The sequence below is a fragment of the Cydia fagiglandana genome, chromosome 4 (assembly GCF_963556715.1).
Source record: "Cydia fagiglandana chromosome 4, ilCydFagi1.1, whole genome shotgun sequence".
Lineage (NCBI taxonomy): Eukaryota > Metazoa > Arthropoda > Insecta > Lepidoptera > Tortricidae > Cydia > Cydia fagiglandana.
In genome coordinates this window covers 20,214,939-20,287,027 of record NC_085935.1, presented here as the reverse complement: position 1 = coordinate 20,287,027, position 72,089 = coordinate 20,214,939, and the positions used below count along the sequence as shown (strand labels likewise).

Below are 72,089 nucleotides of genomic sequence, written 5' to 3'. Positions count from 1 at the left end.
CTCTTTTTTGTCAGACTGTATAATAGTTTTCCTTAATTACTTACATTCATACTTACACCCACAGATACAACATGAATGTATGTCGCGGGTACTGTTCTGTTTATGTGGGTATTAATATCATTGCAGTGTAAAATTTGTCAACTACCCACAATTAGTGTTTTAACCGAATCATCATTCACTCCTCCGTTACGATCGTGTATGGTGTTCGTACATTCTCAAAAATGAAGCGTGGAAAAAGATTATCCGTTTCTTTAGAGGAACAAAAGTGTGTTTTCTTACAACACAGTGAACAATTCCGTGATGTGACTAGTTTGCCAAGTTCTGGAAGTGATGTTTACAAGACAATAAGTCGTAAGTTAAGTGCTCAAATATCACCTAAGGCTTTGTACCTTTCCGCTAAAAGAAATTTCAATTTATTTTTTAGTGAGATGGACATTAATAAAAATATTAATCATGAACTATCTATCGGTAAAAGTAACGGTTGTTCCGAAGATTCTTCAAGTGTGGATAGCAATAGTGGTGAGTCAACACTTTCTGATAGTAACAGTGATTGTGATGACAATATAGTAGAATTTGAAATGGAACTATGCGAATGGGAAAAGATCAAACCGCAGCTACATAATGACATCAAAGACAGTTCTGGTCGCCGCAGTTTAAAAAAGAGATTGCCGTCAGGAGTTTGGAGCGACTGTATAAGAAAACAAATTTGGGAAAAAACTAAAAATAGGTGCACATGGGTATTCAAAAATAATTATACTAATGGTGACAGTGTAAAAATAAATGGTTACTGTCAAGAATGCAGTGGTAAAATTTTTATCTACACCGATAATCGTGATAGTAATTCGATTTCTGTAAAGTGTATTCTGCAAAATGTAGATTCAGAATTGATCCACAAGAAAAAAGTTAGAATAACAAAACGCACTAAAGAAAAACTTGCTGCTAGCTTGGAAAATGAATATCCAATAGTATTTCGAAACAAATTAATGAATAGTGTCCTTGGTGATGATGATACACAGGAACCGCCTTTCATTCCTACACTTAAAACTCTTCAAAATATAAGGAGCCGGACTAATACTTCCACATATTATCACAGAGTTGTGACGATGGCGTTATGGATAATGAGTTTTACGCCACCATTTGATACTGTAATTCGGAATGTTTCCCTCAACCCCTTCTTTGTCTATTATTGGACGAAGTTGCAGCGAACATTTTATGAAACATTTTCACATACAAATTATACTTCACTGAGCCTAGACGCAACTGGATCATTATTTAAAAAAATACGGCCTCCAATCGACCCGAAACGCTGTTACCAGTCAAAACATCTGTTCTTATACGTTGTACTTCTTAAAATTAAAAACACGTCTATACCAATCGCTCAGATGATTTCAGCTACTCAAACACTAGACAACATATATTTATGGCTAAAAACATGGATACAATCTATGCCAAAACCTAAGGAAGTGATTACCGATGACTCCAGCGCTTTGATCGGTGCTTGTGTTAAAGTGTTCACTACCTTTAATACGACAAAAGCTTACATAAATCACTGTTTTTCACTTTTAGAAGGGCTAACGAAAGTTAGTCCAAAGTGTATAATGCGCCTTGATTCGTCACATTTTATAAAAACTTTATACAGACTTAAATGTTTCAAAAATGTTGACATGCGTGTGAAGAAATTTTACATACGGCAATTGTTAAAGCTTAAAACGTGTAATATTTATGCGACGTCGAAAGAAATCATACTAAATGTTATAATAGTTGCAGTTAACAGATTTGATCGATGTACAAAAAATGGCCAGATAACGAGATGTGAAATAGCTAAAGAAAAGTTGCTTGGCACAACTGAAGAAATTGAAAACATTCTTGAAGAAATGGAACAACCAGAAGAAGTAATAGAATCAGACAACGAGGGTTCGATATTTGAAGAAAATGATGACGAATTACTTCTTCAGAACACAGTTATTGCCGATTTCGAACATATTATAAACAGAGAAAAAGTGCACAGTGATCTGTGTGAAGACACTAATTTTGAAAATGTTTATTTTTTTCCTATATTTATAGAAAGCTTTAAGAAACTTATATATAGACTGCCCCTTTGGACTAATCTAATGTTGCCTTTTTTCAAGGAATCGACTGACAATGCTAGTAGCAGCAACGTTGAAAGTTATTTTAAAAACATTAAACAGCTACTACTCAATTCAAGAAGCGGTCTTTTGCGTGTGGATAGATTTATTATGGTTCATACTGATTATTTATCTGGGGAATTAAAGGCCGCGAAATGCTCTTATCCTGATATTTTTCAGACAGCAAATGGTTCCCTTGATTGTACTAATGATTCACAAGAAAAATCACAAAAAAGCTTTGATGAAACTGATAAATCTTTCGGGGATAATTCTATATTCATAGCTAAACCAAAAAACGAGGAAAACTGGCGAAACAAAAACAATACTAATAAATCGAAACCATTAATCGAAACAATTAAACCAAAGAGTAATAGAAAGTATGTACATTTGATTCCAAACGGAAATATTAGTAGATCAGGAATGAAAGATATAATTTTGCAAAATACATGCGCGTTTGATGCTGTTCTACAAGCATTTGCCGTACTTTATAAAGAGAATAATGTTTTTGCTCAACATGTCGACCGTATAAAATCGACTTTTTCTATGTTGGTTAAAGCAGTATCTCTGAATGACTTGGATGTTGATGTATTACGATTAAGGTCAGATATTCTTATAAATTTTTGTGACAAAATTTCTTACCAGGGTAATCTCAAAATTTATGATTGTCAGTGTAATGTGACCAAGATTTTTGAGTAGATTCTCTTTAGTGAATATTGTAGTGCAAGAATTTTAAAAACTTGCAATACTTGTGACAAGAGAACAGAAAGAATGTTACCAATTTTACCGTTGAATATCCTATACTTGGAGGAGAGTCTTGCTGGCTTAGAATCATCAGCAAACTCTATGTTGAGCAATGAATATACAAAGTGTAATAACGAACAATGTTTTGGCACAGTTGCGATGACCTATAATTTATCGGATCATATTATATTTGAAGTCGTTAATACAGTGACTATAAAAGAACTGCCAAAAACATTAGTTCTGCAAAGCAACAGACGATACGACCTAGCGTCAATTATTGAATTTGTACCTCCAACAGTTGCAACAGGACTTGGTCATTTTACAGCTCATTGTAAAACGGGACCTTACTGGTACTGCTATGATGATCTCAAGACAAAGGTACATAAAACAAATTTTGGTAAACCATTTCAATCAAACATACTTATTTACATCAAGAGTTAATTTTATTAAAAATGCAAAAAGTCAATCAATGTTTATATATGTTTAGATGATGATATTTTGTCAATAAGATAACTTAAAAATAGTTTTCAATCGATTTGTTTATTATGTTTCCTTGTATAACATATTTTACGTTAAACAATTAAAAATGATATAAAAATATGGTTTTATGAATTGTAACTCCTATAAGTACCTAGCAATAAAAATAAAAGTACTTAATCTTCGTTTTAACGTTATCAAGATACTTCAATAATGTCATGTAAAAAACACGAAGGTACGACTAAAAATAAGTACGTACGTTTATGATCAATGCAACTACACCCCCATTGCTGGTTGCCAAGAAAAAAATTGAACTCTCACCAGAAACCAAGTTCATAACATAAATAAAATGTGTGTATCTCATTATACCTAAATAAAAACACAAAGTTTCGTACGTTTGATGGCTCCTCTACACGATGGGCCAACGCCAGCCACTCCAAGGGACGCAGCCATGCAGTAGAATGAGATAGCAATATCACTTGCTCCCTCTAACGCATAAATGCGTCCCTTGGAGTGGCCGGCGTTGGCCCATCGTGTAGAGGAGCTATGAGAAGTCGGCTGGAGGCGCTTGCGTCCTGGCGACAATTAGTTAATTTAACTAGCCATGGCTAACTCGATCAACATTAAAAACTGCAGTACAATTTTTTTTAGGCGTCTTTTTTGCTAAAAAGTAAGTATTTACGTGAATTTTCTTTAATTAAATTTTGGGGTTGCTGGGGAGATGCTCTACAGCAAGTCCGAATTGAGTTAATTGTACTCTCGATCTATTGAGGTACAAATTTTTCTAAGTATGTACTAATTCAGTACATATTGTGTACATCAGCATTACGTTTCAATAAATCACAAAACAGACAGTGGGGTTTCCACGGAGCATGACGTAAATATAGTAGGCACTAGTATGGTTAACGAGTCCGAATATTTATTTCATGCACTGGTAGCAATGGTAGCATACTGGTTTAGCTGTGAAGTAATACATCGAGATACTACCCCACGCGCCCACCGCCTTTAGGACCATCGGTATTCGACATGTATAAGATTCATAATATCTTACGTCTCGGCCGCGTGCGATCCGTGGCCCTTAGGTACAGGTCTTTAGGCTAAGTCCTAAACGACATTAAGTAGAAATGCCTAGTAAATTTTAGTACAAAGACCCCTTTTTGAGTGAAAATACCTACCATTATATTTGATTTACAGCGCTTAAGTGAAATGCATTATTTTTGGGTTCAACTAAGACTTACTAGTCTTAGACGTATTTATTGTTTCAAATATTCTAGAATCTAGATTAAGCGTTCCATTAATTCAAAGCATTGTATTGGTTAAGTATTACGCTGCTGGCAATATTTTTAGTCTTGGATAGGTACATGTCTGACTATTAGAGTCGCACCAATAAAAGTCTGCAGAGGATTTGATTGACAGTGGAAGTGTTATTTATACGTGATAATTTCATAGAAGTTTGACGTTTAAAATTACACTTGCACTGCGTGAGTTATCAAAATCGCTGCAGACTTTTTACGGTCTAACTCTACATGGTTTCAATTTACTGTTTCATTTCATTAGTTAGGCGTTTTATAAGGTCAATACAGGTACCTATGTGTGGATGGCTTTTAAATTGGGACTAATATTTAAACAATGATTACTTAGTGTTTATATAGTGTGTAAGTTTAATACGGGCGAATATTTAATCGGTGGTTGGCATACATTATGACCTAAGAAGTAAGTATATTGAAATAAATTCTATTTGAATAAGTATTAAACATACAAAATAATTCGGAACGCAATGTATAAAGCACCACACAAGTTACGAAACTCCTGAAAAGTTAACGTTTTCAGAATTATATTATGATACCGTAAAACGGGGTGAGTAGGTTTCGCGGGGAGAGTTGGGTTATGAATGGAAAGAGAAGGTTTGAGAGGGGGGTGAGAAGGGATTTTAAGGCTACTGCTACAAAAATAATGTATTCCAATTTAAAATGGGGCTATAGTAATACCTACGCATAATAAAAAAAATCGATCCAACAATCTTCCAAAATCACCTTTGTATGAAAAACCCTCTCACCCCAAATACGAGGCACTACGGGGTGAGGTGGGTTTTCCTCTTTATCGTCAAAGTTATGAAATAGAACTACCCAAAATAAAATACAAACTAAAATACAAACGTCCGAACCACTTATTATATAGGTACACCATTCAGTTTTCACATGTAAAAATAAAATTTTATCGAGGTTTGAAAGTCAAGTTTCACCCAACTCACCCCATTTTACGGTACTATGACAAACAATACATTATGACTTAAAACTTTATGTCAAACAAAGCGACCCCACTTTTGAAAACTCCAAGGCAAAATTTTTGTAACTAGCCACAGAATCTGCATCTGATACCACTAGTAAGAGACAGTTATTCGAACAATCCGGGGACAAACGGTCCCCCCCCCCACCCTCCGCCGGAACAGCGTCCCATTTCCGCTCAACCGTCTTTAAAAGAGGACGTTAATGACGTTATCGTCTAGACTTCGTATTGGCTTTAAATATTGAGGCACTGAATTTTGATAAATTTCTCAAGTGCACTTTATATTTGGGTAACTTCGTGTGCAAGGATGGGCCACGAGAATATCTGATGGTCTGATGTTGTCCAAATTACCCAATTTTCTAAGCTTCCCAAGGCACCTTGCAACTTCACACCGTGAGGCTTGACTTCGAGAGTCTGAAATAATGTGTTTCTAAGTTTTGAGCCAGGAGTACAAAATATGATAAGTATAATTTATGTGCTTACAATAATACTTACTAATTAATTTCCATTTATTCCATTTATTTATTTAGTCGTATGGCATTATTAATAAATAATAAATAAATAAATAAATATTATAGGACATTTTTACATAAATTGACTAAGCCCCACGGTAAGCTCAAGAAGGCTTGTGTTGTGGGTACTCAGACAACGATAAATGTAATATATAAATACTTAAATACATAGAAAACAACCATGACTCATGAACAAATATCTGTATCATCATACAAATATATGCCCTTACCAGGATTCGAACCCGGGACCATCGGCTTCATAGGCAGAGTCACTACCCACTAGGCCAGACTGGTCGTCTGTATTATATTAATACAATTCGCTTTACAAATTTACAAATTAATATCTAGGTTCTTCACCCAATGGGCTGCGTTTTCGCTTAGCTTAATAAGTCCAGAGGATCTCCTGGGTACTTTCGTTTTGGGCACTCGTGAGCAATGTGGGAAATGGACTGTACAGGTGCTCCACAGTTGCACTTGGGTGTATATTCATTTCCATAAAAATTGAACATGATCCATTAAGCCGTATAACTGAGTTTTTGCTAAAAAATCTCTTCATATCAAAAGGATGTTAGTACCACAAATCTGCCGCCTTAAGAAAAAAAACCATAAGTGAAAATTTTTGCGAAATTGAGTTATTAACACCCTCGAAATCAGGAAGAAAAATGTGATTTTTCTATCTAGCAGTTATTTCTTTATGTGTAACAGGTCACGATTTAGACAAGCATAACTACACACCATTTTGGTAAAGTTACTGCCTTTTTGAGAAAGAAAAAGCATAAGTATATATTCATAGACAGAAAAGTACTAAATTGAGGACTTGTGTTTTTTTCCTTTGTCTTGAATTTGAGCCCAACAATTATTTTATTTATTTATTTATTTATTTAATCTTTATTGCACATAAGGAAATACACTGTACAAAAGGCGAACTTAATGCCATAAGGCATTCTCTACCAGTCAACCTTTAGGCAAAGCAGATAAGTTGTAGGCGGTGCAAAAACATGTAGTAGATGATACAATTAGGTACCTGTACGAACACAATACAATCATAATAAATACACTAATATAAACATACATAAATATAAATAATATTGATACAAATACATATACCTACTTACATACACATATACATACATACATACATATGAAATCAGATGAACTTACAAAACAGAAACATTCAAGATTTTCCAGTACTGCCAGCAAAGTGCTCACTTAAGGATTTTTTAAAAGCAAATCTGTTCGGACACTGTTTAATTTTGACAGGGAGACTATTCCAAAGGCGAGCTGCCTGAATTGAGAAGGAATCGGACATATAACCAGTTCGGTGAGATGGTATAGACAGAGAAAGATTGCCAGAAGAGCGAAGCTGACGGACACGAGAGACACCATAGTAGTGGAAGAAAGATTTTAGATATTCGGGGGACTGAGGGTCGTTAAGAACAGAAAAAAGGGTGCAAAGCATGCGAATTTTGCGACGAATACGAATAGGAAACCAGCCAAGTTTAGAGCGGAATGAGGGAATTATTTCACAAGAAGAAAAACCATAATATTGGTTTTCTATAAAATTTCGATGTAAAAAACCCATAAGTTGACAGAAGTGTTCATTCTTGTTAGTATAAAATAATTATTAGTCATAACTCTGGGAATCTGAAAAAACATAAGTTGCACGTTATGTTTTTTCCATCTCGTATGACTCTTCCTTATGCTTTTTCTGCTTATTGTCGGTTGCAAAAAAAGTAAACTTGTGCTTTATTTATTAAACTTTGTGGTCAGTTATGCTTTATCAGGCTAGTAGGTAGTCCCCCTCCGCTCCGGTCCCCTATAAGGACAAATTTTGGCCGGTTCACTCCTGGTTACTTTCCTTCGGAAGAGGTTGCGCGTACGACGCACGTATTAATTACTCCTGTGCCTACTTCAAAAAATGAAGTGTTAATGTGTATACGTGATTGTAATAAGTGTCAAAAATTATTTGTAAGTATACTTATATCCATGTTTCGTTACTCATCTCGTCGCGTATTCCAGATTTTGCCTATATTTTTGAATAACTTTAGGTATATTTGTCACGGTCATTTTAGTAGGTACCTACGTTAAGGCTTGGCGCGCGTATTCAAATGTATACATATGCGTATCTGGAATTAACATTATCTCTTTGTTTATATTGGAGTTAAGTAACTTGTCTATTGAGATTAAAACATATTATAACCCTAACCACGAATTTAAGGTACAATGGCTTAAAATAACGTGGCTTATAGTTTCGGTCCTATGTGTGATCACTCCGGTACCACCGAGCTTTATATATGTATGTTGCAAAATAACACTTACAGTTTTACATTGGCACATGGCTTAATTTTAGTATGGGATACACCGCCCAATGTCATGCTTGTTCATGAAACAGGCATTTCCCAACTATTTATTTTTCATTATGTTTGTTTCATGAGTATCGCTTTGTTGTTATTTTTATGATTGCAAGTTTTGTTATAATGAAATAAAATTGATAATTTTCTGAGTGTTTGAGCTGATTCTAATTCTAACTATATTTTATTCTAGAACGCAAAGGCTGTTTGTGCTTGCTTCTTGGCTGTGGGTGCGCTTTTTTTGTTTTGGTTATCAGATTACTAATGGTAACACATTCCATTTCTAACCGTAGCTGCACTACCGGTACTGAACGCGTCGCTGTCATTGTCAATTTCCATAGTAAAATAAACAGTATTGCAGCTGTCGTTGGAAATGGACTATCACCTTAACGATGCGGCAGTCGTCCAGGAGCAGACGGTTGCTTCTTATGGCCAGATGTGACATTCAAGAAAGTAATGTCTAGCCACAAACATCAGCAGCATCTCAATAAATTAAGGACTAGTACTTAGTACAATCTACTTGTACCTCATTTCAATTTTGTAATACATCATGTTCATGACATTTTAAAGGTCCCTAATAGCATTTTTACTTAGGTAGTGCAAGCTAATTGTGAATTTTATTAGTTTTATATTGTATTATTAATCAAATATCTCTAAAAATATCTCATGTTTTTCTTTAAATAAATAATTATGAAGCATTTATCGTATTTTTAAGAACTCCTTTAACGAGATAAATCATAATTTGATAACGTTAACTAAGCAAAAAAAACATAAAGTACCCAATTGTGCTTTTTCAGCTTCGAGATCGGTCAGTAACATAAGCACAACTGTGTACTTGTGTTTTTATTTCTTAGACATCGTAGTGCAAAACTAACACAAAAACCATAAGTACACACTTATGTCATTTAATGTTAGTAAAGATATTTTTATTTTATTTATATCACGAGGCAGTAACTATTTTTTCTAAATAACTTATATAAATAAATAGATATCGAATAATTTACAATGCATAAAAATTCTACACAATTACTTTGTTCATAAACAAAAGTTTCAACTTTGTACTTTGAATTTAACCTATTTGAACAGGAGTGCAAAGTTTTTTGGCTTTTTCTCGAAACTTACTTTTTGTCAGTTATGGTTTTTTTTCTTAAGGCGGCAGAAATAACCCTTTTGCTTATATTTGAGTGTTTCTACGTCATATAATAATATAACACTGGGTATAGTTGAGATAATCGGCTCGATTCGGGAAATGAATTAGAGACACTAGATATGAAATAGTAAAGATATGTGACGTTCCACTGCAAAAGGTACCTTATGGCGGCTGGCGCCGCGATTCGGGAAATGACTAATTCATTCACTAGATATTAAATAGTGAAGATATGTGACGTTCCACAGAAAAAGGTACCTTATGCTGGCTACCGGCGCTTACGTCGCATAGCGCCGCAATAATATTGGAGCGGCGTTAATAATAGCGTAAGCGCCAACCGCCAAAAGGTACCTTTACCCGTGGGACATATCCTTACTATATTGTTTCTAGTTAATCTCTAATTCATTTCCAGAATCGCGCCGATTTTCAGTTATCTCTGTAATAAAAAACCTTTTAAAATTAATAGTACATTTCGATGCTAGTGCGGAAGGTATGTCATTACTTCACGAGTACCGAGATATCGACCGACCGGTACCGGGACGAGTGAAGAATGACATTTCCGCACGTGTATCGAACGACGTTTTTTAATACAGTTGCGAAAAAATAAGAAAAACATTGTTAATCGTACACTAAACAAAAGTGGTAACAGTGACAGCTCGGTTAGACGTCGTCTTTAAGTATATAATATCTATGGGCGTTTGGCAGCTATTCCGTTCCATTCAGTCAACTTATTAAGAACGGAATTTTCAATTTTGAATATTAAAAAATAAACGTGTTATAATGATGAAGAGGTAAGTAATTAAATATGAAATATGTAATATTTTTCGTATTCTTACATTAACGGTAGGTTTTATGCTGATTACGACGTTTAAAGGAAACTAATATTAACACTCATCAATAAGTAGTCGTGAATTGGAACAAGTATAAATTTAAAAAAATTGGAAAAGTAAAAAGCACTAGTTCGAGATAACCAACTTTCCGCACGCTAAACAGCTACGTAAAGTAGCACTTTTTGAGCAACTGTATTAAAAAATATGTTTCAGTAAATATGTTACGACCATTTCCCGTCACTGTATAAAAAGCATTCTAACCAAAATCCATTTATACCTGCCTTCAAAGCAGATTTAACCCGAATACTGCCGCGGGCTGAGATAACCGCGGATTTATGCGGAGCGATTTTTAACCCTTCACGGCCCATGATGAATGGCGGATGCCCTAAATTAGTTTGTTACACGTCAGTTTTATCGCGGTTTTGTCACTAATGTTAATGTCTTTGTGTTGTGTTATGTATCACGTTCAGTATTTAGGCCATTTTACAAAATAGCGTCCACATGATTTATTAAAAAAATATATGTTATTTTTTGTTCTAATAGACCAAATGAGTCCACACGCTTTTTTCCCATTCTGCTACATTAAGTATTCATCACTTTGTATAACTTTTTTTTTCTCCCACTATTATAAGCAGTCTTGGATTCTGAGTATAGAGATAACTTTTTTTTTAAATGGCTCTTTACGACTGTTTATAGGACAGGTAATTTTGATTTTAGCAGTTTCATTTATTTATTTTTTTCACATTTACTTAAGGCACACTAATTTATATAAAAAATTCTAAAAATTGTACGAGATGGTTCACGCTCCAACGTTCTGGAAGCCAATTTTCAAACTTACATTTTGACATTTAAAATATGTATTTTTGTTACCATTCATCCGTCCACTTGCGCCAATATAATTATGTATGGCAAGTACGAGCGAAATAACTATATACCATCATTTTGATATCAAATGTACGTTCAAACTTACCGCACACGTTATGAGCTTACCGTGGGGCTTAGTAAATTTGTGTAAAAATGTCCTATAATATTTATTATTATTAGAAAAAAAAACTGGCCTCCTGCTTAATCTGTAAAATTTATAAAAATCTAAAATATATATATATATAAGGTGCTACTTTATTAGTTGCAGATATTTTAACAGATGATACTTTACTTTAAAACAATTAACTTTAAATAGAAATTAAGAATATTTAATTATATTTTTTTGGTTTTAATTTACCGAACAAAAAATTAATTAATAATTTCGCCTAAAAATAATCACCATGTGCATTTAACTGACAAGACGTTTAACACTATCTGTCATGTCCCTCATGTCAACAATTGTTTGTCTTAAATGTCATTATGGTTCGGCGGGAAAACTGCAAAAGGTTATTAGGATGGAAAAGTAAACATTTTGGGAATTCAACTTTCTGTTCCTAAAGCGGATATTTATTTTTTGTTCGATTTTTTTGCGTCAGATTTGAATGAAATTTGGTGGGTACGGAGAGTTCCTTATTCTACGCTGGATAATCCCAACAAAATTGTACTGAATTTTTAGTAAATCAGTGGAAGAAATTGAAGGACATAATACCTACTGGGGAATTGCACCTGCGTGTTAAAAATCGTCAAGAAAATAAAAATCCAGCCATTAGGGTAGTTAACTAATACTAGCCTTTGATAAGTGAGTGAAAGGAATTTTAAAAGCAAGCATGAACAAAAGAAAACTTTTATTAACATAATTTTTTACAAAAATTGTTGAAAATGGCGACCCTGGTTTTCAATACACGATAATGCTCGCTTTCGAATGTTTCTATTCACACGCAACAAAATCTCTCTTTCCCTTTTCATGATTCCAAAAGCGTTGGTAATGCGAGCCCGTAATTCTTCTGATGTTCTGATCGTGTGACCGTCGTCTTCATACACCAAATCTTTGGCTCGTCCCCAAATATGGAAATCGAGCGGGGTTAAATCTGGTGAGCGGGCTGGCCAGTTTAATGCACCTGCTTGAGCCCCACCGCGGCCTATCCATCGCAATCGAAATTGTTCCGTTAAGTACCTTCTTACATTACGATCGTAATGGGCGGGGGCACCGTCCTGTTGAAAGTACATCCCCCTACGAAGATCGACTGGTACGTCCTCTAGCAATTCCGGTAGGTCTTCTTGTAAGAATCGTAGGTACGTCCTTCCATTTAGGCGATTAAGAACCAACAAACAGTCTCCAAGTAATCCTGCCCACACATTGACGCTGAAGCGAGTTTGGAAGTGATCAGGGCGAGCTAAGTGGGGATTCACTTCCGACCAAAAGTGTGAATTGTGCAGGTTAAACAATCCCACCCTTGTAAAGGTACACTCGTCGGTTCACAGTATGTTACGTCTGAAGTTTCTCCTAAGCCACTGGCAAAATAATACACGTGGTTCATAATCCTGAGGCTGCAGTTCTTGGATACGGGTGCATTGTAGTTTGCATCGTGATAACATGTTACCAATGTTACCATGTTAAAATAATCATAGTCTGTGTAGCGGTAAGGCATTTCAAAATAATTTTTATGCAAACGACACAATCAGACGGCAAATAACATGACATTGACAATCAAGTATTTGATTTATCGACGTGAAGTGGCCAGACAGTTAGGCGTTAGGTAAAAGAGGTCCTAGAATCTGTTCAATGAGTTCACATTTAATAATCACATTAACAGGGTGTTTTTACGTAGCAAATTTGTTTTTCAGTTTTCTCCAAAAAAACATTGTATAAGCTATAATGTTTCATACTTAAATATACTCCAGGAACCGAGTACCATCAGCTGTATAAATATCTGCAACTAATAAAGTAGCACCTTATATATACTTATACTCTAAAGTTTTTCATCGTCAACAACCAATGCAATTAGGCCCAAAATAGCAATTTTCGCACATGTGCAATTTCATTTGCTCCAGCCGTACGCAAAAGACAAACGAAAGTCAGACATCACAAACGGCAGGATATTACGGTCTGCGGCTAGACAGGACGAATGCAGGGGTGCGCCACAATTGGCGTTTAGTTTGAAAAGAGGTAATTAATTTGTAATTAGATAGCATTTTATTCTTTCAAATAAGAAAACCAAGTTTTTCTGATCGATTTAGATGTCTTGTGAATTTTTGTAGACATTACATAATATGTGCATTTGATCGAGGGTAAGAAAATCAGAATATGAAACCCTAAACGTGTCTTAAAAAAACAGAAGAAAAAACCGGGCAAGTGCGAGTCGGACTCGCGCACGAAGGGTTCCGTACCATAATGCAAAAAAAGGCAAAGAAAACGGTCACCCATCCAAGTACTGACCCCGTCTGTGAAAATTTCAACTGTCTAGCTATCACTGTTCGAGAGATACAGCCTGGTGACAGACGGACAGACGGACGGACGGACGGACGGACGGACAGCAGACTCTTAGTAATAGGGTCCCGTTTTACCCTTTGGGTACGGAACCCTAAAAACAGAAGCCTTTAAAAAGAAGAAATAGATGTTCTAGCAAATGTCGAAGTAACGATTTTTTAAATTATAAATACGGGGTATTTACCATGTATACTTGTTATGGTGACTTACCGATATTTCGGCATAGTTGCAGTGATCATTTTCAAGGAATAACTGACGTAGGTACTGCGAGTTTAATTGTGGTCTACGACATAGCGATCTATCCTCATCACCCCGAGCGATCGTTGCCGGGCGTCAGACCGTCAACATCTCCTGAAAAAGCCTTGTAAAGAAGCAAAACACGAGTTGAGTATATGCGTATTTATTTTGGCGGTGGGAGGATGGGAACATTAATTTCATGTAAAAAATACGCAAAGTAAGTACTTATATCGGGTTAGCACTGATTGACTAGCATGTTATCTTTTCGCGGATTAGCAAAGTAATATTTTGGTTTTAATTTCGATCTGTCCTCTTTTGGATTCAGTAGATTCAGTAGATTCAGTAGATTCAGTAAATACCCTATTTCATAATACTTATGACCATGTTAGCTTGAATCGTTTTTAGTCTCGTCATGAATGAAAGGTAATTAATTAGTGATACCTAGGTACTGCAGTTAGATACTGCAAAACAGAGGCTTAGGATTTTTTTCATATTTAAACTGTAAGTAACATCGCCAATTTGTAAGTACCTCTTTACAGCTTTCCGTGCTAACAATAGAATTAAACAGACGAACTCCAATCTCAAAACAAAAGTTATCTTAATAAAGTCCAATCAAACAATTCCAAATACAAACACCGTTCCGTTTAAAATTTAAATTCGAATTCGGGTGCCCGACGCCTGCCTATCTCGTCACAAAGCACTAAGGTACATATATGTGAACTTAAGGCTAGCGTAACTTGACCCACGAGTTCATAATAAGTCAAAGATCTGTCTTAACTGGTTGTATACAGATTGGTGTATAACTTAGTGAATAGCCGGCTTGCACCGATCGCAAATAATTAATAACTGCTCTTGTTCATTGGACGCGCTTCGCTAATCGGATCTGCTTCGCGAGTTAAGCGTTTGTTTTTTTTATGTTTTCGAACGGCGATTGTTTTGTGAAACTGCCAGTGATTTTAAAATCGTCTTAAGCAAATCTGGTTTGAACTATTTTATGCGATGGATCGAGACTATGAAAGTACAAATTAAGTGCGAAGTACGGAACCCTTGGGGAGCGAGTTCGTCTCAGACTTATTATTTATTTATTTTAATCTTTATTGTACAAGAAGATACAAATGGCGGACTTAATGCCTTAATGCATTCGCTACCAGTCAACCAATGGGTATGGACTTAGCCGGTTTTTAGGTTTAAAATTTCTTCTAACCTGAATAATAGCATCGGACGTAGGTGTGGAGCACTCCGCGTATTTACTTAAACTCGTAACTTGGGCGTGACATTCACTAACTCACGAATAGGCTCAAGACTCGGGAGCTCAATACGTGACATAGCAATAGTTTGTTTTGAAAGAGCTTGTGTTGTCAGGAAATTATCTTCTAGAACAGGATCTCTAGAAGAGTGCCGTATGTATAATTTTTAGACCGCAGTTTGACTACTGATCCTTGTAGCAAGGCTCCTAGGCTAAAAAAAACCTGATGTTGCTGGAGATTGAAATGTGGTGCCGTTACTCCCAACACCCCCTTGAAAATTCCCTATAAAATGTTCATACTTAGCCTTCGAGATTCTAACGGTTTTAATTTATTTTTAATAAATTATTCGTGTTAAATTACCTAAGCTGCTATTCTATATACCGTGATATATATAATAGTTTGACGGAGCTGTTTTTGACGGCCGAGGCTTAGCGAGGTCGTCAAGTAATAAGTTTTAGGAGCAGTTGAAAGATGGACTAGTAAAATAATTTGCACAGGGAAGTTAAATCTATATTGGATAGTTTTTATTGAATATTCAGGTAACAAAATGATGATAAAACCATACAGATTAACAGTCAATAATATGATATAAATCAATTAGTACGTTATAGGGTTATTAGTGCCGCGCGGCGGAGCGGTGTCACGCCGTTACATGAGCGCCTCCCCTATCCTACACAGACTCTATCGCTATTCCCTTGACACGTATTCCGGCCGCAAGTTTACGTGCAGGCTCGTTAGTAAGATACAACTGTACGGAGCTTTTAATTCAGTTAAACGCGAACTTGTTCCGCCATCTTTGTTGCGACAATCCTGTCGCGCTTTGACGCGCTTTTAGTAGCTTTGTGCTTTGTTTTGATTTAGTTGGGCAGGTAATGTTTGGAGGTGTAAGGGGTTCCCCCTTGATATTTTAATAGAAATGAACTTTTTTGTTGATGAACTATACAACGGGGAAATACGGCCAGCCTTCTGGGCACCTTGCCCGTTGACGGCGATCTGGGGCAATTTTTTTATCTATAATTTTGTAAGTTTTATTATGTTTGTTTATTTATTTCTTTGTTGATAATAATGTATGTTAAAAGTGAAGCGGGTTGCGTCATAACTACTAACGTCCTTCTGCTCGTACTATTTCTGTGCCGAATGAAGGTTTTCGTGATAAAAAAAAGAAATAAATTCGCGAAAAGTTATAACAGACAGACAGATAGAGAGAGTTGCCTTCGCATTTGAGTTATATTACTTACCTATATTAGTATGGAGTTCTACGTAATTCAGCTAAGTAGGTACAGACAAAAATAATTTAGCTCATGAGTGTCTCCTTCATAAATAATTAATGAAGTTTACAATCAAGCTAATATTGGGTTAGCGTTCGTTAGCGCTCGCAACTGCAACTACAAGACGCTGAGATGCACTCTGCAACAAACTTGTTACTGAAAACCTTCTCAGTTCATTTTGAAAGTTGGTGTCATGTGCAATAAAACTGTTATTTCATTCTGATACCAGTAAGTTGCGACGGAAGATTAGCTTTCACCTTAATCACTCTGAAAATATACTTTTTTGACAGTTTTGTATGTAGGATACACCATTAAAAATAAATAAAAATTAGGCATATTTTTGACCTTGATGTTGCTTGGAATTTGTCTCGGCAAATAATCGTCTCGTTTCGTGTGAGTGTTTTCATGATATTTGACCTTGAAAAAATGTAAAACTACAATATTGCGTTGGCCCCTCCTTATATTTATTAAAAGAACGTCAGATAATATTTTTATTTAATAGCATTTTTACAACTTTATAGCAAAACACTAAAACTTATAAATAAAAAATTTGCCCTAAGTCATGGTCCGTAGGTAGGGTGCCCAGAAGGCTGGCCGCATTGCCCCGCTGGATGTATGTTTTAATAATATCAAGCTACTCATAGCTTAACTTTCGCACAGTTCATCCTACAGACAATGATAACGATAGGCGTTAATGCAGACGAGGGGATAAATTAAGGATTTGAATGCCAGCGTTAAGCTTGCACGCCATTTATCGAACGAACCATAAAATTTTCGCCCTATCATCGAATATTCCTAATTCTAGCATTGGTTTGGTGCAAAAAGAAGCGCAACGCGATTATAATTTTTCACTTAGTTTATGTTTATGTGAAACAATACTTCTTCTTCTTCTTTCCCCTGCCCTTATCCCACGTCATGTGGGGTCGGCACAACATCTTTTTATCTTCCATTCTCCTCTGTCTTTCGTGTCCTCAGCACTCACTCCTTTCTTTCTCATATCATCTTTCACACAATCCATCCATCGTTTTTTGGGTCTACCATACGCTCTCCGTCCATCAACATTCATCCCTAACATTATTTTGCCTATATGGCATTCATCCCTCCTCATTATGTGAAACAACACTATCCATACTTTAAGATCTGACTAACTGACTGCCTGTTGTTGCAACTAAATTAAGGTAGGTATAGGTGGCAAGCGAGCAGGCGAATCGGCTGATGGTAAACAATTACCGTCGTACATGGACACCTGCAATACCAGAGATGGGAGTACGCTCTTTTTTTGAAGGTTTGAAGGTTCTATCTATCTATATATGAATAAAGTCTTACCTGTTTTTATAAGCCCACGTTTCAACCCAGCAGCTCACTGGCCTTAATACTTTTAAATTGTTGTTGTCCTAAGGCACCCCAGAGGTGCAAAGGGCCTTCACAAGCTCGCGCTACGCCTTCCTAACTTCAGCGACCGCTCTGGCCTCGCTCCAGCTCAACCCGACCGCTCGTACTTAGTTCATTTGTGACGGACCGCTGCCAAGAGTTTACAGGGCGCCCGAGGCCACGGCTTCCGTCCGGCGGTTTCCAACCGAAAGCGATGTTTGCGTTATTTGTTTCCTTTAAATTGGTAATAGGTAACGAGAAACTCACAGTAGAGACTGCAACTCTCAAAGTAATGAAGATGGAAATGTTGTTGGTGGAGATGGAATTATCAGGGGTACTTATTTTAGAATTTACAAATTCTTGCCTATTATTTGTAACCCAGAGTTTGAGCCCATCAGCAGCTCAATGCTTTTTCAATGATTTTTCTTTTTAAATGGGTAGGTAAATAGTGAGTTCAGTAAAACTCCATCAGCCTAACCCTTCGACCGCTTGTGACGGCTCACATCGCCATAATTCACCATTCCGAACGATTAACCGGACTCAAATGTAGTGAGGGGGTTAATGAAGTGTCCCCGCGATAGCCATGGTGACGTGGTGACAGACTACGAAAGCGACAATAGGTTACATTTCATTACATGGGTGATTTTAGCACAGATCTAGAATGACGCTGACGCTTAAAAATAATTGAAATGCGTAAAAGGGAAGCCATCACGTGTCATCATCATCTTCTTCGCTCGCTTTTTCCACGGCTCATGGGAGCCTGGGGTCCGCTTGGCAACTAATCTACTAGTTTTTACGAAAGCGACTGCCATCTGACCTTTCAACCCAATGGGTAAACTAGACCTTATTGGAATTAGTCCGGTTTCCTCACGATGTTTTCATTCACCGAAAAGCGGCAAGTAAATATCAAATGATATGAATAGGTTTCTAACTAATTGCGTTCTAACTCTCGAATGCCAACAGCTATAGGAGATGCCACAAACCAAAGCTGCCAGACATTTGACGCTCCCCGTTTTATCACTATTCTGGTAAACTTTTTTCTCGTCTGCTATCTTCAATTAATTAATTACACTGACAGTACGGCGTCTGTGGACTGAAAATTAACGCATTTAACTGAACCACTTTACTGGGACCTTTCATTCCTTTCAAGGAGCATCGTATATTGCACTCAAGAATAAAATGTATCACAATTTAAGAAATTTGTTGGTACATACTTCTGTTTTATTCTAGAAGAAAGACGAAGTAGAATTGAATAAGCTTATGTTTAGGAAAGAGTTTAAAATAAGTTGGACGTCTGTAAGACTTTTGATGGTTGTTAAAGCTTTTACGAGACAGTAAAATATTTATTTTCCTGATATAATCATGTCTTCAAATTAAGAAAATTGCATTTTAACTGTATTTTGCGTGTGAACTGCACAATAGAATTAGAAATGTATATTAGTTGCAGCTGAAATAAATATAAAGTGAATATGATGTTGCTGTCTTATGGTGTTGTTGTAGGTAGGAAAGTATATTAAGCAACAGCTTAGCTTTTTAATCTAATGTGGAAATCGAAGATAGCATGATACATTCGACCTAGGGTTATAATATGTACCTATACGTACGAAATTAAGCAGAAGTTTTATTTATTTCCCTTTTTTTCTCACAAGTGCGATGAAAAACATTGGGTATACACACGGGCGGTACAGGAATTACAAACTCGTGTCAAATAAGCCCTCGCCTTCGGTTTCGGGCATTAATTCACACTCATTAGCAATTTCTTGTTTACCGCCCTTAATACAAAATGTACTAATATATAAAAGGGACAAAGGGGCAGCGTGTTTCTTAGATTAATTGTATTTTTTTTGTAGGTATTTAAGATAAATGTTTATTTTTTTTATATTGTTTATAACCTAGGCGTGTGTGTAACTAACACCTCTGTGGAGTCCTGGTACTCTGAAATAAAGTTATTGTATTGTGTTGTATTGTAAAATATCTGAAAATGTAACCTATAATTTTTAGCTTCATCGCAGTCGGGTAATAGGTCCGATTTCCTGAAACTTGTCTCATTACCCATCACATTAACTCTGGTATTTATCATGTTCGGTATCAAACGTCACTCAAAAGCTGCCGTCATAAAATATGGGCCGCGTTAGTCGTGGGCCACTGACTTCGATTTAAGCATAGTTTATTTAGCGGAACATATTTGGGGCTTATGATAAATTTGTTGACGTTTGACTTGCATGGTATCATACACATACTTACACGTATAATGATTAGTAAACTGGAGAATCATCCCATCGACTTTTTAACCTTACCTGGCCCCTGTTTCACCAACGTGACAGGTGCGACGAATTGTAAAATCACTGTTGCTGACGTCACAGGCATCCATGGGCTACGGTTACCGCTTACCATCGGACGGGCCGTATTCCTGTTTGCCACCATCAATGTATTATAAAAAAAAACTTTATGATATCGGAAAAAACAGATATTACTCTTGCTAAGTTTATGACAATTGTCACAAGAAACACTACAATTGTCACGAAATTTTGACATAACTCATTACCTGTCAAGAATTACCTACAATTCTTCTAAATCTTTGACAATTGTCAGAAACTTCGCAGGAGAAATATCTGTTTTTTTCCGATATAATAAAGTTTTTTTAAATAATACAATGATGGTGGCAAACAGGAATACGGCCCGCCCGATGGTAAGTGGTAATCGTAGCCCATGGATGCCTGTGACGTCAGCAACAGTGATTTTACAATTCGTGGCACCTGTCACCGATGTGAAATTGGGGCCTGGACTATAATATAAAGTTGTACTCTACACTTCTTTAAGGATTTTCCTTCCTTCAAGAGAGTTCGTGAGTCTGAGTCGAAATAACATAAAACTATTAAACATAAAATGATAAATCGGCGTACAACTTAAAATAAAATTTCACACTTTACTAGAAATGATTGATTGTAATTAGCGGAGGCAGTTATAAAGTTGACCCAAAATTTTTTTATTAAGCTATGAGCTTCATCACATATGTTCCTTGAGTAATTCTAAGCATTTCAAGCCTGGGAAGCAATAAGAAATGTGCGTCTACTCGGATTTGTAATGGATTCAAACTTTCAACCCCTTTTTAACCCTGTTAGAGGATGAATTTTACAAAACGCTGAAATTACTTTTCCTGTCTTTTAATAATATCCTCAAATACAAAGATTCAAGTCCCACGTTCGAAATTTTTTTTGATATCCATACAAGCTTTCAACCCCCTTTTCACCACCTTAGGGGATGAATTTTCAAAAACGCTGAAATTAGTTTTCTTGTATTTTAATAATATATCGTTTTACGAAGTTTCAAATTCCTAGCTTAAAATAAAACTTGAACCCCATACAAACTTTCATCCCCTTTTTAACCCCCTTAGGGGTTGAATTTCTCAAAATCGCTTCTTATCTCTTGTACACTTTATAAATGTAATCTAGTGTGCAAATTTCAACTTTCTATCTTTTGTAGTTTCGGCACCGCGTAGCAGAAATCTTCAACCAAAATTTTCACCTTTTTACGTCTTTCTTGTAAAATTACTATAAAGTGAAAAAAAAAAACAAATATCAGCAATGAATTCTACGTCTTTGGTTTATACGAAAATGATACCAAACTTGCCCTAGTAGCCACCAGGATCAGAATAGATTTTTTTTAAAGATGATCCCACCCTCCCCGACTAGACGCACGCTTCTTTTTGCCTCCCAGGCTAGAAATGCTTAGAATTACTCAAATATCACATGTGATGAAGCTCATAGCTTAATAAAAAAATTTTGGGTCATGTATGGCAGCGTTACATAACTGATTCCAGTATAATGTAACAGTCAAACACTGTCAAAAATGGTCAATACAACACTTTTAATGATATAATAAGTGTTATATTATTTTCGTACATAATTACAGTTCAATAAGTCTTCCTCCTCCGTTCGCCATATCTTTTTGATTAGCCGATTCTCTATTTCCCAGTCGTTGTCCATTCTTTCAACCAACTTTTTCGCCTTTTTCTTGAAGTCTCGGCAATACAAGTTCCTTGCGTTCTTACGTATCCAGTCGTAATAGTACGAGACGTCGGTGTACACAATAGTTTCGTTTGTATACTGTCTCTTCTTGAAGGATACAATGCCGATCTGGATGAAACCTTTAATCATGAGGGCACTGCCGGAGTCTCCCCTGTGAATAATTTGAATTTCTTTATCTCTGCTATAGCCTAAGGCCCAAGGTCCTACTTATAATATCTCTTCAGTTAGATGAAATTTAAATCCTATTCAATTGGAACAGAGACGCTTTTGCATTGTATCGTTAAATTTTCCAACAACACAACATCAACCCTAATTCCCTACACTATATGTTCAAATTTACATGGCAAATTGTGGGTTTTTAATTTGTATGGCTGGGCCTTAGAATAATGGGTAGATATTGGTCACTTGGCCACTCCTTACAATAAGACTTCTTGTTCTTGTTGTTGTGTTGTGTTCTTGTTTCTTTCTGATTTTTTAGGAAAGGCCAAGTACTATTAGTGCCCAATACTATAGAAGTCACAAGTCACCCTATCTTGCACATTTGGAAGGTGTAAGTTTGTAGTTTGTAACACAGTTATGTAATAGAAATTGTCAATTTAAATAGAAATGATCATTGATGGTCAATTGAAGTCAAATGAGAAGAAGGGAGACCTAGAATTACTTATCTAAGCCAAATAAAATAATATTTTAGTATTAATTTTAATTTCTTTGTAGTTTTAGTTTATTTTAATAAGTTATTTTATATTCAATATGTTACATATATGTCTTTGCTATTATAAATAAATATACCGAAAAAAAATAAAAAATAATGCGCGTCATATGAGGAAATTAAAACTGGCACAAGAAAGAAATGATTGGCGATTACTTCACCGACAAGAGTCTTAAGTTATGATGTTGATGATGATGTAACAATCCTAATTGATCATTTTGCTTCAAATTTGAATATTTCATGGACAACAAAATATTACGATTGCTAATGTGTTCGTAAATAGACACCTGAATCAAAAGGTCAAAATATATGGTTTCATCTTAAGTGGAAAAAAGAATTTGTAACAGACTTCGTGTACTTGATGATTCTCAATTGTGTTATTATGAAGACATTATTTTGCTTCCACATAGAATTTCTAAGTACTTACTTATTATTTCTAACTGTCTGCATGGTTGATTTTGTGGAAACGATTATTCAGAAAGGTGCCATAATTTTTGTGCAAGTGTCATTTTCGACGTCAAACTTCTATGAAATTATGACGTATACATAACACTTACACTGCGTGTTCTATCAGATCCGCTGCAGACTTTCACGCGTATTCGGGAAACGAGATAATCACAAGATCTAGAGACGATATAGAGATCAACTAGATTTACATTAGATATCGACTAGATGTGACTTGGATATCTAAGTCATAACTTGTCGAAATCGTTCAAGAGGACCTCCAGAATCGCGGAAACGTCAAATTTCACATATCTATCTTACAAGTTTAGTATGTATCTTTAAATTATCCATATCGTAACTTGTTGAGGTCTAGTAGAGATCTAATTCATTTCTCGAATCGAGCCGTTAGTTTGGTGCGACTATAAGATATAATTTAAACTTACTTTTCAGGATAGCCACTGAGATCGGTCCCGCAAAAAGTTCCTTTGGGTATAACCCTCACTTTATTGTAGCACTTGCTTCTGCTAAAAACCTGTTGTTTTGCGTGTTTCAACAGTTCACTCTTTGAACCCTTGGACTGAAAACATTATTTCATTATACAATTGGCCTAGTACAGAATTACAGATACAGTTTCGCAAAACAATCATTTTGAACATGTTTGTACCTCAGATGTAATAAAGGCGTTTAAATCAATTAATGTCAAAAAAACGAATGACCTCTGGGGAGTCTCTGTCCATGCTGTCAAATCCTTAGTAGAAATTGTAGCGCCTGACTTGGTAGTTATATTTAACAACAGTGTCGATTGCGGCGAGTTTCCTGATTTAATGAAACATAGTAAAATAACTCCTTTATTTAAATCTGGTAGCAGCTCTGACCCCACTAACTTTAGAGCGATATCTGTGCTACCAACATTCAGCAAGATTTTTGAAAAATTAGTTCTTTCACAATTAGTACGACATTTTAACGGCAATAATTTAATGCATAATAAGCAGTTTGGTTTCACACGGGGTCGCTCAACAACCGATGCTGGTGTTGAGCTAATTAAGCATATTTTCGATGCCTGGGAGGAGTCACGAGATGCTTTAGGTGTCTTCTGTGATTTGTCTAAGGCGTTCGACTGCGTTTCTCATGAAACATTGATCAGGAAACTACACTATTATGGAGTTAGAGGATCGGCACTGAATTTACTTAAGTCCTACTTAAATGATAGAATACAAAGGGTCGATGTGAGTGGATAGCGATCACCGGGGTCATTGGTCTCTATGGGTGTACCACAGGGGTCAATATTGGGGCCTTTCCTGTTCCTTATCTACATAAATGACTTGCCATTCCTTGTAAAGGCCCACCATGACATAGTATTGTTTGCAGACGACACCTCACTTATTTTCAAATTCAAACGACAGCAACAAGCGTACAATGATGTAAACGATGCTATTTCAAAGGTAGTAAATTGGTTCAATGTTAATAATTTATTGTTAAATGAGAAAAATACTAAATGTATTCAGTTTGTCACTAGTAGTAACGTAAGGCATGTGCAAACAAGTGTCATTGTGAAGGATGAGGAATTGGAATTAGTTGATAGTACAGTTTTTCTTGGTAAAACTTTAGATTCTAAACTTCAGTGGGGTCCCCATATTGCTACTCTTTCGAGTAGACTGAGTTCTGCAGCTTTTGCAGTGAGCAAAATCCGTCAGTTAACTGATGTGAAAACAGCTCGATTAGTATATTTTAGTTACTTCCATAGCATTATGGCATATGGTATTTTACTGTGGGGCGGTGCTTCAGAGATAAATACCATTTTTGTTCTGCAGAAGCGGGCTATTCGAGCAATATATAAATTGAACCATAGAGACTCACTTAGAGATAAATTCAAGGAAATTGACATAATGATAGTGCACTGTCAATATATTTATGAGAATATTCTGTATGTACATAAAAATATTGTTAATTTTAGGAAAAATTGTGACATTCATAATATTAATACTAGAAATAAACATAAGCTCGCAGTGCCCTTCACACGGCTCCATAAAATTAAAAAATCATTCATGGGTAATTGTGTAAGATTTTATAATAAACTTCCAAACCATATTACTGAATTATCAATTAATAAATTTAAAAATTATGTAAAGCGTAAACTTATTTCTAAAGCTTATTATACCACACAAGACTACATGAGTGATAAAACAACGTGGGATTAATTGTGACTCGAAATAGATAATTCAATGTATGTACTTCTTTGTTAAGTTTTATTGACATTTGTTATTGACATTTAGATTTTATTCTAGAAAATTTTTAGACTAGTATTTTTTATACAATTTTTTTTTATGTTTGACGATCTTTTTGTGAAATTCTTAGTATCAAATTTGATCTGTATAATAATCCTATATTACTATGGAATAATATTAACTTCAATAAATTGCTCTGATAATTAGCTTAAGATAATATATTATTGTGTAAAACGTTCATAAGTGCTTGTTACTAGGCCTACATGAATAAAGTATTTTTGACTTTGACTTTGACAATAAATGATAGTTAATTAATTCTGTATTACGATGATTATATAAGTAGAAAAGTCTGCAAACTATACCGATACCACAGAGCAAAAAAAAATTAAACAGGAATATGTAATTACTGTCTCAATTGTCCACGAGTTCGACCCTCGGCCGAGGCTCTCATTTTTTCCAATTTATTTCTAAGCTTTATAAAATTTTATTAGCTTTTTTTTATATAAAATAATGATTTAAAGTTGATATTTTTTTCAACGTGTACTATAAAAATAGTTATTAACTTAATAAATAAGTTTTAATTAAATCAATTTAAAAGGAGTCTAGTAAATTTCTTAGGTTTTAATAAAAATATGGTTTATACCTATTTAAAATTTCCTTTAAGATCCCTTTTTTACCCACATTCCCCTACTGTTTAAAAATTATTAGGTGCCCTTAGGTGTTGCGTTGTTTCTATTTAAAATAAAATCTAAAAACTTACATCAATCCAGCCCCACCCAGCTATTTCGGCTTTATCGGATTTCGGTGGTGTCTTCATTATGATAACTCTCTTTACTTTTTTACCAAACTGCAAATCCTTATCCAACCTCATCAGAGCAATATCCTGAGCTTTTGTTTCAGTATCATAGTTCTCATGAACTTTGAAACTAATGACATTTCTTTCGTAACCTTTACTTTTTCGTTCAGATCCGAAGTAAGCTTTTATCTTACATTTTTCATTACACGTTGAAAGACAATGAGCAGCAGTTAAAAGTATGGCTTGGTTGAGTATGGATGCGCCACATGTCGAAGACCTATCTTCATTGTTTATGGTGATGAAAGCAGAATGGGGAAATTTTTTTATACTTGAAAATTCTCCTCCGACTATTTTACCTGCGAAATCAGTTTATATATAAATTTAATACACTTAGGAAGTGCAATGTGATATCATTATTTCAGCCGATTTTTCATTACTAATTTATAGGGATGATGAGGAACGGTGCTACATAGATACAAAATGAGCAATTTGTCGTAATAAACATAAAATAAACACAAAGAAATTATAAAAATAAAACACAAGACTTCAGTTTCCAAATTTTGGTATTTTTAAGTTACAAAAAGAAAAAACGATACCAATACCATTCGATTCTTAATATTTCATTAAAAACACATTGTATAGTAGGTTGCTATATGATCTATTTTTACATAAACGCAATACTTCACTGTAAATTCTGCAATATTCTTCTATACCGTACTTAAAGATGGCTTCTCAAGCCATCATGACGTCACTATCACTTGCTGTTTTATCAGGGGTGTTTCTTGAGTGAACTACGATTCTCAGACTTTGGCCATCATTTCTGACTTTTGTATTGCTTTAATGATATGGGTCTCATACAGACATTTGATCCTCAAAACAATGCTGATCGACTGATACTATTATCAAAACTGATCATCTAACTTATTACAAAATTAAACGGACTTACCCGAAAGTTGAGATTTATTTGTATTTGTATTATGCGATATGTCTCGACATTTTATTACACCTATGAAGCTTAATATGAGTATCGTTATTTTAGCCGACATTTCAACGTTAAATAACTTAACACGAGGCTAAATTAACTCTCATTAAGATAAGGTTGCTATTAAAGCAACATAAATTGGTTTCAATCAGCTTAATGTGTAATCTACAGATTAGCTAAACTACGAAACTAAATGAAGTGTGTACGTTGTAAAGGGATACAATGAACCAATGAGAAATTGCCAGGTAAACATGTAGGTATACATATAATATGTACAAATTGTACAATTCGAATTCGAGTAACATGAAGTTACGGAGACGTTCATAGAATGTTTTAGCACGATTTAATGTTAAAAAGGCGTATACGAGTACAGCAGCGATAATGTATCTGTCAATTTCCTTGATAAAATGAGTGACGTTTGCCGACTCATGAATGTTGCGATTATGACGTTCCTTCCGTCACTCCTTTTATCAAAATAAATTAGCAGATATAGCGGCGGCAACAACGACGCCACAACAGTAACGCAGCTGCGATTGACATCGTACGCCACCTTTATTGTTTCAGAGTTGACGTTTCGTGCGTACGTTGATGTCGTTGCCGCATTGCTATCGCATTATAAACGGCTCGATTCGGAAAATGAATTAGATTTCTACTAGACTTCAACAAGTTACGATACGGATAATTTAAAGATATTTGTAAGATAGATATGTCAAATTTGACGTTTCCGCGATTCCGGAGGTCCTCTTGAACGATTTTGACAAGTTATGACTTAGATAATTATCCAAGTCACATCTAGTCGATATCTAATGTAGATCTAGTTGATCTCTAAATTGTCTCAAGATCTTGTGATTATCTCGAAATCCGAATAGGCCTGAAAGACACTCTTCACTTAGGACGCGGACTGAACGCAAGCGACGCGCGGCGCGGCGAGCGGCAAATCAAGGCCGTTCATAGGTATACACTTGGACGAGCGCAATGTATTATTAAATATTGTTTGACATAAATTGTCTTTATCTTGACATAACTATTAAATAAATTAATACTGTATATTACAATGTCAATGTCAATTTTAATTATCAATAATATCTCCTAGACATTAATAAATTTCTTGCTATACAATTTATAAAATATCCTAACCATTTTTATAAAATCTAATTTATTTAATTATTACATTAAAACTATCTAATACCTAACATAATTTACATTTAGGACTATTGCTGTGCCTTACCAGAGTCCATGTCAAACTTACTATGTAACACCAATTGTAATAACCATGGATGCAATAAATAAATTATGAAATGATGTATGGCCTTGATTTTACGCTCTACCTGCCGCGCGTCGCTTGCACCCAGTCCGCGGCCTCATGGACAGTGACATTTTTTTTTATTATGAATGGGCTTACTCATGGCCACAGACTAGCCGAGGCGTAGATGTGGCCTACGATGGAGCTCGCCCAGAAGGTGCCTGTTCACTCTTGACTTGAAGGTTGCCGGGTTATAAGAACACGGAAATATATGTAGACGCCGGCAAGGAATTCCATTGCTTGGCAGTGCGCATAAGGAAAGAAGAAGCAAAGCGCTTCGTGCGAATTGGTGGAATATCTACCAAGTAAGGATGGAGACCAGCCGTGCGTCTAAAAGTCCGATGGTAGAATGGGGACGGTGGAATAAGCTCGTGTAGCTCTTGGGCACACACAAGACATCTCTCGGGTCAACGCTGCTGCAATAGCCATCCGAATATATCCATTAAATTAATTTCTTAACTTTTAATTTACACCAACCCTATCATACTGTCAAAGCTGATGTCACCCGAGCGTATCCGACGTCGCCCAAAGCGAAGAGGCTTCCCGAAACTTTGTTGACACATTTTGTTGTAGTTTACTCCGTAATTAAACGACGAAAACGGTTGCATTTCCCTAATTTACGCAGCTGCTATTATAAAATTAAACACCCTTCCTAATCCTGCCCAGGGTTCTCAATAAAGAATACTTTGTGCCATGTGGTTACTGACCAGGAATTCCGATATCAGAATAAAAGTGAGTAGGCCGACACTTCGTTATCTGAGCCCGGTTAGCACATGATTAGCGCGACAGTATCTCGCCGTGAGATAGACTACCCGTCCCTTTATTCCCGCAAAAATATTAGGAGGACGCCAAGTAAAATGGGATAAAAGCCATGACCAAGAAGAAGAAGAAGATTTGTTGCATGTATATTATTAGTCTGTAAGGGCCTTTCTTGCCTGAAAATAATGATTTTTGATTGTGATTAGATTTGATTTTTATATGCATTAAAAGACTGTACATATTTTCTGTACTTAGATGAAGGCGTTTGCGACCTCCTAACTCATACATGTACAGCTGACTGTACATGTTAACAGTAGCAGTAGGCACTTACGACCTTCTAACTCAAGCACGTCCACGTCAGACTAATTCAAAAGTTTGTTCATTAGAAATTTCCTCGAGAAATCCTCTTGCCTTCTTTTAATTTCGTTTCTACTTAATTTCGAAGGAAAGTTAGTGTCTCACAATGAGTTTTTGCAAACAGCGCGATAAATAACGTTGGGATCGGATGAGAAATTTGATTTGTGTTTGGAATTACTTTTAAAGCTTAAAAACCTTTTCTCTAATAAAAACAAATGTGGCATTCGCACAAGGTTCACACATTTGCTTGTGCACTAAACACTGAAAAAATAAAGTTATTTTTCGTACCTTCCATTAGCAGAATAGCATTTTTGTTTAATTAAATAACACTAAGAATTTAAGTTTTACTTAATTAAAAATATATTCTGTCAGTGTGGCTACCACCAGTTTTACACTGATATAAACGCTATCGAAAACGTAACTTACTTTCTATGCATCACGCTCGTGCGAGCGAAATGACAACAATCAAATTATATCAGAACGCGAGAGTTTAAAGTGTGGTACCTAAATACTTATTTATTTCTTTAAGTATATAACATAACAATATAGAACCCAAGAAAGCATTTCTCGAACACGTTCCGTCACGTTGAAGCGCTGAACAAGTTTCAATCGCAGGAAGCAAACATTTTCAGCGGCCAATAAAAGTTGCTCGGCCGCCGAGTCGGGCCGAACGGGACCGAAGAATGAATTTAAGCTGCGCGAACTTGGATTTTAGAATACTATTTTGCCGCGAAGGCAAGAGCCGCTGGCAATGGCAGAAATAACACAAACCCACTTATGTACCTACTTATACAGGGTTACTTTTTTACCAGTACAATAAATCAACATACGTAATTGTTGCCAAAAATAAAAAATACCAGCATTCTATTTGGGAACAAAAAAACAAAAATACCAATGCCCGAACTTATCCGCTAAAGTACTAGAAAATGTGGATGCCTTACGCATCAATTAGCAAACGCACGAACTGGCAACTGTTTGTTTACGTCATCGCGCGCGATATCATACCGTTGACACCTTGTAATTAGTGCAACCAGAAGTTACTAAATTGGTGAAGGATAAATTAATTGATGCGAAATAAAAAAAAATTTCTATTTGTGCAATGTGATCTATTATCGATACCAATGATGTGGTAAAATTTATTGTACCGGTAAAAAAGTAACCCTGTATGTATACTTATCTCTAAGAATATTATTTGTACGAGAAACATCGTTTTAGGTTTGTATATCTAAGCTTACAATGTTACGATGTTCAAAGAAAATAAAATTAGGTATTCTTGAGGAAAAAGTAGAAACGTAATTGCAAAAATATAATCCGAGCTTTCCTAAAGAATAAATAGCTTAGTACTTATATGGAAATACAGATATACACGTGTTCATAATAATAACGATCTCATAAATATTCCGTTAGGTGCTTTGCTTAATCCAAAGCTTTTCGTACAAAATAGTACTTTGGAAAGTTACTCAAAGTATCCAATAAACCTTGCTTTTAGCGTTAAAAACGAACCTCATTTCCCGCGGAGCATTCCCTTAATGGCCTGCCGTTTAAAAAAAGAAAACATAAAAACAAAAATGGCCGAAACTCATAAGAGCAATGCACGAAAATGTTTGCGCGTCATCGCGGCAACGTCTAAGGTAAAACTTTTATTTATGCGAAAACTTGTTTCATTTTTCTTTCCCGGGCATTTCAGAGAATAAAGCCTCTGGTACGCCGCTCTAGAACATAAATAACGCCACATTAAAGATGTATGAAGAAGACGAACACTTCTAGATTTATTTACAAGGTTGCAGCATTTAGTTTTGTTTTGAAAACCGCCTAAAGCCGTGTCGCATTAGCATCACTCTCAATTCGGCACATTTGGAATTCGAATATTGTTTTAACCGTTGAATAAAAATATTTGAAATGTTGAAAGCAGTGTCACCAATCAACGTAAATATTCGTTTCAATAAAAAATACAATTTTCTTATTACTTTCACATCTCTATAAATCCAATATTTTCAGAGCGCGTAGTTAATTTACGTTCCAGATTTTAAAATTTAAAGTTTTTTTAGCGTTCGAAAGACTCAACTATTTCAATTAAGAATCTCGTAACGTTCCATTTTCGAACTTTGTTTGAAATTGCAGTCCGTTGGAGAAGTCGAGTTCCGAAGTCATTCCATGGCCAGTAATAAGGTTCCGACACGTCCGATCTTTGACGGCCCTTAACAAAGTAATCGAGCGATCGGGAAAAATACAATGTTGCATTTGATGGTGCAATTTCCTTCGCATTGTGAAAGACAAGCTTTTGTTAGTTCAATTTATGCTATTTTTTGGCAACATTGAAATGCTTAATGGCGTGTGATACTAAACTTATTTGTATTCTCAGTGTTTGCATATAACAAAAAAAATACAGATGAAGAAGAAAAAATGCAATATAATGTACCTAGGTATGAAATATGAACGCATATTTACTGCGTATATGAGCATTATAATTATTCTGGTTGGTTGGTTCTTAAATGAAAAGGCTTAGTCGTGTTTCAGCCGGATTATTTTCATGATTTCATATTATTATGGTTTTAGAATATATTTTATTATATAATATTATTTTAGAACTTTAAAATAAATACTTAACGTCAGTAAGTGTTTTTTAATCTAGGTAATAGTAGCAAAATTATTCATTTGTAACAACGTATTTCAGCTGATATTGTGCTAAAATCTTGAATATTAAAGCCCATTGCAACAGAACCGATAGCGCAAAAGCCAACAAACCAAAATTTGTATAAACGAAAACTTCATAAATTATAAATCCAACCAATGTGAGTGATTTCATTTTGTCACGTTCAAAACATGTTATTAATATCGTAAAAGTGCGCATTGCATGCGGCTGTGACAGCTGGCAACTCGCAAACTTAGATTTATGCCTCAACTTGTTTCATATTTCTTGTTTCAAGTTTCACGCAACGCTAAAAAAAGGCAGACGTGCCTATTGAGGTTATGATATTAGTACATACCTACAAATTATTGATAAATTTATATGCGGAACGATGAGGGATGTGTTCTTAATATAAAAATACGCGATGTACAAAGAATATAAGTAGGTAGGTACATAATTATTTAGAAACACTTTTTTGTGAGCTAGGAGCGCATATTACTTTCTTTGGCTACGGAAAGTGCTACATGCGAGAGTGTTTAAATTTTTTACCGTGTTCTATACTTAACTCTAAAGGCAGGATTCCACTAGTGTGCGGCACTGGTGCGGCAGAAGCATTTTTGTACTGAATATGCTTGTGGCGCACAGTGCCGCACACGGTGGAATCCCGCCTTAAAAGGCGCATTTATAGTTTCGGGAACCGGGACATAATAAAATTGTGGTTTACGATTTATGACGTATTAAAAAAAAAAAACTACTTACTAGATCTCGTTCAAACCAATTTTCAGTGGAAGTTTGTATGGTAATGTAGGTACATCAGATATTTTTTTAGTTTTATCATTCTCTTATTTTAAAAGTTACAGGGGGGGGGGGGCACACATTTTACCACTTTGGAAGTGTCTCTCGCGCAAACTATTCAGTTTAGAAAAAAATGATATTATAAACCTCAATATCATTTTTGAAGACCTATCTATCATAGATACCCCACACGTATGGGTTTGATGAAAAAACATTTTTGAGTTTTTGTTCTGAGTATGAAGACGAAAGCAAATTCAAATATATGAGTAACCCCCAAAATGTATTGTTTTTTTTTACTATTTGTGTGTGAAAATCTTAATGCGGTTCACAGAATAAATCTACTTACCAAGTTTCAACAGTATAGTTCTTATAGTTTCGGAGAAAAGTGGCTGTGACATACGGACGGACAGACAGACAGACATACGTACATGACGAATCTATAAGGGTTCCGTTTTTTGACATTTGGCTACGGAACCCTAAAAAGGCCCGATATTCAAAATTTGTAATAAAGTCAATCCTTCCCGCCTACATTTTATTTGAATTTGCTTTCGTCTTCTGACAAAATTAGCTTGTCAGGTTGATTCAGATTCAGATTCAGATTCATATTTATTTGCAGAAAAAGGGTTAGTTACAGGTCTTAACTTTAGGTTAGTAATGATCCACCTTAATCCGCTATCTCATGACAGCATGCAAATTATTCTTAAAACTATATTCTACAGCATTCATATATGTAGGTATTTACAAAGTACATTAATTAGCTATATACACTTACACACAATACATTTACATTAATTTATGAACAATGTCTAGTTAAAATTATGCCAAATAATAAGAAAACCTAAAATTAAAAATCAATACATATTTCATGTCATCATGTTTTTATAATTCAAAAATTCTTTCATGTTATAAAAACAATGATCTTGGAGCCAAATTCTAAGGGTACAATTGAAATCCTTGCCTTCAAGATTCCTAATTTCTGATGGTAGATTGTTGTTAATGACAATACACATATAATAAGCATTCCGTTTGTAAATTTCAGTCCTACAGCGTGGCTGGTCTAAAAGATCTCTGTAAGGTTCCCTCAAAATACCTGTAAATACCTCAGATCTTTTCTTAAAATAATTTGGAAATTTGTTAATAAATAAACATATTTTGTAAATGTACACCCACCAAAAACATTCTGTAAAAAACTAGCCAAGTCTCGATGGAGCTGCTTGTTTATCTCTAAAAAGTAATGAAATCTAGACAAAGTCGTGCCAAGTCTAAGGTTCCTTACTGCGATTTCTTTATTATTATAGTTAATGTTGTGTGACTTGGCCGTTGAATGGTACACAAGGGTACAAAACCAGGTGCTCCATGACACCATTGCACCAATCTGTCGCCAGAACCGCTACCCATTGACGATGGAAAATTGCCACTTGGAAAACGTTGATTCAATAACCAGTCAATTGTAGGCTTGATAAAGCTGCGTATTTCAATAATACTTATGTATGGATGGGCGAGTATGAAGACGAAAGCAAATTCAAATATATGAGTAACCCCCAAAATGTATTGTTTTTTTTTCTATTTGTGTGTGAAAATCTTAATGCGGTTCACAGAATAAATCTACTTACCAAGTTTCAACAGTATAGTTCTTTTATAGTTTCGGAGAAAAGTGGCTGTGACATACGGACGGACAGACAGACAGACATACGTACATGACGAATCTATAAGGGTTCCGTTTTTTGACATTTGGCTACGGAACCCTAAAAAGGCCCGATATTCAAAATTTGTAATAAAGTCAATCCTTCCCGCCTACATTTTATTTGAATTTGCTTTCGTCTTCTGACAAAATTAGCTTGTCAGGTTGATTCAGATTCAGATTCAGATTCATATTTATTTGCAGAAAAAGGGTTAGTTACAGGTCTTAACTTTAGGTTAGTAATGATCCACCTTAATCCGCTATCTCATAACAGCATGCAAATTATTCTTAAAACTATATTCTACAGCATTCATATATGTAGGTATTTACAAAGTACATTAATTAGCTATATACACTTACAGACAATACATTTACATTAATTTATGAACAATGTCTAGTTAAAATTATGCCAAATAATAAGAAAACCTAAAATTAAAAATCAATACATATTTCATGTCATCATGTTTTTATAATTCAAAAATTCTTTCATGTTATAAAAACAATGATCTTGGAGCCAAATTCTAAGGGTACAATTGAAATCCTTGCCTTCAAGATTCCTAATTTCTGATGGTAGATTGTTGTTAATTTTATTTATTTATTTTTTATTTAGAAATTTAATTCAGGCAACAAGGCCCATATTACAAATACCTTACAGACTAACATACATATGTATTTTATAAACTTAAAACTAAACACTATTTAGACGATAAAACGGCGTGGCTCCGTTGCATCGGCTGCTCTTGTGTCGGATTCGGCAGTTTGCCCCGGAACCTCCGAAACACGACACCTTTCGGCCAGAAGTCGGCGCACTCGATGGTCTCCTGCAGCGGTCGCGGCACGCGCACCACAAAAGAGTTGAAGTGCACGTAGTGGCGCGATCGAAGCTGGAACACCCTCAGCGTGTAGCCGGTCTTCTGGTGTACATATTCCACCACTTCAGCAGCCGTGGCGGTATAATGCAGGCGCGATACGTACAGCGCCTTACTCGGTGTAGCAATCCGCAAGCCAGAATTAGCCGGTTCGGCGGTACCACACTGAGTCTTACGAGGCGCCGTGCGCGCCTTCTTCTTTCTCGATACCAGTGTGAAATCCTCCTCATCCACACTGGCAACAGGGAGCTTCTCCTTGGGAGCCGCTCGATCTTCAGTACCCTTTACAGGTACACTAATCCGGTTCGATGCGACTTTCGGACCGGCGACGACATCCGCGTAAACACGATGACGTGATTTGGAGGAGGCGGGGGGAGGGCGCGCGCGCGGGAGGCTCGCGGGCGGCAACACAGCTGATGCGACACATTTTACAGTGTCAGCAACATGCAAACTGACCGACTCGGCGCTCGTGGCTTGCCGGTCATCGCTCTTGAAATTCGACGCCGCCGACCGAGTAAGGGCACTGTTTCGCAAACTGATGACTTCGTTGCGTAACTCGGTTATAGTGACCTGGGCCGCATCAAACTTCGAAATGACATCTGCTAGACTTGTTTTTAGGGCCACGATTTCCTTCAACAAGCAGCTAACGTCGACATGATCCGGAATATAGGACGGCAGGCTGGAAGCACCCGTCGTCGCAAACTCCGGAATCAGGTCTTCATTCTCCCTTAGAACGTTAATGATGTTCTCGAGGGTCTTCTTCCCGGTTTCATCTCCTCTCCGGTGAGGTACATACGTGCCGGCGATCCCGAGGGACTCGTGCAGCACCTTCTTTGCTGCACAGATATCTTCGACGGAAAAACTCGACGAACAGATCTGGACAGCAGACACCGTGTCCATCACTCCTTCCAGCAGCAGCTTCTGTTGCAGAAAGGCGAGGAGCTCGTTCACGATCGGTGCACCCTGTCCGGAGGCACTCATCGCGTCACTTCGCTAGCTGCGGCCAAGCCGCGCTAATTTCGCAATTAATTAAATTAATTGATCATCAATGCGTCTAAAATGACAATACACATATAATAAGCATTCCGTTTGTAAATTTCAGTCCTACAGCGTGGCTGGTCTAAAAGATCTCTGTAAGGTTCCCTCTAAATACCTGTAAATACCTCAGATCTTTTCTTTAAATAATTTGGAAATTTGTTAATAAATAAACATATTTTGTAAATGTACACCCACCAAAAACATTCTGTAAAAAACTAGCCAAGTCTCGATGGAGCTGCTTGTTTATCTCTAAAAAGTAATGAAATCTAGACAAAGTCGTGCCAAGTCTAAGGTTCCTTACTGCGATTTCTTTATTATTATAGTTAATGTTGTGTGACTTGGCCGTTGAATGGTACACAAGGGTACAAAACCAGGTGCTCCATGACACCATTGCACCAATCTGTCGCCAGAACCGCTACCCATTGACGATGGAAAATTGCCACTTGGAAAACGTTGATTCAATAACCAGTCAATTGTAGGCTTGATAAAGCTGCGTATTTCAATAATACTTATGTATGGATGGGCGAGCCTGAAACAAACACTTCTTTTTGGTGCAATGGCAGATTGGTGCAATGGTGTCATGGAGCACCTGGTTTTGTACCCTTGTGTACCATTCAACGGCCAAGTCACACAACATTAACTATAATAATAAAGAAATCGCAGTAAGGAACCTTAGACTTGGCACGACTTTGTCTAGATTTCATTACTTTTTAGAGATAAACAAGCAGCTCCATCGAGACTTGGCTAGTTTTTTACAGAATGTTTTTGGACGGATTTAAAACCAGAAATGACACAGAAACGTCCAGAGTGGCGTTTTCGGACTAGGAGGGCCGACCCCAAGAGACATGGGAAATAGGCTCAGGAGAAGAAGAAGTTTTTGGTGGGATTTCACTTCTTTTTGTAGAAACGTGGGCATATTGATTTATTTTATTAGATTTTCTTATTTAACACATTTTTTTTCTTTTTAGGAGTAGTTTTTTTATTATTACAAATCTTTCTTTTCTTTTCTTCCGGTTCTGATTCTTGTACAGTAGCAACAGTTTTTCGTATTGCCCATTCATTAAATCTAATAATTGAATAATAATCAGTAATCCGTCACTAATCATCATATAATGACTTGGCAATCGCACATAATGCTTTACTCGTACCGTACTCGTAAATATGTGTAATGCTCAAACTGCAATTAGCGCTAGCGTTATGTTCAATTAGAATTATTTTTAATAGGTGACGATGATCCTTTTGTCATTATGCAGCCGTGCGATGGCCAAGTCATTATACGTATTACAAATTAAAGATATCTTATTGATACGGTTTTAACACCCCCTGGCTTTTCGGGTACTCATACCCATACTATGTATACACATATCATAACTAAAAATATCTTCATTCATACTCACATCGTACATCGTAGTGTACCTTTACTTTACTTTACCTACTATTTGTAGGAACTGCAACAGTAACTTTGTAATATCATATATTTATGTGGGATTACAAACTTCCTAAGCAGTTCTTAGATCTTTAAAACGTGACCGATATTGCAATATTTTTAGGTTTTCCCTTTATGTGGCCATTAAACCCTAACTCTGTACCAAATTTCAGCTCTCTGAGTTTATGGGAAGTACTAGTTCTATTCTGATGATCATGAGTGAGTTTCATAAATGCGAAACTTTGCTTTCGCTTAACTTCGGAACTAAATGACCTACAGACTTGAAATTTTGGATTTTAAGTATGTGATTATAGCTTACTGGATGACCAAAATTTCTGCGTTCTGGTCTTATCCAGAGGTTCTCAAATAGGGGCCTGAAAATGCGGCGAAATGGTTCCAGTAAAGGATGGTACGGCAGTGTTTGCTTCGCGCTCGACTTGGCGGGGGCACTGCCGTGCCCCCCGATACAATGGAAGAATGTTAAGTGCTTTAAAGATAGGCTTACAGCTACATCTTGTCCAGGCATTTGCAATTGCGCGTATACATCGTTTTTGTATCATGAATACTCTATCGACATCCACAGAATTGCCCCATAGGATGAGGCCATAATTGAGGACGGATGAAACATAGCCATGGTAGGCCGTGAGTGCTGCTTCAACGGATACACTCTGCCTTAACCTTCTCAATGTGAAGACAAACCGGTCAAGTCTACTACAAATAGAGCCAATATGATTCTTCCAGTCAAGAAAGGAATCCATATGAATGCCCAGAAATTTTACTTTTTTGGTTTCCATTAGAGCACTTTACAAAGCTCAAGTCCGGTCGTGTATGGAGTATTGCAGCCACCTGTGGGATGGCTCAGCTAATCAGCTAAATACCAACTCGCCGCTTTGGACTTAGTGGAGCGCAGAGCCAGGAGGATGATTGGCGACAAGAAGCTAACGGCTAAGCTTCAGTCTTTGGCCCATCGGCGGAAAGTCGCCAGCCTGTCGGTATTCTACAGGTTGCACTTCGGGGAGTGTGCCCAAGAGCTACACGAGCTTATTCCACCGTCCCCATTCTACCATCGGACTTTTAGACGCACGGCCGGTTTCCATCCTTACTTGGTAGATATTCCACCAATTCGCACGAAGCGCTTTGCTTCTACTTTCCTTATGCGCACTGCCAAGGAATGGAATTCCTTGCCGGCGTCTATATTTCCGTGTTCTTATAACCCGGCAACCTTCAAATCAAGAGTGAACAGGCACCTTCTGGGCGAGCTCGCTCCATCGTAGGCCACGTCTACGCCTCGGCTAATCTGTGGCCATGAGTAAGCCCATTCATAATAATAAAAAAAAAAAAGCAATACTATTCATGGTAATATTTAATTGAGTAGGAGTTGACCTAGATGAGTGAAATTGCATATAATGTGTTTTAGAAAAATTAAGAAGAAGATTATTATTGTCTATCCAATTATTTATGTCAGTTAAGGCCTCACCTATATCAGCTTCATATTTACATATATTGTCATTATCACTCTTAATTATTATTGTTGTATCGTCAGCAAAAAGTATAGATTTGGGCTTCACGGCTTTGGGAAGGTCATTTATGAACAATAGGAAAAGTAATGGCCCCAAATTACTGCCCTGAGGTACTCCCGAGACAACAGTTGCTGAACTATCAGGCCAATTCGAATATACGCTGACATCAGAATGATATTTGAATTATTATTTAGTCATCGTGCGTCTCGCCCGCGCCAATACATGTACGGACAAGTACGAGCGAAATGCACGATAGCTGAATGACATCAGTTAGACGTCATTCTGATATCAGTGTGCGTTCGAATTGGCCAATTGATGAAAGATGAAAGGCCATTTCTGAAATTAGAAACATAACACTGACATTTAATAACACCTACGAGATTCTTGAAATTAACTTTTTGCCGAAATGTGTAGATATAGAACTTTGACTTTTAAATTTATTTAAATAAAGTTGGGGACAAAATTCGTAAAAAAGATATTACGTACTCGTTGGCTCCATCTAGCCGTCTGTCTCATTTGACGGCGTTTTTTTGCAGTTTTTACGGCCAAGGGCGAATTTAAAAAGTAACTTTCGTAGAGTCCAATGATACCGTACCTACGAGTAAATTAAGATGATTGTATCTAGAAATTTGAAGACATTGTCATCATTGTCATCTCTCGCAAGATCCGGTCTGCACATACAGGGGCCAAATTCGACACGTACAACTGTCAGATTTCGCATCCACGTCAAATCAACAGTGATTTTATCGCATTCTGAGTTATGATTCCATCAACGGTGGATAATATCATTTGGTACAACCAAAACTCCACTCTAAACTAAGGGTGGTTCGGTTTGGTTTGCTTGTCACCCTAACTGTGAATTGTTAATGTCAAATTTTGACATTGTACGTATTCGAGAACTTATGATTTTTCCCACATCAACGGGAGATCAGCACGATACGTCAAACGTCGCTTGTCGAATAGGGGTCCAGGGTTTTTAGCAAAATACTCATATGAAATAACGAATAAATTGGTTTTCTAATAGGCCTACAGTTTTCTGTGAAGAAGACATACCTACTTCCCGGTACCTAGGTATATATAACTGTTCGAAATAATTTATTAACATAAACAAATCAGTATAAATTTATCTCATTTCATGCCCCGGAGACATTTCTACGTTAATGTATAATTTGTTTAATCCCATTAAAATTATCTTCTGTAAGTCCCTCGTGGACAATTATAGCGATAATTAAATAATTTTATTAATGAATTGATAATAAATGAGTGTCGGACATGAGTAAATTGGAACAGTGATTGGAAATATTTTTAATTTTATGTAATGATTGCCCAGGAGATCTATTCGGATAGTAATTTCTTGTTCTCTTCGACCAGAAAAATCACACTGGACAGCTGACAGCAATATTATATCCATAACCGTTTGATAACAAGAAACCACTGTCTGAAAAGACCGGGAGGTGTTGAATTTGTTTTGTAACGTAGCACATAGCATCGCATCGTGTAAGTGATTGTGTTTAAGCCCTTATATTAAGTTTCACTTGTCCTTGCAGTTTTTAAATGTGGAACCCGGGTATGCTCTTGACTCAAGCCTTGGACATGTACTACGCCCAGGGTCCATTATATGTACATGACATGGCCATGTACATGGCCAGTCGCCACACACAAGGTGCTCACAAATATCTGAACACGCCTCTATTAGCAAGGTGCTAGAGTGCGTGTTAAGATAGTTTTGCACACTTCGGCCGCTCCGATATATCTGATAGCGGCTGGCCGAGCCAAGTTAACCTTCTTTGCTTTAAGAGTTGCTAAAAAAAATAGAATACCCTAAGTAAGGCGATTTACCGGAAGCATGCAGACCTTGTTAGCACTCACACCGGATGCAAGGGATTGGCTACTCAATTTAGATATTAAATTGTAAATATTTTCTTTCTGTATACTTATAAAAATTGTAAATTAAATGTGTATTCAGGAATAAAGCCATACGACATAATAATAATAATAATCATCATTGTCCACCCAAACATCAATCCATAAACCGGTATACTGTTCACTTTTTCTACAATAGTCCCAATGCCTGCTGCGACCGGTTCACGGGTGTCTATTGTTGCGCCTGTGAACGGGCTCCAGCAGGCGTTCTACATGACATTAAAACTCTCCAAAGGGCCTCTACGTGTTGGATCTATATCCCCACCCAAGCCTATCAAAAGACCGGGATCTATAGGCCCGTGAAGTCCAAAAAGGAGATACAATAATAATAATAATAAGCCCGCAGGGCAGCTTGTGGCGAGCTGTTGGGGAATAACGACCCCACGGACCCGAGTGCTCCCGAGAGTCGGTCAGGGTCTCCGTCTCCGGCGTGTCTTCGTCGGTCGGAGTGGACCCCAAGGGGACCCGCAGGACTCTCAGCTCTGGCTTGCCTTCATTGGCCGTCCAGAGAGGAGTCGTTAGAGCTATATGCTCCAGGGGTGGAAGTGAAAGATGCATAAGACGCGAGTTGGCACAGTGGCTGTTAACAGCCACTGGGTAGAAAGCGGCGCACACCTCTCGACACCCCTGAGCCGCTCACACCGATGTTGCTCCTGGTCGTCTTCGCGACGGCTGTTTCAGGGGCCCATCTAGTCAGCGGCAAGTCACCACCTGCCTCGATAACGTGTTTTAGCATTGTTATGGCAGGTGTCCGGACTTCTCTACAATAGCCCAGTCTCATTGTCCATCCAAACTTCAATCCATAGACCGGTATACTATTCACTTTTTCTGCAATAGTCCCAATGCCTGCTGCGACCGGTTCATGGGTGTTTATTGTTGCGCCTGTGAACGGGTTCCAGCAGGTGTTCTACATGACATTAAAGCTCTCCAAGGGGCCTCTACGTGTTGGATCTATATCCCCACGCAAGCCTATCAAAAGACCGGGATTTGTAGGCCCGTGAATTCCAAAATGGAGAAATAATAATAATAATAGAATACCCTCATTTCAAAATTTTACAGTTTGCGAACTTTGCCTATGGCTGTCATAGGTGCCTCAACTCTGCCGCCTTAAGAAGAAAAACCATAAAAATTGAACCAGAAATTGAGTTATTGACACCCTCGAAATCAGGAAGAAAAATGTGATTTTTCTATCTAGTAGTTATTTCTTTATCTCTAACAGGTCACGATTTAGACAAGCATAACTACACACCATTTTGGTAAAGTTACTGCCTTTTTGAGAAAGAAAAAGCATAAGTATATATTCATAGACAGAAAAGTACTAAATTGATGACATGTGTTTTTTTCCTTTGTCTTGAATTTGAGCCCAACAATTATTTCACAAGAAGAAAAACCATAATATTGGTTTTCTTTAAAATTTCTATGTATAAAACCCATAAGTTGACAGAAGTGCTCATTCTTGTTAGTATAAAATAATGATTAGTCATAACCCTGGGAATCTGAAAAAACATAAGTTGCACGTTTTTTTTTTTCTATTTCGTAAGACTCTTCCTTATGCTTTTTCTGCTTAGTGTCGGTTGCAAAAAAGTGAACTTGTGCTTTATTTATTAAACGTTATGGTCAGTTATGCTTTATCAGGCTAGTAGGTAGTCCCCCTCCGGTCCCCTATAAGGACAGATTTTGGCCGGTTCACTCCTGGTTACTTTCCTTCGGAAGAGGTTGGGCGTACGACGCACGTATTAATTACTCCTGTGCCTACTTCAAAAAATATTAGAAGTGTTAATGTGTATACGTGATTGTAATAAGTGTCAAAAATTATTTGTAAGTATACTTACGAGTATATCCATGTTACGTTTCTCATCTCGTCGCGTATTCCAGATTTTGCCTATATTTTTGAATAACCTTAGGTATATTTGTCGCGGTTATTCTAGTAGGTACCTACGTTAAGGCATGGCGCGCGTATTATAATTTATACCTATGCGTATCTGGAATTAACATTATCTCTTTATTTACTCGTATATTGGTGTTAAGTAACTTGTCTATTGAGAGTAAAACATAATATTATAACCCTAACTACGAATTTAAGGTACAATGGCTTAAAATAACGTGGCTTAAAGTTTCGGTCCTATGTGTGATCACTCCGGCACCACCGAGCTTTATGTATGTTGCAAAATAACACTTACAGTTTTACATTGGCACATGGCTTAATTTTAGTATGGGATACACCGCCCAATGTCATGCTTGTTCATGAAACAGGCATTTCCCTACTATTTATTTTTCATTATGTTTGTTTCATGAGTATCGCTTTGTTGTTATTTTTATGATTGCAAGTTTTGTTATAATGGAATAAAATTAAAAAAATTCTGAGTGTTTGAGCTGTATATCTAACATTCTAATTCTAACCATATTTTATTATAGAATGCAAAGGCTCTTTGTGCTTGCTTCTTGGCTGTGGGTGCGTTTTTTTGTTTTGGTTATCAGATTACTAACGATACGGCAGTAATCCAGGAGCAGAGGGTTGCTTCTTATGGCCAGATGTGACATTCAAGAAAATAATGTCTAGCCACAAACATCAGCAGCATCTCAATAAATTAAGGACTAGTACTTAGTGCAATCTACTTGTAGGTACCTCATTTCAGTTTTGTATTACATTATGACATTTTAAAGGTCCCTAATAGCATTTGTACTTAGGTAGTGCAATCTAATTGTGCATTTTTTTTGGTTTTATATTACATTATTAATCAAATATCTCTAAAGATATCTCATTTGTTTTCTTTAAATAAATAATTCAAAATCTTCATCGTATTTTTAAGAACACCTTTAACGAGATAAATCATAATTTGATAACGTTAACAAAGCAAAAAAAACATAAAGTACCCAATTGTGCTTTTTCAGCTTCGAGATCGGTCAGTAACATAAGCACAACTGTGTACTTGTGTTTTTATTTCTTAGACATCGTAGTGCAAAACTAACACAAAAACCATAAGTACACACTTATGTCATTTAATGTTAGTAAAGATATTTTTATTTTATTTATATCACGAGGCAGTAACTATTTTTTCTAAATAACTTATTTAAATAAATAGATAATCGAATAATTTACAACGCATAAAAATTCTACACAGTTACTTTGTTCATTAACAAAAGTTTCAACTTTGTACTTTGAATTTAACCTATTTGAACAGGAGTGCAAAGTTTTTTGGCTTTTTCTCGAAACTTACTTTTTGTTAGTTATGTTTTTTTTTTCTTAAGGCGGCAGAACTGACCTCGTTCTAAACCAAACTTGACAATTTTAAATTCATTTATTCCAAATTATGAACAAAGTCCAGTAATAAAACAGACATCATAAATAACCCTGAAGATACTTTAATACAGAATCAACCTATCTATTTACAAAAACAGAAACCTCGTCTGAAAAATAAATTCTGGCGTAACTTGACCCCTGCTTTTGTATTAATTGTATGGAATCCTAGATCAAAGTAAAGCTGGTTTTGTCGATTAAGGCCTGTAAAAGTTGTTACAGGTAACACAGAAGTAATACTGTAATACTCATATTTAAAATTCAAATCGGTCTCTCGAAGGATATTATTATCACCTACCGTGAAGAAATGAGTGGAATACAATATTACGGTGATTTTAAGAGAATATAATTATCTGCGGTTTAATAAGCATGACTTCATCGTAATTTAATAACAATTATAAATGTCAAAATTAATTCTGAATAGTCTGAATATGTCGTCTGTTACCTCTTTACAAAAATCCAAATATTTTATTTTTAGATTATATATTAGAACTCACATCAGATGAAGATAGTGACGTCACAAAGTTTGTCACTCCCTTGGGGTTGTGCATAAATCACTCGAGGTTTTTTCGGCTACTTTTTGACCCCCTCTCCCCCCCACACAACCTCATGTGTATTTTTTGAAATTTTTTCATTCGACCTAATTTTAAGATAAATAGTACTGTATATAGAAAATCTTGTTTATTTTTCTATTTTCATCAAATAGACTCGCTATTTTGAAGTACAGAGTGAAGAATTTTGTTTAGATATATGTACCTATGTTGTGAAACCGAGAAAAAATATCTACTATAGTATTAAGTTTTTTTTTCTTAGTTTCGTTCACTGTAGAAATATACACGTGAGGTTTCCTTATACCCCCCCTCCCCCAACGTGACCTATCGTGGTTATTTCGTGACCCCCCTCCCCTGTCGAACCTCGCGTGATTTGCGCACAAGCCCCTTGACACAACAAGTCACATTTTCTTGACCCCCTCCCTGCCCTAAGCGTGTGACGTAATTAATGGATGATCTTAGTACGAAAAAACTTCTTTAACGGCACTCTTTACATATTCTTTTAACGTCATTGTTATAATTTGCACAATTTATGAAAAGTCATAAGAAATGTTTTATAAAATACTGCTGTAGCTTGCGAGGACACCTAGGCAGATAAATCAATTTTTGAACTTAATTTAAAATACAGCTAAAATACTCGCTCAGAATCGAAAGAAGGACGGCGGTAGCGTCAGCAGATTAGACTGCATTTTTGCAAACTGAAATAAATATCTTATACGAAGAAAAAGTGACCAAGGCCTCCAGTGCCCAGGACTGGAATCGAACCAGCGTCCCTTATCTGCTATCGCGGCAGGTGCCTAAGCCTGTTAGCCACCGTGGTACAGTACGTGGCATGCCTGGCGGTCGCTCGCGTTTGCCGCGCCGCCAGCCGCCCCGCCAGTCGCCTTACTGCCGTATTCGAACTTCAAGATATTCACCAGAGACGACACGTACTAGATCCATTCTAGATTCATTATAGATTCAAGGAATGGAATTCCCTGCCGGCGTCTATATTTCCGTGTTCTTATAACCCGGCAACCTTCAAATCAAGAGTGAACAGGCACCTTCTGGGCAAGCTCGCTCCATCGTAGGCCACGTCTACGCCTCGGCTAGTCTGTGGCCATGAGTAAGCCCATTCATAATAAAAAAAAAAAATACGTTATAGTTTAGATATAACTAGTCTGCAAAAGAGAGCAGCGCAATTCGGGCAACCAATGTCACTTTTACGTTAGATAGACTAAGATCTATATTAGATGTGAATTGAATCTCTGAGTCATATCCTGTGGAAATCGTTCAAGAGTATCTCCAGAATCGCGCAAATGTCAAATTTGACAGGTTAGATCTTAAACATATCGTTATCGTATCTTGGTGATGTCTAAAAGATATCTAATAGATGTCTATTTCAAAATCCAAATCGGGCCCTTAGACCAATGTCGTGGCCAGGCCGTCAGAGCGCAGCCTTGTCTGTGTGGGTCTTAATAAATGAATATAAATTCATAAATGTTTATGATGAGATTTTTTATTACGTAGGTGTTAAAAGTGGCTCCAAGTGGTTCATGTAAATCATGTAATATAACACACGGCCGCTGCGTCGCCAGTTCTCTCTTATTTTAAACTTGGCTTGACACGCTGCTAGTCATTTGCGGAAGTGCCGCACTCTTATAGACGTTGATTAAACCATCATCTTATTGATGTTACAGGCCACTGATGATGTCTTTTTAAATTTCTTTGAACCCTATTTGCTATCGGTCCACAGGTAGAGACATGGCGTAATTCAATTTTATCACAGTGATATTAAGTACCGCGACTTCACGCCGTCTTTATTCTTCAAGCGTACTAAATGTTAACTAGGTGAGTAGGTGACTTTCAACGTTTTTCAGATGTTTTATTAGGTACCTACACATCAAATTGCATTTTAAAAAGCCTTGCGCATAATAAAAAGTCTTAAAAAATTAGGAGACTTTACATTTACAATTAAATTCTATACGATGAGACGGTTAGTTCTATCCTGTGGTACATAAAATAGTAGAAATTTATTGAGGGCGCCACTGATCTTCAACAGGCAACACATGATACAAACATCCATAACATCCATCTCCTTCTGCCGCATATGTGCGTCTTTTACGCTTGTTTGAGATTTTAGACGTCGACATATACCGGGTGTGCCTGTAACAGGAGCAAATAATTAAAACATAGATTGTACTCCTCAAACAGTGACACTTTTGTTCAACAACTTTTAAAAATTATGAAGTATTTAGACTCCCTATTTTTCATACAAAATAAATATTATCTTCAATGGACGCCATCACCACGCCATATCATTGTGATTGACGTTGCTTGTCACGCCTTAAACATAACAAAATTCGCAATACATTGCGTCTTAGAATAAACTTTAAAGTGTATGTGTAATGTGTAAAAATCAAACCACAAGATATTTTTAAAAGTCGCTGAGCAAATGTTGGTCGATATGAGGAGTACAGCCTACAGTTTAATTGTTTGCTCATATTACAGGCCACACCCGGTATATAACGTATATTTACATCTTAACTCAAGTAGTACGAAATTAGTAATTAGAGCAAAGGTGAAGGTCGCTTCTATATACAAACGTTGTCCCGTTTTCCTCCTGGATATTGAAATTATTAAACTGGTAATACCCGACATATAATATATCATCTTGAACTTTGTCGTGACTAGATTTTAATAGGCTTTTATAGCAACAGAGAAGAGAGTTGAGTAACAGTTGTATTAAAGCGCCTTATTCAGACAATTAGCTATTCTATAGCTGTTATATGATTTTAATAGAACAATTATGCTGAATAAAAGTGATTTAGTAGCGCTAATTCAGCATTTATTAAAAGGTGGAATAAAAGTGCTAAAAGATAGTGCTATAAACGTTTATACGACATGATTATAGCACTAATTAGCGAAAATTGCTAAATAGTCGAGTTAACCGCTATTATACGATATATTGGTGTTTCAACAACCGTAACTCGGCTGTTATACGATTACAGGCTGAGTAAATCAATTCTTATACGACTATTTTGCTAGTTGGGTAGTGACCCTGTTTTTAAGTAAGACATGATAATAAGCTTGGTGACTACCTAGATAAATGTATTCTGATAAATATCAACTGTGGAAAAAATACCACATGTCATATTAACTCACATTTATAGACGGGTCTATCGCGAATTTATTTTATTACCTGTATTTACCGAGATAATATTTCTTCAAAACGCGAAAGTTTTAACTGACTCATTGCACTCAATTAAAACTCCTGTAAGTACTAAATTGCCTCCCCTACTGCATTCTTTTAGGCGATTAATTGCGTGATGATGAAAAGTATCCTATATCCTTCTCTGTCTGCCTATTTTCAACGTACATTACATTTTTTTTTGTGTACGTATTTAATATTGTAATGATAATTCATGACAATGATAACTTATATTTTCATTTAAGTACCTATTTAAACAATATTAGGTATGATATTAGTATAATTGTTTAAAGAAATACAGCATACTGTTTTTGCACTACCGACTGTCGCGTCACGGTCTCCCGTGACGGAAATAAATTGTATAATTTGTGGTCCGAATTCGTTCGCGTTCGACATCTGCGAACACACCTGCCTTTGTGGTCTACCGATAAACCGACCAAAACAAAAAACGCTCACAGCTTATGAAGACTATTCGGATTTTGAAATAGATATCTATTAGATATCTTTTAGACATCACCAAGATACGATAACGATATGTTTAAGATCTAACCTGTCAAATTTGACATTTGCACGATTCTGGAGATACTCTTAAACGATTTCCACAGGACATGACTTAGAGATCCAATTCACATCTAATAGATATCTTACTGTATCTAACGTAAAAGTGACATTGGTTGCCCGAATTGCGCTGCAAAAGAGATCTAGTTGATATCTAAACTATAACGTATCTAGAATGGATCTAGTACGTGTCGTCTCTTGTGAATATCTTGAAGTTCGAATACGGCAGTATGTCGTTTGTTTGGACATACGACCCTTTTCAAATCAGAAGATCACGATTGGTTCTCCGAAGCAATCCCGAATTATAATGTTATTATGAGGTTAAATGTAAATACAGTATGTTAACTTACTGTTATTAAGCAAATTAGTGTGGTTAAGCGATAAGTTGGGTTGGAATTAAATATGTATTGTGGTTTTGTGAGAGTAAAAAAAGTTTGACACGCAAGGTCTGAGCCTAACTGGGTTCTTTATTCCATCCAATTTTTTTTAAGCAGGCTAAAAGAACACTCTCAAGAAATGCTGTAACATTATATACTGAGTCATATTTCAAAAACAACATAGGTATGTATTATAGTTTCCTCGTATTCGAAATGTAAAGTACAGTGTATAACTCGGGTGATAGGTATTATTTCAGCCTCGGAATACAAAAAACCTCGGCAGAGTTGAATCATCATCATCATCATTATCTCAGCCATAAGACGTCCACTGCTGAACATAGGCCTCCCCCTTATCCACTCAACCGTCCGGCCCGCGACACTGTTTTCCTGTCAACCGACCGGGGTTTTTTAGCAACGCACGCCCCGCGCAGCGCATTCACAATTTTCTACAAAAATTATAACTACACTGCCACGTAAATTTTTTTAGAGCTAACTATTTAGTTAGGCTACGTTGTCGCATCAAGAGAATTAGTAAATAATGCCGAAATATTCCGTTAGATGGCTCTGAAATCAATTCTTTCTTCCACCCCTTTGGATAGTAAGTTTCCCGCGGACGGTTAAGAGCATATTTTTTTCGGATACTATACTATCGTCGGACGGTCAAGTGGTTATGGGGGGAGAATGCCATAATCGCTACGCTTGGCAGGCGGGTTGGCGATCGCAGTCGAGTACACCGAATTTGAGGGACGCTGCTGCCCGTCCACCGGTGGTCTTGGACGTAGCTTAAGGACATACCCGGGTCCAGAGGGTGCAGAGTTGAATGCCGCATCCCATCGTTAACAATATACTATTTAATCAGCCCCGTAACAAATATCGATCAACCTCCATAAAAATAAACAACACATTTAATCCCAATTAAATTCAGTATAAATTGATTTCTCAGGGCTGGGATGTGGGTACAAGATAACATCTGATCAAACGATAAATAACTCACTTGCTCAGCAATGGTTTTTTTTGTATAAAAGTTTATTATCGGTCCCTTTATGGTTCCTCTACACGATGGGCCAACGCCGGCCACCCCAAGGGACGCAGCCATGCGGTAGAATGAGATAGCAATATCACTTGCTCCCTCTAACGCATAAATGCGTCCCTTGGAGTGGCCGGCGTTGGCCCATTGTGTAGAGGAGCCATTAGGGTTTAAATAGAATTCAAACGGTACCTTTACACTTACAGGACATGTTGATTGAGTCATTTTAAGGGCCGGTACAGACGGACTGCAACCTGACTGCAACTTGTATGGGAACTGCACGCCGACTTTGCGGTTGGTGTGCAGTTTCCACATAAATTGGAGTAGGGTTGCAGTCCGTCTATATCTGCCCGATCTCAGTTGCGAATACCTATAACACTTCATTAAATTTGAAAAAGTAAGATATTAAAAACCTCAATACTGTAATAAAAAAATAGCCTATATTTCCCTGAAAAGTTATAAAAATACATACATAACTTAATTTTATTGCTAATCCTTTCTAATTCTAACGCTAAAAATGCGTGATTGCGCTTGACAGTCGCAAAAACATATATAGGTAGTTTACTGCTATATCAAATATACTGGAAGGTAGAAAATAGAAAGAAATTACAGAACAATCTCGCAAATGAATGGGAACGAGTACCCGTTATTGCAGGGGAGGTCGTTGAGACCACCGTGTCGATAGATAGAGCCACAATTCTCGGCCACTCCGGTCGCGTTGTTGGGCTCTCCTGCGGCCCATCTCCGGAATCCTGCTGCCGCGAGAGAGTCACCTGTTACGGAAAAAGCAAGGAATATAAGTATGTAATACATTGACCATTAGGTGCTTTGTAGTCTGCTGAATAATGCCTACCAGGGGGGGGGGGGGGGCTCCGACATGGTTGAATTTATTCGGAAGCGCCAGGGGTCGGAATTCGGAAGCGCCAGGGGTCGGAAACCGGTATTTGCTCCATACAGAAATACGTTCTTTTTCGTTCTTTGGTATATTATTTCAATTTTAATGGGACAACTTAGTAATATACAAATTCATTACCTAAATACACCTAAATACCTACATGATTCAGTCCTACGTAAAGAGGTTAGAATAATTATAAATATTGTGCTATTTCGGGGTTTTAAAAAATACCGGTTCTGAGCCCTGGGAAGCGCCTTTCCGATATCGGATGTCGGAAGGCGCCTATGACAAAAACAGCTGAAGGAGAGTGCCATTGGCATTAAGTCCCCCTTTTCTGCGTTATTTATCGTCGTTTAGTAATGAATTTATTAAATGCATAAATAAATACAGAGAAAAATATATAAGTAGAGTCAGACCAAGAATAATCTGCAGCGGATTTAATAGCCCACGCAGTGAAAGTGTTATTTTAAACGCCAAACTTCTATGAAATTATGACGTATAAATGACACTTGCACTGCGTGGGCTATCAAATCCGCTGCAGACTTTTTTTGGTCCGACTCTACCTATCTTGCATTTTACTTCCTTCCGACATCCGATATCGGATCGGACAATAGGAAAACGCTCTTAGGTGTTAAAATTGTGGACCATAGCAGTAGGTGCAGTATCTGGTCGATAGTCGGGTGGTTAAGACGAAACAGGAGCTGAGTTTTAAATATGTATTTTAGGTAAATATACCCGTCTCGCTAACGGAAGCGGCTCCTAAAACTAGTGCGATAAGGACAAGGCGAAAAATCCTGCGTAAAAATCTCAAAAATCGAGGTTTCGTACTCGACTGTTCCAATCGTAACCAAATTTGGAAGTCTAAATGATTATAAAATTATCTGTGTCGGACCGTTTTGCTTTTTTGGCTAATTGATATCAGTTTTGAATACTACGCCTCTCATTGCGGCATAGTCAATGAGGCCATTTTGGCCATTTTTGAAGGGCTCTAGCGCCTTAAAAAACAAAAATATCAAAAAAAGCAAAACGGTCCGACACAGACATTGACAATATTAATCTGTAAAAAAATCATTGCTCTAGCATCAAAACCCACGGAGGAAACAGTCGAGTACGTTTGTATGGAGAAATGACCACTCCTGTTAGCTCTTAACTGCCTCTTTCATAACTTGGGCTAACTAGGTTAATAAGCATACACGTTTTTTAACCTCCTTAAAAAAGGAGGTTCTCAGTTTGACCAGTGTGTTTACCGTTTATAGTCATCCACTCGCCACTACTCGATTTCTTAAATCCAATTATAGCGTAGTTGCCATTTTGTGCACCAATTATCTTATCGTTCGGGTATTTCAGGTAAATTCCCTCGAGTACTGTGGATTCAATGTCGTTGTTGATGATGGCCAGGCTTCCACCCTCATCGTGACAAATTGCCTTAGCGGTAGCCCAGGGCTTCGAGACCCGGTGGAATTTGTAGCAGCTGCCAGTTTGGGGCTCCCACTCGTATCCTGGTAGAATATGACTTATAATTCAAGAATGGGTATATAGACCGTCCGCTTAAATGTCATAATATTCCCATCATGCCATAATATTTTTTGACCGAATTTGCAAGTTCAGAAAAGGGCCCAACATTACATATATGTAGACGTCTATAGACCGACCGCTTAAATGAGTCCTCGCCTGCGCGGTACGGGGACGACGGGGTGGGACGACTAAGAGTGGAGGGGAAGGTGCGAGCGGGTGTACGCCTGCCGCCCGCACCTTCCCCGCCACTCTTAAAGTGACATTCCATTTCCAACTGCAGCTGCAATACTGTTCATTTTACTATGGAAACGCGTCGCTATCATTGTCAATTTCCATAGAAAATGAACAGTATTGCAGCTGCAGTTGGAAATGGAATGTCACTCTTAGTCGTCCCACCCCGTCGCCCCCGTACCGCGTAGGCGAGGACTCATTTAAGCGGTCGGTCTATAGACATCTACATAGATTACGGGCCCTTTTCTGAACTTGCAAATTCGGTCAAAAAATATTGTGGCATGATGGGAATATACATAACATAAATTGCATCAAAATGCGAATAGACACAAGACAGATAATAATTGACTCAATACTCTGTATCTTTAGGCATATAAATAAAAGTAAACAAACACTTTGTATATTTTCGGGTAGTTTTATTTATTGGTTAACCAACCAAATACAAAACCGCCTGGATCACTCACTGAACGATCTGACTTCAACCTACAATATTTGATCATGTAATGTTTTCATCTACCCTCAACTGGCTTAAGGAGCCGTTTGAGGGTAGATTTTGTTTACTTTTATTTAAATACCTAAAGATACAGACAGTGTTCTTTGCTTCTATAACCAAAATCAATATACTTAACAAAAATCGATCCATTAAAATAAGGTATAAGTAAAAGTTAATTTGTTTTATCCTTAGAGTGTTATTTTTAAAAACTTAAAATATACACTTTTAATACAATTTTGAAGCTGAGTTCTCAACTTTTTGCACAATTTTACCAATTAAACATGAATGTTTTAAAACCACGACTGATAATGTCAACAAATTAAATAAAACATACCGCTCAGTAGGTACATTAAAACTCGTAATAGCATAAAATCCGTAATGATACAAAAAAATATAGTCGAGAGTTAACTCGAAAGTATTTTATAGGAATAACAGACGAATTGAGCATGCAACTGCAACTTGTATTAAAACTGCGCTACTTACGGTGCGCAAGTTTCTCTAATGGCTCCTCTACACGATGGGCCAGCGCCGGCCACTCCAAGGGAAGCAGCCATGCGGTAGAATGAGATAGCAATATCCATTTAACTCATAAATGCGTCCCTTGGAGTGGCCGGCGTTGGCCCATCGTGTAGAGGAGCCATAAAAGTTAAGAACACGGCCCGATTCAGCTTTTAAAAAAAAGTTGTGATGGGACTTACCATCAGCTTTGGCGCCGCAAATAGCGTTTCTCTCCTTGTGGCAGAAGTAGGTTCGCTTAGTTTCGCAACTGATGGCAGCTAGCTCCACGCAGTTCTTGTCAGAACTTGTGTCGTCTGGCTGGCCGGCGGCCCAACGCACCGGCATAGAAGAGACTTCCATTCCTGTCAATAAAGAAATATTACATGTAGTGATCCAAAAGACTCGAGCCCTATGAGCCTTTTTAGGGCTCTCTCTATCTCTTGTCGCCTAAAAGGCTAATAGCCTTTTTTATTTAATTAGTAAAATAGGCTTTTAGCCTTTTAGGCGTTAAGAGATGAGGCGGGCCCTTAAAAAAAGAGCTAACAGGGCTCGAGTCTTTTGGATCACTAATTACATGAAAACTTTATCAAATCGACCTAATCAGACAGTAAGCTGAATAAAGCTTGTGCTGTAGCTATCTACTATCACTTCATTTTATAAAAAAAACAGTCGCCCACCACCGCGTCTGTCCGTTTGTGTTTGTTTGTATTTTCGCGATAAACTCTAAAACTAGGTACCTACGAGACGGATTTTCATGCAGTTTTCACTTATCAGCTATCACCTAATCAGAGTAATTCTTGAGGAAGGTTTAAGTGTATAATTTGTTAATCCGTGCCCGGCTTCGCACGGTTCGCTAGTTTATCCATAACTCAGGAACAAATATTTATGATAAAACAATTAAATGCCCTTGCTAGGATTCGAACCCGAGACCTCCTGCTTCGTAGGCAGGCAGCTGGGAGAGACTTGAACTCTCTTATCCAGAAACCGTGAGTTTCAAGTCTCACCCAAGACAGTATTTTTTTCACTTTTAAATTTATTCTAAGCTTAATTGAAGTTCCTGTTTACTAACCGTCAAGGCAAGTAAACTTGTCTTTGTCAATGGAGTTTATCCCAGTAAACACGCTGCCCATCAACTTCTCGCCGTTTTTGACCATCATGGACGCCATTGCCTGGGCCATGCTGCTGGTTCTCGGAGAAGCGAGAACCCCACCTGAAAATGCCAAGAATGTAAATCAAATCTTACGGTACCAATTGAAATATAAATAACCCTCCACTGCCTTCCCGCTGTGTCTTCCAGCAGAACTGTTATGTGGACATGTTAATTTAGATACAGGTAATCCAGAGTTCTCTGCATACTCGTATAGAAAATGCGTATGATTTTATCACTACAAATAAATAAATTAATAAACAAGAATTGCTCCTTTAAATGTATTAAATAGATATATATAGAATCTAATAATCGAATGCTTACCGTCTTGGTTACAACGTTTGCGCGCTTCAGACCAAGTTGCGGGTTCCATGCTCAGCTTCAGCCACCCGTCCATTTCTGGTTTATAATACACATAGTCGGTATTGGAACTACCAGCGACATACTGCAAACCTGCAACGAAACATACGTTGATTAGGCGATCAGAATACCTACGGCGCGATTCGGGTAAAGGTACCTTATGGCGGTTGGCGTTTACGCTATTATTAACGCCGCTCCAATATCATTGCGGCGCTATACGACGTAAGCGCCAGCCGCCATAAGGTACCTTTTGCCGTGGAACGTCACATATCTTTACTATATCGCATCTAGTTAATCTCTAATTCATTTCCTGAATCGAGCCGCTAGCCAACATGACAATTGTACATTAACAAATAAATGCCAAACGAAGAAAAAATGTATTGAAATATTTTGAATTAGGTATATGAATAATTTTGATACGAAAATTCACGTGACTATTTCCCTACATTATCTAAGTGTCGATTGGCGTGTTCTATCAACAATTGTCAACTTGGCTACCTCCTGGCATTTTGGCATTATTTGAACGAATAAGCTTTAAATAGCACCTCAGCACACACAATATAATTAAATACATAATATTTTGGGTAAAGCCTTGTGAGTATGCAAAAATCGACAACTTGTTAAATTTTCTCCACACAACTACCGCTACAGATTTTATACAATTCAATGTAATGAAAGAGGAACCCATTTATTAGTACATGTAACTATATCCTCTAGCCGCCCATACGTCAAACCTTGCCAAGCAAAATTAAATTTTATTTTGTCAACATTACGTTCAAATTAGAATGGAACAGGAGACTTTTTTGTAGGTCTCTGGGCGGCTAGAGCATATAATTATGTATAAGTATTTTTTAATCAATCCGAAGATAGGAATAAAATAATAACTACTTACCCACACACAAAATAAGACACACTTTTGTGAAGCGGACCATTTCAAGCCTTTGTTTTATCGATTTTTAGTTGGCGTAACTGACTACTTACAATAACTGCAACAGAATGAAAGTAATTGGACTGCACTGTGTTTATATAGACTTTGCCATTTTTTATCAGTTACCTATATGACGACGACGATGAATATTAAACTTTCGTGAGACATATTTTAAATTGTTTATACGACAACGGTTTCACTCACTTGAATTTTTAGTCGCTATTGGCGACATGTTTCGGGCCCGTCGGGGGTCCTTCCTCAGGCTCGAGTGCTCGCGGCGGCTGCAACTCGTGCACTATATCAATATGCACTATATCAATATGCACGAGTTGCAGCCGCCGCGAGCACTCGAGCCTGAGGAAGGACCTCCGACGGGCCCGAAACATGTCGCCAATAGCGACTAAAAATTCAAGTGAGTGAAACCGTTGTCGTATAAACAATGACGATGAATGTTTGTTTACTAATGTTCAGAACAAAAATATGGACACTATTGTGGTATAGGGTGCATTGGGGTAAATACGAAGGCGGGGTAATTCCGAAACTGGCAAATATCTACTAAACTAGAAACACTTTCTACTGTAGCAACAGTACGCAAGATGCCATGCGTTGCAGCGGCGTAAGTGTTGCTAAAGTATGAAGTGTTTCTAGTTCAGTTGATATTTGCCAGTTTCGGAATTACCCCGCCTTCGCATTTATCCCAGTGCACCCTAATTTAGGTACTAAATTACAATTTATAAAATAATAACAATATTTTTTATTGTTTTGTAAGTTTGATCGTCATTAAACTTTCGCGCCTTTGACTCCTGAATTATTAATAAAAATGTATATTTGGGAAAAAAAAGTTTTTTTATTCCTTTTTTTTTATTTTATCCCTTTACACATTAAAATCAATTAATAACGCAAACAATTCAGGAAACTTAGGAGAAAAATAACACTTGTTTTCTAAGTGCCTAACTTATTATAATAGATATAATACGTTTTTAATAAAATTCGGCGTAATATACGTTTCAACTCAATAGGTCCAGTAGTTGCGGGGCTAGTTGCCTGTGACAGGCGGACAGACAGACGCCACGGGTGATGCTGCTAGGGTTTGGGTTTTTCCTTTTGAGATACATAAGTACGTATTATTACGTAGCCCTGAGATTGGGTCAAAAAATAATAAACATTCTTGTGTAAAACACGAGTTCGAGTAGGTATGTTAAAATTGTACTTACATTTTAGCAAACATCAAACATCAAACATCAACATTTATTCAGCAAATAGGCCACAAGGGCACTTTTACACGTCAACATTGAATTTACATAAAAGCAAAAATAATAACATCAACAATTTTATAAAATAAAACTAACAGTTCAATCTAACGTATTACAATTACTAATGAGATGTATATGGTCTCTTAATGTCGAATTACATACAAAATACAGATAAAAAAACACACGAAAGAAAATCTATAATATTTAGAGGTGTAAATGTCTCTAGGTGTCAGAACTATAAGATTATATAGTTTATCAAGTTATCCTTAGAGATGTATAGGGTCTCCAAGAGTCAATATCCTGTATAATGACCTGACGAAATATGTTGGCTCACTGGATATCCCAAAGTAATTAGGCACAGATTCTCAAACGTGTTAATAATACTTTATAAAATATTTATAGAAAATATTTGTATAGAAGTATGACTACGTAAGTCAATAATTGTTATCGACAATTTAACATCACCCTAGTTGTCAAGTTATGTAATCTTAGTTAATGTAATGTACTGGTACCTATTACCTAATTCATTTACCTATAACCTATAAATTTATCGCATGTTCAATATTGTTCACATATACAAGACACTTATATAAGTTGTGGTTACCTATAATTAGATAAGCATCAGTCATGATGGTTATATAGATTTAAGAGCATGTAAGATGTATTATCTGTTGGTAATCCTAAATAAAGAAAATAAAAAAATAAAATAAATAATTAATACATTCATTAAGAGAAAAGAAACATACGAGAACAGAATGAGGCGTCTCACTGTAATTAATTAATAAAAATTAAGTTACTAAGTATAATAGCTCGTGTTAGCTTAAACAGACCAGTCTCCACAAACAGCACCCGTTCACGAGTATGACGCATATCTCAGCCATCGCCTCCGTCAACCTTCATTCGGGAAAGTGGCGACCCGATCAACGACGCCACCGTAAGCAAAGACTTTTAAGCGAGCATGACATGTTCAAGCTTCGTTAATTGTGTTAGATGATATACAGTCTAAGACAAATTTGTGCAAGAAGGCAGAAGTTAATATAGATGGCGCTGTGTAAAGCTCCATACATTATAAATAATAACGAATTTATTAGTGTAAGTATAAACTGTCCAACTATCCCGGCATGGATATGTTTAGCGAAGTTATTCATACGGTATCATGTGGTTTCCCCAACTCAAATTATAGGTTTATAATTATATATTATGTATTATCGCGTTTTCCTTACAAAACAGCGTGTCATCCAGTCTCGGCGTTATAATCAGCGTAAGTTCAAGAATAGCGTCATGCTTTCTAATATTATTATGATTTGTCGTAAAAATGTAAACAAGAGTATATGACTTATTGATTATGGTCAAATATATGGGTCCGAACAATCGGACTAGAAGTGGAGTTGATAAGAAAATAACCAAACCGTAGGTAGGCTTTGCAAGCAATGGTAATCAGTGTTGGGCGTAATTAATTACTCGTGTAATTTAATTACTAATTGAATTACATGTAATTGAATTACAATGTAATTGAATTACATGTAATTGAATTACAATGTAATTGAATTACATAAAATTTAATTACATGTAATTAAATATTCTGTGTAATTTGCAATTGTAATTACATTAATTAGTAATTAAATTACTCAATTACTTTTCATTTACCTTTTTAATAATATGCAAATATGAACAAATTTTCTCGGAGTAATTATAAAGAAAAACTTTTATGAATTCCATTATACGCTGGATCGTTATCCAGTTATAACATATTTTTTATCCCTGGAATCATACCTTTACAGGGTACTATGTGACATACCACGTTGAATATGGCGGTCGGCGCTTACGTCGCGTAGCACCGCATTAGTATTGGGGTGCCGCTAATAATGACATAAGCGCCGATCTAAGGTGCCTTTCGGGTTGGACTGTAGCAAAGAGGGGGCTGGGACTTAGATTTTTTTTTGACAAAGTGGTGTCATTATGACACTATTTTTAAATGATTGTAATGTCTAGATCACGTCAAAATAAGCATCTTTTACTGAAAAAACTTTTCTCTAAAATAAAAAATGACTGAGTTAGACGCCTCCAAAGATTGGTGTTTTTAAAGGGAGCTGGGACATTTAAAATATATGTCATAATGACACCACTCGCGATGAAAATTTTCTAAGTCCCAGCTCCCTTAAAAACATCAATCTTTGGAGGCGTCTAACTCAGCCATTTTTATTTTAGACAAAAAAATTTCAGTAAAATACGCTTATTTTGACGTGATCTACACATTACAATCATTTAAAAATAGTATCATAATGACACCACTTAATCAGAAAAAAATTGTAAGTCCCAGCCCAGCCCTCCCTTAGCTACAGTCCAACCAAATCAACCAAAGTTAACATTGACAATGTTGCTTAGTGAAATTTAAAACCATTCAAAATGTTCATCTGATTTTGGAAATAAAGATGATCAAAAACTTGCATTCTATAAAAGTAATTGTAATTCAAAAAAGTAATTAAATTAAAAAATTTAATTACAATATGGAATTAGTAATTTAATTACTAATTACATTTTGCAATTGTAATTAGTAATTAAAATTTTAATTACTTTCCACATGTAATGGAAATTATTTGTTGGAATTACATTTTGTAATTGCAATTGTTAATTAGTAATTCAATTACTTTTTGCCCAACACTGATGGTAATACATATTACCTATATACAGTGTGGAATTAAGGTAGTTTCCCTCCAGGGTCCGACTTATCTTTCCACACTATACTCTAAGCAAACCTAAGTCTAATTACACAAGTAAGACGTATCAAATGACACCTCATACCGGGTGTGGCCTGTAATATGAGCAAAAAATTCAACCATAGGCTGTACTCCTCATACTGACCAACAATATTTGTTCAGCGACTTTTAAAAATAACTTGTGGTTTGATTTTTAATACCTACACTTTAAAGTTTATTCTTAGACGCAATGTATTGCGAATTTTGTTATCTTTAAGGCGTGACAAGCAACGTCAATCACAATGATATGGCGTGGCGATGGCGTTCATTGAGGATAATATTTATTTTGTATGAAATACTTCATAATTTTTAAAAGTTGTTGAACAAAAGTGTCCCCGTTTGAGGAGTACAATCTATGTTTTAATTATTTGCTCGTGTTACAGGCCACGGTATACTCATATGAGGTGTCACTTAATCCATCAAATGTACACCATTTGATATGGTGCCATACAAAGTAGAAAAATATAAATTATAACCCTTCCCCGGCAGTCGGGTAAAAATATGAGATTACAAACTTTATTGTCAATGCATATTCATATAACTTATATATATTTATTCATAAAATTAAAAATGTAAGTAGGTACATGTGAAAAAGGTTAAATTAATAATTATGATGATGTCAATTAAATTACAACATGGTAAAACAGGTATACATCTAATAATTTGTGTATACATCTAACAAAACTTATTCTATTTCATTCCTATTCCATTTAAAAAGAAGTCTACACACAAGGCTTCTATTCATAGAAATTTGACATTATTAATGTTGACATTGCCCCACTTTGATTGTTTTGCTCTAAATTCAATTACTCATTGGTAAAAATATATTTAAGAATTGGAAGACTAACACGATAAACCCATTCGAATGATGTAATACGTGAACGAAAACAAACGTGATTGGGATTTTTGCTACGCAAATTAAATAAGTTTGGGAACCTGATAACCTAGCTAGCTACTGATAATAGTTTAATAACAAGTAAAACGATAATACAAAAATATTATGTTGAGTATTTGCGGCGTTTGGTGTCGAAACTTTGGGGCCATGGGGGCCAAGTGAGCGTCGACTGTACATGTACAAAGACTTGTCGGCGCGCCTAATGGCTCCTCTACACGATGGGCCAGCATCGGCCACTCCAAGGGACGCCGCCATGCGGTAGAATGATATAGCAATATCACTTGCTCCCTCTAACGCATAAATGCGTCCCTTGGAGTGGCCAGCGTTGGCCCATCGTGTAGAAGAGCCATGATAGAGGCTTCTGGTTCATCTCTATGAACCACTATTTCGCCCAGCATATTAGTATCGGCCTACAACGGGGAAATACGGACAGCCTTCTGGGCACCTTGCCCGTTGACGGCGATCTGGGCCAAATATTTTATCTGTGGTTTTTTTTTAAAGTTTTATTATGTTTATTTGTTTCTTTCTTTGTTTTTATCAATAAATTGTATCTTATTAATCTTGTAATATGTTGAGTAATAATTAAAATGTTTAAAGGACCCCGCAGCAAACATAGGGAAAAAGTGGTTTCAGTTAAATCTCACGACATTTTAGTATGATGTTAATTTGGCTCTCCTGATTATTTTTTAGTATGGGCAGTTGGGCACAACTCTCTCAGAAGTATACTTTTAGAAATAATCAATGTAATTGTTTTAAACAAAACATGTGTTTGTTAACCATTTTTAGGGTTCCGTACCCAAAAGGTAAAACGGGACCCTTTTACTAAGACTTCGCTGTCCGTCCGTCCGTCCGTCCGTCTGTCCGTCTGTCTGTCACCAGGCTGTAGCTCACGAACCGTGATAGCTAGACAGTTGAAATTTTCACAGATGATGTATTTCTGTTGCCGCTAAAACAACAAATACTAAAAACAGAGTAAAATAAAGATTTAAATGGGGCTCCCATACAACAAACGTGATTTTTGACCAAAGTTAAGCAACGTCGGGCGTGGTCAGTACTTGGATGGGTGACCTTTTTTTTGCATTTTTTTTTCGTTATTTTTCATTATTAACCCTTAAGTGACATTCCTTCTTTGTTACCAAACGTCTAAGGAAATCTGGTAACAAAAAAGGAATGTTTCTTAGAAACTTTCTGGGATATTTTAGGAAATATGGTGGAAGTTGTTCAGCTTCATGTACTTTACCAGCATACCAATTTTTATAGAAATCTAAGATGTGATCGAAATGTACAAACTTTTTGAGAATTGCTCACGTCAAATTTCCAAGATTATCTCGTCAAATTAAATCAACAATATTAACATCTTTGTAAGAAAATAAACTCTATTACATTGTCATATAATTCAATCATAAGATCACGTTAGTACATTAATGTCACCACCCCTACATGTCAAATGACAAGCAGCTTTTTAATATAAATATAGTAATCAAATTGAGTCGAGGGTGCGGCGACAGACGTCAAAAATACTTCCCCTTTTCCTACGCCTTGAGATCGCGAAGTGTGTCGGGTATATTAATTTTGGTAACGGATTTCCGGTTGAACTTAAAAATGGCGACGTCGTCTTAAGAATATATTTTGTATTTGTGAGGAAAGGGGACGGCCGCTTTTCCATACAATCGTAGTCCTAATTTTTCTCTGTCGATATTGACATTATGGAAAACATTTTTACATAATTTGATGTATTTTAACCATAGTTATGCAATTTTTACAAATTAATCAAAAAAGACGTTTGATTTTTTTTTAGTTGTTGAAGTGAAAACTTCTTTAGCGGCGCTGTGCACTTTTTGTGATGGGGAAAAATGTTAAACTCGCGAGAGCGTAAGACGTAAGACGCTTCGTAAGACGGACACGTGACCTGATCGAAAAACTGTTACAATGTCATTGAGTTTTCACTTCTGCCAGCACTCCCGGAGGTCAACCCGTTGTTTTTTTTTTTGATTAGATAACACTATCCAACAGCTCAGTTTCTAGACATGTTCTACGACACGTAAACAGACACAGGAAACATTGTAAAATGACTTCTCAAATCCGAAAGTCAATTCCCCCGTAATCACTAAAGCCTCAAAAACCGTTAATAAATACCCGTCACTCGAGCGTTCTATAAATATTTTCAAATTTCGAACATCACAAAAGGGGCCGCAACAAAGACTATCTATATCCAGCCAGAGTCAATTAAGCCTATTCTTCACTGACACCGATAGAATAAATAGAGATAACAATGAGTAAAAAAGGAAAATATATTTAGGGGTCGTTGAAGAATATAGGTACGGGAAATCGTAGATATATGAGCAAGTAGACCACGCAAACGTGAACTTTGAACACCTCATGTATTGCCTGATCAGATAGGGATCCTATCTCATCGCATAATAATTGATTGTCATAATGTAATGTTACGCATAAATCTCTTTTCGCATATTTTTTCTCCAGCTGAAACAGAAAGTATTTTCGAAAATATTTTGCATAGGTTGTATAGAATAGGGTAGGTTAGGTTAGGTTTGTGTTATAATTTTTCAGAAATGTTAATATTTCCAGCACAATAACAATTATGCGAAATGAGTTTTATGCGTAACATTACATTAGGACAATCAATTATTATGCGACCCAATATGGACCCGATGAGATATTATGATCATTGTCAAAAGGGCGCTGTTATTCTTATGTATAGGGTGACAGTTGAGTATAGTATGAAAATAACTGATTTGCAAGACCGAAGTGATCCGGTGAACAAAGTTTTGTACGGAACACTAAAAATAGTTTCAGTGAAATTCAGCAACATGGCGCGTGATCATATATTCCAGGTCAGGCTTTAATACCGTTGGAGGTGCAGGCGTCCATATGCTACGATGACGACTTACCACCAGGCGGGCCGTATGCTTATTTGCCACAATTGTGGTATACAAAAATAATCTATTGGATACGTTTTTGACTAGGTATACATTACTATTATTCCATCAATTTGAAATATACAATTCCATCATCCTGCATCCCCTTTCCATAACTTTACGTTTCAATCTGGCAAACGATTCCAACAATATGATTTTGTCATTGTAGATTTATATAACAAACGTTTACAGAAAGCAATTTGCGTATTCTTTTCTCTAGACAAGGTTATTTGCTCTTAATCGTGCACTAAATTATTGATGTATTCTCAACACTCTTAATTTTAGTAACACTATGAATGAGGGTACATGAAAGCCCTATTCGAGTTATATGTCTGTAGAGCGACCAAAACCGTACCTATACTTCCAAACTTCTTTACTACCATCAAAAATCCAGTCATTCATGCTATCCCGGTCGCTCTTACACGCGTTTGATGAGACGGCAACACAATATCCTTTTTAAGGTCAAATAATTTAAAAATGGCCAGTCATCGCCAAATGATTACGCCGCGGCTGTCAGATCTTTGACGTTATTGGTTAAAAAAGCGGCCAAGTGCGAGTCGGACTCGCCCATGAAGGGTTCCGTAACAGCAAGTAACAATAAAAGTGCGGTTTACGGTTTATGACGTATTAAAAAAAACTACTTACCAAATCTTGTTCAAACCAATTTTCGGTGGAAGTTTGCATGGTAATGTACGTCATATATTTTTTTTAGTTTTATCATTCTTTTAGTTTAGAAGTTACAGGGGGGGGGACACACATTTTACCACTTTGGAAGTGTCTCTTGCGCAAACTATTCAGTTTAGAAGAAAATGATATTAGAAACCTCAATAGCATTTTTGAAGACCTATCCATAGATACCCCACACGTATGGGTTTGATGAAAAAAATTTTTTTGAGGTTCAGTTCTATGTATGGGGAACCCTAAAAATTTACTATTTATTTTCTATTTTTGTATGAAAATCTTAATGCGGTTTACAGAATACATCTACTTACCAAGTTTCAACAGTATAGTGCTTATAGCTTCGGAAAAAAGTGGCTGTGACATACGGACGGACAGACAGACAGACAGACAGACAGACATGACGAATCTATAAGGGTTCCGTTTTTTTTGCCATTTGGCTACGGAACCCTAAAAAGATGGCGGGGACAAAACATGGAGATGATTATCGGGGATGTTTGAATTTAATATGGGATTAGGACGCTGATTGGTCTGATGTTGAGAGAATTAGTAGCAGTTATACCAAGTCATGGCTCCGGGTACTAGGGCAGTATTTATTGGTAAGTATAATTATTTGATATGGACTATGGAGGTAATAATAATAAGCATGAGAAAGGTGTCAGCCCACCCTGTGGGCCTCGTCCTGGGGATTCTTATGGTGCTTCCAAATATAAAAACGATGTTCTTCTTGACAGATTTATAATTAATATTAGTTTTACAAAGCAGGTTTCTCATTAGCGGCAATACTTCACCAGTTGACAGGCAAAGTCAAGGGTCACAGATAACATATATTAGTCCTATACGTTTAAAAGTATACTTTTGGCGGGCTTTCAATAACTGTCATTAGAACTAATATTACAATCATCTTATGTTGGTACACTGTATTAGCCATATTGTTTTATTAAGCCGTTACGTTGTTAAGCTTGAAATAATACTATATAATATAAAAGTAGTGCAGAATATAAAATGCTAATTAAGGACATATTATTACTATGAAAAATCATCATCTTTCCACCCAGACGAAGTCGCGGGCAAAAGCTAGTCTTTTAAAATAAAATAAAACTTGTAAATCTAAAGCCGTATACAATATTTAACTGACATGTATCACAGTGATGAAAACTCCAATAGTCAAAGGAAATTAGTCATTAAATTTAAAGAAATAAGGTGCTCGAAGCCTTATTCTGGTTTTACTGCTTCATTTACTTAACAATGTTCTGTATTATATTATAAATTAAGGCCAGGACACAATTTATTCACCAATGTAATCTCACTTGCTGCAGCTTTCAGGTGACAATACACCTTAAATGAGATACGTTGGAATTCGAGAGAATTTTCGGTGAAGTGAAAAAGTGACGTTATTTTGCTTCCATTTTCTTTAAACAAAATAAACATAGTTCGCAACAAAAAATGCGCGACTCGAAAATGTAGGTGTGAAGCAGTCAAATTTTTTAACGCGATTTCAGGGTTGATCCCATACACGTTGATACGACATAAAAGTTGTTCAGTATAATCCCAAAGTCTCCCTCGCTGCGGGAATGCATTCATTTTTTTGCCAAATACTAAAAACAGAATAAAATAAAGATTTAAATGGGGCTCCCATACAACAAACGTGATTTTTGACCAAAGTTAAGCAACGTCGGGAGGGGTCAGTACTTGGATGGGTGACCGTTTTTTTTTGCTTTGTTTTGTTTTTTTTTTTGCTTTATGGTACGGAACCCTTCGTGCGCGAGTCAGACTTGCACTTGCCCGGTTTTTTAAGTACTTATATGTATTGTCTAAGTACTCTTTAAATAGGTACAGTTTAAGTGTAAGCTGTTTATTAAGTTAATAAATGGAATAATAAATGAACGGCAAACTAACCTCACGCTCAAACATTCATAGACAAGGTAAAGTAATGCCGATGGGCCTACATGCTTAACTTTAATATTTAATGGGCAATCTAAACTTCAGAGTTCAGCTCTGAAGGCAACATGCCAATCGCTAACGCTCCGTAGCGAAAGAAACGCAATTGTCACTCTGCCGTGTACCTAAGTTACGCAGACGTTAGCAAATATGAAATGAAAAGAATTTATCTGACACAACAATCTTACTTAAGATAAACAGATATTAAATACCTGTATAACACAGTTTTGTAAATTTCCACTCCACTCACTTCAGGATGTGTCGGAGTACATAGTGCAACGGCCCTGATTTAGATATAAATTTAGAAATAACTGTATATATATATTGTATGTAAATAAATGATTTTTAATTATAAAAAAAAAGAAATAAAATATGTTACAATATTAAGAAAAATAAAAAGAATCACAACGTGGTGCAGGTAGTCTTATAAATAATTACCAGCTTAAAACAAAATTTGAATTATTCTAAAAACATATGAACAAGAGATGAATGGGGAGTTTAATTACCTACGCAACATAAACTTTAAACTTTTTTTTAATAATGAACACAGGTGACTAAAATATGTCAACACTATATCTGCGGACCCGAGCACGAACATCCACCTCGCTCACGCTTATGCTCAGTGAAAAACAACAAACCTACTGGGCCCTAAGTTGGAATTCCGAATCTCAACTTGACAAGACAAAAAGCACAAAATCCTTCAAAGAAACCGAAGCGGTGACTCGCACGTAACTTTTAATTCAAATTCTCCTTACACTTCTTACCGACGAAACTTACTCCATCAAACTAGCTGAAACAAATTTCTTACAAATTGATTTCAGAGCTACCCGCAAGTCGTCGTTTAGGACGTTTAACAAGATATTAATATAGTAAAACATGGAGGAAAGGCGTAAGCGTCGGTCCCATTCCTTTTCTGATAGTTTCGGTGAAATATGATCGTTTGTAGGAATTAGTGATGTGGCAACAGGAATATTTTATTTCCCATATATATGTCGCAGTAAGATAGATAAAGCCGTTATATAGTTATAACTCTAGGGATATAATTATATGACGTAACATAGTTATATGAAAGCGATTCATTACTATCTTACTAAGGTATATAACTATAATACGGCTTTAGTTTAGTGATATAGTTATATTACTGGATTAAGTTTAGTGATATAGTTATATTACTGGATTAAGTTTAGTGAAATAATTGTAGGTAGGAGTGCAGCGGTGCGGCGGAGGTATAGTTATATCCCTAGGGATATAGTTATATGCCGTATAATACTTTTTAGCAATATTACGTAAAAGTACAGGTCGATTCACGAAAGCTGGAGCGTGATTTCTACTGAGTGACAGCTATTTTCATTGAAATTCTGTCAAATTTCGCGCCAGCTTTCGTGAATCGATCGCAATGCCTCATAAACCCTTAAGAATAGCAGCATGAAAATATATATAATAGTTATCCTACTAGGAATATGATTATAATACGGCATATAACTATATCCCTAGGGATATAACTAAACCTCCACCTCACTGCCGCACTCCTAATACCTACAATTACTATCTTACTAGGAATATGATTATAATACGTAGTTGTACGTAACTATACGGCATATAACTATATCCCTAGAGATATAACTATACCTCCGCCGCACCGCTGCACTCCTACTCACAATTATTTCACTAAACTTAATCCAGTAATATAACTATATCACTAAACTAAAGCCGTATTATAGTTATATACCTAGTAAGATAGTAATGAATCGCTTTCGTATAACTATGTTACGTCATATACTTATATCCCTAGGGTTATAACTATATAACGGCTATATCTATCTTACTGCGACATATATATATATATATATATAATAATATTTTAGTCACTTCAACAAAGTAGAGAAATTACTAAATCTGGTAGAGAATGCCTTATGATATTCAGTCTTCCATTTGTACTTTCTTGTATTGTGCAATTAAATATACAACAAATTGTTTCACAATATTTTCAATAAAGTTAATATCCAAACAGTGAATAGAATCAGGCGTTACTTTGCGGAAATCCATATTTAATAAATACCAAAATAATAATACTAGTGGCTCTGTGAGCTGTAGACCTCGCGAGCAGAGCTTAAAACTGAGTAAATTAAAAAAAAAAACAACAATTGATATGAAATTTAAGTGTAAGAAAATACAAAAAGTTATATCCCAGCATATAATTACTGGGGATCGAACCCAGACCTTCCGTGCAAACAAAAAAAGCGAACGTTTGCAAAATACACCATGATAGTTCTTACATGAGGTGACGAAATTTAGCTACTCATTCTCAAGTAAAAACTAAATATCTTAATACCTCCAAAACCAGCGAAATAAAATTTCTGAATTTTTGGACATTTAATCTGTAAACATGTCTTAAAAAGAATACACTCTTATGATACCGATACAACTATTTGTTTAAGCGCGAGCTATCACAACTATTCCATTTTGAAAAATTTTCAAAACTTGGCTCGACAAAAAATTTTTATCGGTTCATAGAATTCGGTTACAAAATTTCACGAGAATCGGTTAAGAATTGCGACCTGTAGAGGAGAACATCCGGACATACAAAACTAAATTTTGTGTGTATAGGCCGCCATTAAGTAATTTTGAATTATTTGAAAACATAATGGAATCTGCCCTACGTAAAATATCATCTTCTAGTAAGAAATTGCTTATATGCGGCGTCTTTAATGTAAATATTATGGAAAATTCAACAATGTCTTGTAGATTATTGAATCTTTTTAAATCTTGTAATCTCAACCACATGTTTATGGAGCCCACTAGAGTGACTGCTACTAGTGCAACCTGTATAGATAATATTTTCACAGATATTTTTCCTATTGCTAAAAAAGTTATCAGCAATTTAGAATCTGACCACTTAGGTCAATTAATGGTATTTGAGGCATTTAGGAAAAATACCATGAGAAAACAAATAACTTTTGTACCAGTAACCTCGGACCGCGTGGAAAGAATGAAGCTAAGTTTAGTTCAGGCGCTACCCTTTTTGTCTTCCGATATGAGTCCTAATAGTATGTATAATTCATTCTTTCACACTTTTATGAATCATTATAATGCGATATTCACCTCAAAATCGGTCGTAGTTAGTGGTGCATCAGTTTTTAGTGAGTGGGCTACTGCGGACTTACATCAAAGAAGACGTGAACTGTACGCCTTATATGAGGAACGGCGGTTTAATCAGAGTGATGAATTTAAAGAACATGTAAAGGCGTATTCGAAGAAGTTTAAAGTAGATTGTCATATAGCTAAGCGAAATTATCTAAGTCAGAAAATAAAAAGTAGTTCAGACATTATTAAAGCAACCTGGAAAGTAATAAATGTGGAGACTGGTCGTTCGAAACACACAATTAAAGAACTTAAACTAAACATTGATAACAAAATTATAGATTCTAATTTAGAAGTAGCTACAGAATTTGAAAAATTTTTCACCGAGGTACCAGTATCTACAACTAAGGATTTAAATTCATCACCCTCATCTGCTGTTACATTATTAAAAGATAACGCTCCAAAGTGTTGTGGAGACCTTCATTTTGAACATGTTTGTACCTCAGATGTAATAAAGGCGTTTAAATCAATTAATGTCAAAAAAACTAGTGACCTCTGGGGAGTCTCTGTCCATGCTGTCAAATCCTTAGTAGAAATTGTAGCGCCTGACTTGGTAGTTATATTTAACAACAGTGTTGATTGCGGCGAGTTTCCTGATCTAATGAAACATAGTAAAGTAATTCCTTTATTTAAATCTGGTAGCAGCTCTGACCCCACTAACTTTAGACCGATATCTGTGCTACCAACATTTAGCAAGATTTTTGAAAAATTAGTTCTTTCTCAATTAGTACGACATTTTAACGTTAATAATTTGATGCATAATAAGCAGTTTGGTTTTACACGGGGTCGCTCAACAACCGATGCTGGTGTTGAGCTAATTAAGCATATTTTCGTTGCCTGGGAGGAGTCACGAGATGCTTTAGGTGTCTTCTGTGATTTATCTAAGGCCTTCGACTGTGTTTGTCATGAAACATTAATCAGGAAACTTCATTATTACGGCGTTAGAGGATCGGCACTGAATTTACTTAAGTCCTACTTAAATGGTAGAATACAAAGGGTCGATGTGAATGGACAGCGATCACCTGGGTCATTGGTCTCTATGGGTGTACCACAGGGGTCAATATTGGGGCCTTTCCTGTTCCTTATCTACATAAATGACTTGCCATTCCTTGTTAAGACCCACCATGATATAGTATTGTTTGCAGACGACACCTCACTTATTTTCAAAGTCAAACGACAGCAACAAGCTTACAATGATGTAAACAATGCTATTTCAAAAGTAGTAAATTGGTTCAATGTTAATAATTTAATGTTTAATGAGAAAAAAACTAAATGTATTAAGTTTGTCACTAGTAGTAACGTAAGGCATGTGCAAGCAAGTGTCATTGTGAAGGATGAGGAATTGGAATTAGTTGATAGTACAGTTTTTCTTGGTATAACTTTAGATTCTAAACTCCAGTGGGGTCCCCATATTGCTACTCTTTCGAATAGACTGAGCTCTGCAGCTTTTGCAGTGAGCAAAATCCGTCAGTTAACTGATGTGAAAACAGCTCGATTAGTATATTTTAGTTACTTCCATAGCACTATGGCATATGGTATTTTACTGTGGGGCGGTGCTTCAGAGATAAATACCATTTTTGTTCTGCAGAAGAGGGCTATTCGAGCAATATACAAAATGAATCATAGAGACTCACTTAGAGATAAATTTAAGGAAATTGACATAATGACAGTGCACTGTCAATACATTTATGAGAATATTCTGTATGTACATAAAAATATTGTAAATTTTAGGAAAAATTGTGAAATCCATAATATTAATACTAGAAATAAACATAAGTTCGCAGTGCCCTTCACTCGGCTCCATAAAATTAAAAAATCATTCATGGGTAATTGTGTAAGATTTTATAATAAACTTCCAAACCATATTACCGAATTATCTATTAATAAATTTAAGAATTATGTAAAGCGTAAACTTATTTCCAAAGCTTATTATACCACACAGGACTACCTGAATGATAATACAACGTGGGATTAATTGTTATTCGAAATGAT

General features: G+C 36.4%; 3 protein-coding genes across 3 annotated transcripts; all 3 read right to left on the bottom strand.

The window, feature by feature from the left end:
- Positions 1-21,824: 21,824 nt before the first annotated feature.
- Positions 21,825-27,193, bottom strand: LOC134664188 (trypsin delta-like). Its single transcript, XM_063520776.1, has 4 exons — positions 27,094-27,193; positions 26,112-26,503; positions 23,570-23,703; positions 21,825-22,124 (listed from the first exon to the last, which is right to left on the bottom strand). Exons 1-4 carry the CDS (start codon positions 27,191-27,193, stop codon positions 21,836-21,838), a joined length of 915 nt encoding a protein of 304 aa, XP_063376846.1. The 3' UTR covers positions 21,825-21,835.
- Positions 27,194-31,209: 4,016 nt separating this feature from the next.
- On the bottom strand, positions 31,210-36,503 carry LOC134664025 (uncharacterized). Its single transcript, XM_063520587.1, has 2 exons — positions 35,547-36,503; positions 31,210-31,260 (listed from the first exon to the last, which is right to left on the bottom strand). Exons 1-2 carry the CDS (start codon positions 36,501-36,503, stop codon positions 31,210-31,212), a joined length of 1,008 nt encoding a protein of 335 aa, XP_063376657.1.
- A 14,533-nt stretch (positions 36,504-51,036) lies between these two features.
- LOC134664024 (macrophage mannose receptor 1-like) lies at positions 51,037-56,501 on the bottom strand. The gene is made up of 6 exons (XM_063520586.1): positions 56,462-56,501; positions 55,534-55,662; positions 55,132-55,272; positions 54,263-54,424; positions 52,573-52,824; positions 51,037-51,203 (listed from the first exon to the last, which is right to left on the bottom strand). The coding sequence occupies exons 1-6, from the start codon at positions 56,499-56,501 to the stop codon at positions 51,037-51,039; spliced, it is 891 nt and encodes a 296-aa protein (XP_063376656.1).
- Positions 56,502-72,089: the final 15,588 nt, after the last annotated feature.

Bases quoted from the DNA above. Each gene is read 5' to 3' on its own strand.
- LOC134664188 (XM_063520776.1), bottom strand. From the start codon at position 27,193: ATGTCGGCTAAAATAACGATACTCATATTAAGCTTCATAGGTGTAATA. The intron at 26,504-27,093 runs GTAAGTCCGTTT...CTGATTTCGCAG, and splicing joins AAATAAATCTCAACTTTCGG to GTAAAATAGTCGGAGGAGAA. The intron at 23,704-26,111 runs GTAAGTTTTTAG...TAATGTTTTCAG, and splicing joins CTGGGTGGGGCTGGATTGAT to TCCAAGGGTTCAAAGAGTGA.
- LOC134664025 (XM_063520587.1), bottom strand. From the start codon at position 36,503: ATGAGTGCCTCCGGACAGGGTGCACCGATCGTGAACGAGCTCCTCGCC. The intron at 31,261-35,546 runs GTGTTCCAGCTT...TTTATGTTCTAG, and splicing joins AGACCGGCTACACGCTGAGG to AGCGGCGTACCAGAGGCTTT.
- LOC134664024 (XM_063520586.1), bottom strand. From the start codon at position 56,501: ATGGTCCGCTTCACAAAAGTGTGTCTTATTTTGTGTGTGG. The intron at 55,273-55,533 runs GTAAGCATTCGA...TGGCATTTTCAG, and splicing joins CAAACGTTGTAACCAAGACG to GTGGGGTTCTCGCTTCTCCG. The intron at 52,825-54,262 runs GTAAGTCCCATC...ATATTCTACCAG, and splicing joins TTGCGGCGCCAAAGCTGATG to GATACGAGTGGGAGCCCCAA.